Below are 72,089 nucleotides of genomic sequence, written 5' to 3' on the forward strand. Positions count from 1 at the left end.
AAATATACAGTTGGATTACTTGTTAGAAACAAAATTAAAACAAGTCAAAATTGAATGTGAAGAGATCAACGAATCGAAAAAATGTTCATTAAGAAGATAATCTATGGTAAGGTACAGTTAGAATACTTGCGTAAATCAAAATCAAAAGTAAAGAAACTATAACTATCTGATTTGAAGATAAGCAGCAGCAAGAATAAAATCAAGTCAAAAACAAAAGTGAAGAACAAAGAAATATGCAATTACAAGACATTTGAGGAGGTTCCTGCTTACGAAGAGAATCAATATATACAAGAGAGAGAGAAAGATAAGATTTATTTCAACAAAGAGGCTATCACAAGCCCAAAAGGGCCGACTTGGCACTTTATTTTCAGTACAAAAAAAAATGCTCTGTGTTATAAAATCATAAAATTGCAATCAATTGAAAAATTTAAACAATATAAACTCGTAAAATTCAAACAGGAAAACCAAATGTAGACGCAAGGTTAGCTAGCAAGAATTACAAAGTTTGCAAATACAAAATAAACACTAAACCTATAAGATAGAAGTGGATTAATAAGGCGGGTTATTGATTTAAAAGTTCAACTATGTGAGGGATGAGCGCTCTTCTGTTTCTTTCAGTGGAAACTCTTATTGGGGCAATAATGGAGAGTTATCTTGAAACAGAACATGGGGTGCGAGTCCAGGTGGGAGGTTAATATTTTTTGGGAAAAGTGAAGTAGTACGAGGGTTTTGAATGGCATTGCGAGCAATACGGAGAGAATTTTGTGCTCTCCTTTCCTTAAGGTGACTAGATCTGCTCTCCGAAGAAGGGAAATGTAAGGCACTTAACCCTCATTGAAGTTAAGTGCCTTACATACTAAGGCCACTTTTTTGAAATGCCTCTATTCTGTCCGACGATAAAGTGGGCATGCTAGGATGCAAAACAGGACAAGCGTATTCGAGGGTAGGACGTTCAAAAGAGAGAAAAATCTTCAAACAATGTCATATACGAAACATAAATTTATTATGGAGTTCCAGGAGAGAAAATGAAGTATTTGTACGTTTGAAAAAATCGTACTTAATCGTTTAAAAAGTAATTTTAAAGTATTTACAGACATTTCAGAGGGATTGAACAGGAGAACAAAGGGGGAATTCTTAAGAAAATAATTGTTATAACTGTTGACTTTAAAGTGTTTACTCTCATATCACTAGCAAGAGCTTCATCTGATATTGATTTCAAGATTTCCAATAGGTTACTTTTAAGATTGTTGAAACATTTTTCTAAGACAGTTAAATCGTCAACGAATTTTCATCTATCCAGGAAATCAAGACCAAAACTGGGGAACATCATCATAAATTGGGAGGGGATCAGAATATACATTCAAGTATTTGACAACTTGCGTTCTATTTGAAAGCAAGAACGAAATTATCGTTATTATTTAAAGATCAACTAGAAAGCCATTGGTTAGTTTTTTTTTACTAATGCTTTATGACTAATTAAATCAAAAGCTTTTTGTAAGTCAACTGCGATACCATTGAGTCAGGTTTTGGATTTTTTAAGTTTTTTACATATAGTGTCCAAGAGGTGAACCAGATAGTGTGTGGTAGAAGTAGAGCGCAAATTTCCAAATTGCCTTTGGTCAACATTTAGAATTATTTTTACTTTCAACCAATCAGCTAAAAAGCTTTCATAAAGCTTCGAACTAACCGCAGTGAGAGTAATGGGGCAGACACCCACAAAATTCACTTGATTTTAACTAGAAATGCCCCCAAAACTTCCGGGAGGTATTCAGATATCGGTTGGCCCTCGGTTAACCTAAAATCTCTTCACACAAGCAATGAAGACTTGATTTTTACTAGAAGTGCTCACAAAACTTCCGAGAGATTTTCAGCCCTTGGGTTGCCCTTGGCTAGCATGAAATACCTTCGCGCAAGTAATGAACGCACGGTCTTTGCTAGAAGTGCCCACTAAACTTCCGGGAGACATCGTTTTTTCCACTTAGATTGAATTATCCAGTATCTTGTTTGAATTAACCTTAAAAATTTTATCCCATTTTCCTTTTTTGATCAATTCCAATTATAAAGTTCAAATGAGACGAAACAGTGCTCTTTGATTTTAAAACAACATTTAGTTTTTAAGCATAATGGGCAATTTAAATTACTTTGAGGTGATGACCCACACAATAACCCTTGAAATATAGTTGCTAGACTTTTCAGCTATGATGAACAAAATGTCTGTCTTAAAATTTTGATCGGAAGTGTCTGGAAAATTATTAGCCATGTTGCCGTATATTCAATCACTTTTGACTCTTAAGAGGGCACTAGAACTTCTAATTTTCAATCAAATTAGCTCTTTTAAAATATCAATCATATTTTTAGCTATGACTGAGCATGGCTGATTATATCCTTGTATGCCCTATGTTGCTTATATGCCCTTTTGATACCTGGATACATGTTGTTAATGCAAAGATTAAATTCTTCGATAATTCTATTACCGAATAATTACCGGTAATTCTATTAAGATTAAATTCATTTCGTTGGTAATTCTAAATCTGTATTAAAGCTTCCTTCATGAGAGAGCATTTGCAATTTTGAATCTGCAATTTTGAAAGCCCTTTTCCACATATTGACATTAAAGGAATTCTTTTTCATCTCTTTTTTGAATTCACAACTCAAAAGTATATTGAGACGTGGTTTTGAATTTATAAAAATAAATCAGTAAATAGCGGTAGAATGAATCCATATCGGGAATTCGGAATTCTAAAATGCACTTTCATATTAACTGAAAAGTTATCAATTGGCCTTCTGATGGTATAATTGTCACTGAAACAAAAATTTAATTTCAACCCAAAACATAATCGTTAATTCCAAAGCATCAAACCCAAAGCAAAGTCAACTAGCAATCAGAAAAAGGATACACATATAAATTTAAGCATAAATAAATGCGTATTTATGTTAAATATTTGTATGCTAATAGAAGAAAATGGAAATACTATTAAAATGCCATAAATACTGTCCCACTTAATTAGTTCCAAGCATCATTTAGCTAAAAACAAAAATCACCCGATAAATCTCATATTGATAAATGTAAACACAAAACAATAATTTTCATATCTTCCTTCTTTGTTTCTTCTTACACAAGAAACATGAGGCCACTCTTCAACAGCAACACTTACGAACCCATAATCATGTAATTGCCAAAAAATAAAATAGTATTTTTGAAGACTAAGGTTTGCGAAGTTGTGTATCTCCAGTAGTATTTGTCGAACATTTTACAAGCTACCGCTCTGGAGCATATCAGGAATGGCTTCATGCTCACTATCTTCTATATCTATTTTTAAGATATCTACTGTCCTGTGAGTATGATTTTTTTCCTTGAGGAGTGATGAAAATCGTGCCATCTTCCAAACTTGTTTGTTCCTTCTTATAGTTCCATCTATGTTAGAAAGTCCTTAAAAAAGACATTTACTGATTCAATAAAATTTGTTAAATTTATGATATTTTGGACACTGATTAGTTCGGAAATTAAGAAATATCTTTGAGCTTTGGTTATTTAGAATGAAATATGCGTTTTCCTGTTTCATTGGTTTAATGTCAATTCAAAATTTTGTTTTAAAATTCAAAAGCTATTACTTGTTTTTCCTCTTTCATTGTGAAATCAAAGGATTTATAGTCCTCTACTGCTTAGGATATTGCACTGACTCAGATATAAGTATCGAGACTACGAAATTGAGCTTATGAAGGAGTAAATGCTTGTATTGGAACCACTAGTAATTGCCCTAGACATGCTTCAACCTGAAGAAAAATATTTCTTTGGTAGTAGTTACCCGACGATAAAAAGCCTTCAGAAAAAACTGATGAAGCTCAGAAAGTCTGTGAAGTAAACTGCTTCATTGGTTAGCGCACTACTATATATTGTTGAGCAGCGGTATAACTTTTTGGAGGCTCCGTCCAAAGCTGCAAATACTAAGTCCTCGCAAAATGCAGCACGCCCATCTTCAAGAACAAAATATTCCCCGTCAGCTGGAAAGAAGCAGCTGCAACAATGTTGGTTGATGAGGTTAAAAAATTAAAGCAAGTGATCCTGACGACAAGAAGTCCAGCCTCTTGTCAGGTGATGGTTTCTAAGAAATCTCAGAATATGAGACCGATTCATCACAGTCTAATTCTGCAGCTAAGAAAGTGAAGATAGAGGTTATGCAGATTCTAGGGGACAAACAGAGGGACCTTTGCGTTCTTAAGGATAACCCTCATGTGCGGCAAGTTTTTAGAGCTACAACTGTGCATTGCCATCTTAAGCTCCTGTTGAAAGAGTTTTTTTCAACTGGAGGATCCATTCTGTTTCCACGAAGGAATTTCCTAGGAGATCTCAGGTTTGAGTGATTAGCAGTCCTAAAAGTAAATTACCAATACCAGTATCTCCATCAGAAGACAAATCTTTAACCTTGAGCAGGGAGCTACACTTATTTCAATGATTTCTTTACAATGAAACAGGAATATCGACTGTTCATAAGTCAGGCACGGACATTGCTGAAAAGGGAGACATAGAAGTCGGAAAGGTAAGGTCTGGTGAAAAAGGGCAAAATATCACACTTTTTGTATATGATAGTGCAATTGATTATACAGTTGATTACACCTCTGATGATTATTTTCCAAGAAACATGTGTCCTGAGCTCCACAAGGGAACATTGGGTTCAGAATTGAAAAGGGCCTTTGGTTGATGACAACCAATCTATGCGTGATCTGGTGATCATCCAGCCACTCACTGTGTTTTCTGACTGAAGGACTACAAAATAGAGATCAGCAGCACCGGTATGGACCTTAATGGTCTAGTGGTGTTTGTCTTATTTTTTTTATCAATTAGTTCCTGGCTACTAACTTTAAGTAAGGGGTGACTTGGCTCAATACTTACAAAAACTCTGAAAACAGAGTTTTGATTAACATAGATGTAATTAAAGAATTCGTTCATTATGCTGATTCAAAAGATATAATATTCATTAAATTTAATGTTACTCAATTTATTCTCAGTTTAATTCTTCAAATTTTGAAAAAAGGGTGGAAAAATTCCTAAAAGTCAATGAATCTATAAGAAAAAAAAAAATCATACCTTCATATCTAGCATAATAGGTAACCCAACTTCCTTGTTAGTCAAGTAAAACTAACAAAGCCAATACCCTTTCTTTCAATTTTGAAAAATAAATTCACAGATATATTGGCCATCTGCTTGAGCTTGGTAATGAAAACGTTGTTCATCTTTTTACCGTTTCACCTCAAATGACTCAGAGGCTGCAGGCACTGCATTGCTCAGGAATTATTCTCGATTAAGGTGTAATACAATCGGAATCTGCGGCTTTTATGAGAAGAAACAAGTGCAAAGCCATAGCTATAGCCAGTGTTGTTGAAATCCTTAGCTAATCTTACTTCAAACGTTTACTGCAAAAATTATAATCAGTAGGTTTTGTTCCACTTGAATTCATCAATTCATCACATAAATTTTCCAAGAACTCGAATAACTAAGTTCAAACGTTTCCAATCGACCAAAGGCACTGCTATTGTCCCCATTCATCTCAGAAGCTAACTCTGCTTGATGTTCAAATGCACCAGGCACAAGCAACCCAGCCCTGAGAGACCTAATACCAGAACAGCTGCCTGTTAAATTAACTGGCTGTGCAAATGGCAGCTATTTAAGAATTATTTATATTTTCCACTGCCGATTCAAACTTTTCTGATGGAACCAGAAGCACCGCAATTGTCGTCTTTCATTTCAGAAGCTAACTCTGCTTTAAGTTCAGATGCACAAGGCGCAAGTGACCCGCTCCTAAGAGACCTGAGTCCAGATCAGCTGCCAGCTACATTAACTGGTTGTACTAAGGACAGCTATTCAGGAGTTACATCCCTGAATATTACATTCCTGAATATATATATAATCTTTTCCTATTGCCGAAAGGATCCCTCAGAAAATAGTCAAGATGAATTCTTAATAAAACCACAGCAGAAATTCTAACAGATCTGTCAAAATAAGAATTTATGGAGAGGATAAAAGAAAAAAAACTAAAAGAGTTAGAACTGATGAAAGTAAACAAGGTATTAGCAAAGTAATACAAATTTTCACAGAGGAAGCTGTTTTGTAATGGATTTTGAAAAAAACTCTGAAGATTGTGCAGTTGATTTTGATAGTTGCAGAGACAAGAGTCTGAATATTGACGATGTTGAGGCTGGAGCTGAACTATGGGCAGATATTAAATTTGGTGATTTCATTCCCACTGGAATCAATGAGAAAAGGAATGGAAAATATACTATGTTGCTTCAGAAATAGATATCTCACCTTGATGTCAAATTTTAAAAAAATTATGAATCTAACAAGTTTATATATATAGATAACAAATCTCTTGTTAGGAGACAATCTTTGAAAATGAAACTCATTGGTTAGTTTTTTTTTACTAGTACATTATGATTAATTAAATCAAAAGCTTTTTGTAAGTCAACTGCGATACCATTGAGTCTGGTTTAGGTTTTTTCAAGTTTGTTACAAATAGTGTCCAAAAGGTGAACCAGATAGTGTGTGGTAGAAGTATAGCGCGAATTTCTGAATTACCTTTGGTCAAAATTTGGAATTATTTTTACTTTCAACCAATCAGCTATAAAGCTTTCATACAGCTTGGAAAAATCCGCAATAAGAGTAATGGACCGGACATCCTCAAAATTCAATTGATTTTTACTAGAAGTGCCCCCAAGACTTCCCAGATAATTTTGTTTGCTGAGCTTCTTTTTTACGGGAGCAACAAAAACTAATTTCCAACAATCAGGGAACTTACCAGTAGAGGTAATTTTATGAAAAACTACGGACAAAAGTTCTGAAAAGATGTCAGCAAAGACTTTAATTAGTGTGATTGCGCGCAGGTGCTGCACTTTTTGAAGTGTTTAATTTTGTGAGGGTAAAATAAAAGGAAAATTTGGCGAGTATAGAACCTCATAAGCAGCATTAACAAAGAGGGTAGAAAAGCTTTGAGCTATGGAGGAAATAAATTTATTCAGATCATTGGCTGTAACAAGGGTCTCATCTTGTAAATGGAAATCTATATTATTAAGGGTTTTCTCACAATTTTTTTTATAAATTCGTATCATATTTTTGGCTTAGTAGAAATCAAACCCTTGACTCTACATTTGTAATATTCAGAAGCAGATTTAAGTTTTTAATATATATATTTTTGCCGTGAGTAGGCTTCAGATGTTTTACCATTCTGAAAAAGATTAATTTTAAGCCTAATTAGCCTTTTTAGCTGACTAGTAATGTAAGGTTTGTTATTAGAACAAGATTTTACTTTTTTATCAGGGAAGGATTCTAAATATTTGGTTTTAATCAGATTTTGGAAGTAAAGCAATTTAACAGTATTGTCATTTTCCCTTAAGAGCTGGCCAGTTTTCATTGGTAATCCAAGATCCAAACTCAAAAAAGGCCTTCATTGGAAATTGGACGATAAGAAAACTGGGTAACAGAAATGCAAAATTAACGCTGGAAAGAGGGTTCATTAATGAGATAAATTGGTAGATTCTTTCTAAATGGGGTAAAGGAACAGGTCAGCTGTAGAAAGTGTGCGTATTCGTGCAAATCAGATCCAGAGTAGTATTTCCTTTTGCAGTTGGTATTTTTACTATCTTTTTCAAATTCAGGAAACTACAAAAGGAATTTAAATTTAGGTCATTAGCATAATGTACTAGGAAAATACTGGTGTTTGGGAATTAGCAGAGGACATAGTCGGCACTACTATGCAGTTGCTGGAAGAACTGATGTCTTTGTACAGCGTTGTGATTTAGAGAATAATAAATACAGCAAAAAAAAATAAAATAAAAAGGGCAAACCAAAACTTTTGGTCTCAAACTTACCCAAAGGATTTCATTATAATATGAAAGGTTGGGAGTATGAATTCATATAGGGAAGAGATAGTTACCTACAAATAATAATAGACCGCCTCCCTTTATACCTAGGGTGAGGTAATGAGGACGAGCTTTTATGATTCGAAAATAGTTACTAACTTTTAAAAGGTCTGGGTTGTTTCACAACATTACATAACTTTTTTGCAATTGAGGAAGGGCCTATAATTCAGTCAATTTGTCTAGATTTAGGCTGTAAGCGTTAGTAACAAGGAACTTTGGAAAAGCGAAACGGTTACAAAAGCAAGTAGTTGTGTTTTTGATAATTATAAGGGACAGCCTTTTGTGTGTATATACAAGATTTAACGTTGTTTTTTTTTTTTTTCATTTCCAGATTTATACTTCTTCGCCCAAGTAACGACAGTGCATCAGCCAGGAAGAACTCTCCAATTCAAATTCTTTTAGCTTCATATTCCTTTTATATATTTTGTTTACACACTCTTCTTAAAGTAAAATTCCTTGTCTGGAGAGATCGTGAGTTTTAATAGCTCTTAGGAAACAGATAAACTGTTGCCTTAGTAGATAGGGAAGTGAACCTATAAACATAGCGACTACTGGTGGCATGCTGCCATATTCAAAGAACTAGTAGTCGCATACCCACCCCATAAGGGTGACCCCTTATAAAGTGGTTGTTAGCGGTATTCTTTTCTGCAGTATGGTGGCATTACAGCTGTTTTCCATAATTTTTTTTGTTTAATTTTTCCCCCAGCAAACTTATTTTCTTCGCCCGAGTCGGCTCGTTTTGTGCAGAGGAGAGTCCCATATTTCTATCTATAAGCTAACATTTTCTTGTCTATAGACTAACTTACTAGTTTCATCAGATACGATAAGTTTTTTTCTCATCAATTTATGAGTTTAGCCTTATCAAATTATCCATAGCTCATCATATTTCTTTTTTACATTATCTTTACTGTCTGTAACATCAATAGATTTTTATTGACTCATACTAAAATTAATACAGCATATCTGTCTCCTAATAAATTTTATTTCTTATTATAAAGATTTACAATGTCTACCGAAAATTCAAGTAAAAATAACCCTGCAAATATCCCAGATAATTCTCAAATAGCATATCAACAAGTCTCTTGTCAAATAACCCATCAGATGGTAGTTGACCCTTTTTTGCACATTCAAACCTAAGCAAAACCATCTTAAGCAAAAGCATGGATAAGACAACTTAAAAGCATGAAGGCTACTCTAAAATGGGACGATGAATATACTTCAGTCTTGATGTCAAACACCTGCAGAGGAATTTTCCAGCGATATGTAGACGAAATAATTAAGTCAGGAAATACTTTAACTCTCGAGGACCTATGCGAAAAACTGTTATGAAATATAGGCACTAGAAATACCCCTCGGCAATGTCTGCAGGCAATATTATAAATGAAGCAAAACCCAGGGAAATTGTCTTTCAATTCTATATGAGATTAAAAGTGGGAAACATAGATTATTGTAAGCCTTAGTAAACTCAATTGTTCTGCAAGCATTGGAGACGGAGCTGCAAATCGAGCACCAAGAAGTGGTTAGGTCAATACAAAACAATTAAGAAAATCTACACAAAGCATTTGAAATCGCCCAAACTATCGAATCAGTAAAATCTAGTCTTGGATCTAACAGCCAAATGGACCAATTTGAATATTTTACGGCAGGGGTCGCAGAAACAAATATTAGTAGAAACAGAACTCCCAACCGGCAAGCAGGAAGTGCTTCCCGTGATAATAAGTTTTCAAATCAATCCAATTCTTACCGGATGGGTCCACCTTTTTTCCTCCCAGGAAAGGAAAAAAATATCCCGGAGAATACCTTTTTTTAGTCTAGAAATTATCAAGGGCCACGGGGATCACTTTCACATGGTTCTGTGAGGTACTATGAAAGAAGTCTCAGAGATAGTTATAATTATTCTAGCCCTAGAGGTCATTTTGATCAAAGAGGTAGTTCTACTCCAAAATTTAGATGTCGATTTAATTCAGGGCTTAGTTATGAGGAAAATAAAATTTTGTTAGGAGTGATCCGAATAGGAATGGTAATTACCGCGGGGCTTTTAACTCATACCGAGGATGGCAGTTTTTTGGTGGTCGTTCCGATTCAGCTTTCTATTCCCTTTCGCAGGATAATTATGATGGTAGATTTGAAGGTAAGAGAGATTGGAATTCCAATAGATCTCAACAGCAGATTGGTGAGGTCGTGGACAGATGATGAGTCAAAATAGTTATCGTGAGATGTCTGCACCAGAGCGTAGGAGTGGTCTGTTCTCAGGAAAATCACCGGGAAGTTGGTTTCATTGCGGAAGAGTATGACGATCCGAGTCCACCTTTCAACAGTTTTGAAAATATAATCAATTACGATGAAGATCAATATTCCCCTTTAGATGGGTTTTTAAACTTTAACGCCAGGCTCCAGGACTAGCGGGGGATCTGGTATTTTCCCCTTCAATATGTTTGATGTTTGTTTTGTCAATTATATAGCTAGAGATCTAGAGCGAAAGCTCAAAAAATTCAGCTTTTCCGGTTTTACACAAATTTAAGGTCAATAACCTAGGCCTACTTTGTTTTGTTGACATGAGTTGTATTCGATTATTAATTGAGTATGATTTACTCTGAAAAATTCTTACAGCACATAATCTAATATTCACTGGTTGAAAAGTAGAATCCCTTTTTGGAGATTTTCTTGATGTCGCAGGAAAAACTGAAGTATTCATCATTTCTTTATAATATGAAAAGTTGGGAATATGAATTAATTTAGGGAAGAGATAGTTACCTACAAATAATAATAGCCTGCCTCCCCTTTTACCTAGGGTGAGGTCATGAGGACGACGTTTTATAAATTGAGAGTAGTTATTAACTGTTGAGAGGTCTGGGGTCTTTGCCTGGACCTCTGTTACAGCAATTACATCATTTTCTTGCAATTGAGGGAGGGCCTCTAATTTAGTTAATTTGCCTAGATTCAGGCTTTAAGCGTACGTAACCAGGAATGTGGGGAAAAGCAAAACGGTTACTAAAGCAAGTAGTTGTTTGTTTGCTAATTACAGGAGCCAAATGGTAGTCTAGGTATGGGGAAGGAGAGCAATCTTTTTTTTGACGGAGATATTTTTATCTTTGTTGGGAATCGCAGTGGAAGATGATCTGTAAAACGGATGATACCTGGTAATTGCCATGATAGGAATGGTTATTTAGGTCCGTCAAGATACTGCCGATATTTGGTATGTGACAAGCCTGTCACATACCAAATATCGGGGCCAGGCCTTTTTTTTAAGACTCGGATATCCAAATTAATGGTGAAAAAGCGACCTGAAAAAGGCCATAACACGTCATCAAGAGTAGGTGGCCATTAGAAAACAAGCCAGAATGAGAATAAATCTAAAAAACCTTTTCACATTTTTCTTGCTAGGGCCCGGTGGTGCTGCGGTAAAAAAAAATCTGAATCAGAAGGTGGTACAACCTATCCAGCCGCAAAAGACGTAGAAAGCAAGCCAACAGTAACCGAAACACTAAGTAACTGATTCACGAAGTTATAATTTTAAAACTGCGCTACTTGTATTTTAAGATCCATTTGCCCAAGCCGATAAAAAATAAAATACTATGATTCAACTTTCGACGGTTGGAGAGATAAATTATTTGAATAACAAGAAATTTGTTTTCCAACAACCCATACCATCAAATTTAAGAAGACGTAAACAAAAAGCTAACTCAAAGGGCTTAGAAATAATGTTTAAGGGGTTGCTTGTTGAAAATGAAACTAAAAAAATTATTCGAAAATGAACAAAATTGACAATCCCAACAAATAAAAAAAGGAACGGAACAAACGACAGTGAGAATCACACTGAATTACAAACAAAAATTTGAATAGCAATCTCTGGCTAGAAACTGGAAAAGATGTTTTTTGATATTCATCACGTCTTAAGAAGTTATATACGATGATGCATGAATCATAACAGCTAAAGCAAAAAAAGCATGCAAACAGATATATAAAGCTATTGTGAGAAGTCCCTTTCTCTTATTTATTTATTGCCATATAACATTAAGACAGGCTTAATTAAGACATCTTATTTATCTGCTCTCATTTACCAATTTTATTTTCTTCGAACTTTGACTGTCGACCGGTAACCTTTACCCCAACGGTTGAACTCAATTCTCTAAAATATCGCAAAACCAGATCGAAGAGGACTCCCATTAAAAGCGAATGTTAGGACAATACTCGGGAACTTCTGATTCACAATTTCTGACCGACGGATATAGATAACGTCCTTATCTCTAATATTATAATATTATCAAATTATTATAAAGAGAATTATCTAATTTCCTAATGGATCCCCAATTTTTCTTTGGATTAAAAAATTTCTTTTAGCACGAGGAACAGCCTTTCGTATGTATATACAAGATTTAACGTAAGTTTTTTTTCATTTCCAGATCTCCAGAAGTAAAACAGGACGTCAATCTAGCATAGTTCAGGAATAATCTTCGGTAAAGTCCAGTGGGTCCAAGAAAACTGCGAAATTTTTTGATGTTGCGAGGTGGCTTCAACTGTTCAAGTTCTCTGATTTTAGTGTCCTCTAGTTTCACTCCTTCAGGTGTGATGGCAAAACCCAATAAAGAAACTTTCATCGTGTAAAACTGACATTTTGGGCTTTTAATTCGTATGCTCCCTTCCGTTAATCTCTGAAATACCTTTTCCAGGTGAGTGAGATGCTCATCTTTGGATTAGCTGAAGATTATCACATCATCGATCTAAAAACGTACAAAAGATTGCATTCCCTTGAACAGAATAGTCATAAATTCCTGAAAAGTTTCTGGAGATGGAGACGCTCCTTGTGAAAGTTTCTGGAAGATAATTTGTTGATCTGTAACTGGGGAAGAGAAGCTGAAACATTTCTTGCTTTTCTCATGAATGTAGCAAGAGAAACGGAAGTACTCATCACTATACTAAGTTTTCACCCATTTTAATGGCTAGCACTTGTAATCTGTGGATTAACTTTTGACGTCATGTTAGGGTACGATTTTTTGCGTCATTATTTGCTATCTTGACTTGGCCACTCATACGATTCTTCTTAATGATCCTTCAATTTCTTTCCCATATGAAAAAGACTTTGCATTATTAAGTTCAGAAAATTTGGCACGTGGTTGTATTACGTAGGCTAAGAAGACATATATACTTCCTCGTTCTATGGTCCTTTTAGATTGTCGTGCTTGGTCAATGGGTGAAGAGCTTCCTACAGATGCAGCAGTGCTTTTCACTTCTGCAAAAGCGGAAACATCATTACATCCTTATGCTCTCGAGTACTCCGGGAATAGGTTGTTCATTCCGTATTTCAACAATATTGGCGACGTCAGAGGAAATTCTAGGAGAGTGGTTCTTTGTTAATTTCAGAAAATCGACAAAATTTGCCTTAGCCAAGCTTTTCCTCTGCAGGAATTTTAGAAGGAGGGGTATCCTATTCTGGCAGCTTTCGCAGCTTTGAAAACACATCGAAGATACAAGAACAAATTGGCAAGGTCAACTTAGACCATTTGGATCAGACACTGAAGAAAAAATACGGAGGCTATTGGAAATATATGGGAGAATGTTCTCGCAATCAACCTACGACGTTGGTCAAAAAACAATATGGAAGCAGAAATTGACATTATCCAAGACATACCAATACCCAAGATAAAGCAGTTCAACCTCTCATTGGTGCAGCAAAAGGCATTAGATTTCTATGTTCAGGCTCTGTATAGGAATTAGTGTCATATTGTCTTAAAATGGCTTTGTGACAGAAATGACAGAAACATAAAATGGCTTTAAATTAACGGGAAACTCAACCCAGTTGATGCATTAAGCCGACCACCAAACAATACGCTTCTTCAAGCTCGACATTTCTCACTCGAAGATGAAGAAGCAGAGTTTTTGGCAGTGCCAGTACAGACAGAATCAATGACATTGAATTCAAATTCGCCGAACGAAAGTTTGTACTTTTTAGGTTTGGAAGTCCAACAGATTAGGTTGTATAAGATTAACGACGTAGAAATTGCACCGATTATAAGCCTTATACTTCAGCACGGGACAAATGATTACACGAAATTTGGATTTCGTAGCTTAAATGGGGTTGCCTTGCAAAGACAGGAGAACCGGGATGCCGGGTTGAGATTTATCGAAGATAGAAATGGCAAAAATAGCCATATTACAGTTAGTCCACAATACCAAGACTCCTTAGGAGAGGCTGCTAGTCTCCAAGACCAGCTTGATTATATTGATACTTCGGAAAGAAATGAGAAATCGAATGATATGAAAGGAAATGGATGTATATTTATAAATCCACATATAAATCCATGAAAGCTTGAAAAGTTACTGGAAAAGTGGAATATTGTGCCTAGGCTGCAGAATAGGTTGACGGGCCAATCTTGTGAAAGATGATTACCATATTTAGAATGTTACGCATCAGCAAGCGCAGAAAAATTACCCCAAAAATGTACTCGAGGTACAAAAGAATGTCTCCGCTAAAATAAGCTTTAAAACATTGTGTTTGGACACTTTAAATCCTTTGCCTTTGTCTGGAGGCAACAAATGTGTCATTGGCTGCGTAGATGTCCATACTTCCTTAGTTGTCTTAGAACCTGCACCTGATGTTACTGCAGAAACTATTTGTAAATTTTACTACGTCGTGTTATTTCTCATTTTGGAATGTTTTGTTTTCTATTGACAGATTGTCAAGTGGCTTTGCGCTAAAGTCTTTTAAAACAACTCATGAGTTTTTTGAAGGTAAAGAAGCTCTTCACTAGTCTTCGGGCTACTTCCATGAGTGTAGCAGCAGAAAGAAAGGTCAAACTCTGCATACATCTAATTCATAAATATATTGATGTAACTTCAGGATCCTAGAATAAATTTATTTATCTATGCCAATTCATTTTAAACAGTTTGATCAATCATCCAAAGGGGTTTTTCCCTATACCTTAGCATTTGGTCATGAGCTTATTAGTCTTTTTGATATGCGTAGTGCTCACGACTACGACTCAATCTTTATCAATATGGTGAAAAATATGCAGTCCGACTTTTGAAGAAAATTTTCACCACCTATCATATTTCCACTGAGGTCTTCCGACAAGAGCGAGGAAGACAAGCAAAGTAGTTTAATAACTGACCCACCCGAGTTAAGTCAAATTCTGACCAACATTGTCCAATCCCTCCCAAATCCTTATGCGCTCGCCATTTCTTCCAACGAAAATTTTTTGGACCTGGTTAAAATTGTAAAATGTGAACTCATGTTAACTTCACAACAGTTAATATTTTTGTCATATTTACCATTGAATCGAATAGGCAGTGAATTTAATTTATATGAAACAATATCAGTGCCGTACAGAATAATTAACTCCCAACATTATATTAAAACTCAAACTTCTTTCGTCTTTTTTGCTGTAACAAACGATACTGGTTCATACTTGCTATTGAACAGTTAAGATTTAGAATTTAATTGTTTATCTTATAAATAGAAAACCATTTGTGATAGCCATATAGTTCTGAGAAAAGCTTGCTTTCCATCATGCTCATTTGCTACTTTTGCGGAAGATACAAATACAATTAACCAGTTATGCGAAAGGAAGGTAAGAAATTTCTCCTCTCTATTTGCGGCTGTTTTAGACCAATATAGGTGGCTGCAAAGACACCTATGTCTTTGCAAGCCCTAGGTCAGCACCAGTTACCGTGAATCTTGTCTGTCAGAAATAAATTTATTTTTAGTTAATCAAACTTATAAACATCGTTCAATCAACGTTAGTGAGGCCCAATTTTTTCCTATCACCAGCGAGTGTAAAATTAGTCATTTGTCTTTTATAATTAACGATTTTTATAGCCCTACCACTTCATTTCGTGCCGAATCTTTTTCGCCCGTATCAGAAGAAGAAAATCTTATTTCTATTAGATTAAGTTACGTCAAAGTTTACCATTAAAGAACTGAATTAGTAATTGCAAGAAATATTAATATCGAAAACTGTTAGAATTCATAAGACCATTTAACTTCCGCTCGAACTCTTCTTGACGGACGAACCAGCCAGTACTCATCTTCCGTCATTATCACCAACTTTTATACGCTTAATTATATTAGCAATTGCAGTTATTTTGTGTATTTACATGCCTGTGCATGACAAACAAACAACTTAATATATGCTCATATACATTGTTTATGCCCATCCCAATTCTGAGGGAAGATATTCCCTCAGAAGAGGCAACCTTGTGAAAAGGTTATCTTGTGACTAAATGTTCAAAAAGTTTGATTGAACCTAAAGAAAAATTTGAATTTTTAGCTGGGAGCCTACTATAAATATATAAAGATTAAACAAGATTTAAGGGAGGAATTTGGAAAAGAGAAAACAATTACTTCGGTAATATCCCCCCCCCCCCCCACATTCATTACTTGCTTAAGCTATTAATATCCCACAAGGGTTATTTAAATTCTTCAAAGTCAAGTGATTGACAGTTAAAGCTTAGTCTTCTAAGCTTAAGCTATTAATATCCCACAAGGTTTATTTAAATTCTTCAAAGTCGAGTGATTGACAGTAAAGGGTTATTCAACAACCTTAATGCAAGAACGGACGTGCTGCCATTACCCAGCAAACAAAAATGTACTCCTCAGCAAAGCAGTCGATACATTATAAATGCTATTGAATCCTATAGTTTGACACAATCTACAGCTTCCCATAAGACCCTTTTCTGTCTGATCAGACAAGTCGAGCATATATGACACAACAAAGGGGTCAATACTCTGACAAACACTGCGGAAGTATAAATATATCACAATCAGGAATTTCCATAACTAGACTAAAAGAGGTATATTCGTAGAATATTTTTTTTTTACCGAAGTATTTCAAACTCTTAACAAAAGTTTATATCAGTAAAGCTTTTTGGGGTGCTGCACCAGGGAAAGATTTATTTAAAATTTGGCTTCGAATAACCACTATCGTTAAAAAAATTTGTATAGTGCACCGTTTTTAAAAAGAGAAATAAGAAGAACACTTGAAAAAAGAATAAAAACAGGAAAAACATAGAACACTTGGAGAAAAAAACAAGACTGGAAAAAAAATGATAACTCCAGGGATCAGAGTAAAAAAAAAGAAGACAAAAAAGAATAAACAGATTTTTATCATTTAATTCAATTATTTCTTGATATTGCTTGTGAGAGGTTTCGTTTTGTAAAAGATTAAGTTCTGTCAAAGTTTCAGTGGTGTTCAATTTATGTATTTTTGTAGTGTTATGTCAAGACTAATACTTGACAAGAACCAATGTTATTCGTAGCTTTGCCTTAGTGATGACACAGAGGTATCATGCCATAATCATATATTAAAGGATGTGTAATGAGTTTTTGTTCGACACAAGTTTAAATTCTAAAGTTGACATAATTTAACCCAGAAATCAAAGTGACTAACTTACAGAACAAAGAATATTAAGGGAAGAAATGGATAAACGTGATGACATCTTAAATCACCTCACTAATACATCTTGCCTCTCTTACAATTATTCCAAAACTATATTGAATTACTTCGGACAAAATGCAAATAATAAAAAAAAGTAATTCTTTTTTTGTCCTGTTTTTATCCTTTTCTGCCTTTTTTCATGAAATTTTTCATTTAATGAAGCCTGATGGGTTAGGGTGCTATAGATAATTTTTTTTTCAGACACTCCGATCTTTAGTTTAAGTGTTTAATGTTCAATGTTTTAAACCCTCTATCCTTCAGATTCTTCTCATATAGATGATACTTAGATGACACAAGCTACACCCGAACAGGGTTCAAAAACACAAAGCCGGCTTGCTAGTGTAGCACCAAGTCGTGCTTTTTCGAAGCTTGGGAGTATTTGAGAAGTCCCTTTCTTTTATTTTTTTTATTGCCTTATCACTTTACGACAGGCTGATGTCCTTATATCTTTATTTACCCATCTTATCTGCTCTCATTTACCAATTTTATTTTCTTCGACTGTCGACCGGTAACCTATACCCCAACGGTCAAACTCGAATCTCTAATTTATCGTAAAACTGGATCGAAGAGGACTCCCCTTAAAAGCGAATGTTAGAACAATATTTGGGGAGTTTTGATTCCCAATTTCTGGACGACAGATAGAGATAACAAACCTGCTACTCTGATTTGGCTTATTTACTTTCCTATTGGATCACCATTCCTTCTTTGGATACTAACATTTCCATTAACACGAGGGACAGCCTGTTGTGTGTATCTACAAGATTTAACGTAAGTTTATTTCATTTCCAGATTTATACTTGTTCGCCCAAGAAACAACATTGCATCAGCCAGGAAGAACTTCCTAGTTCAACTTCTTTTCACTTCATATTTCTCTTACCTGTTGTGTTTACACACTCTTCTTAAAGTAAAATTCCTTGTGTGGAGAAATTCTGAGTTTTAATAGGCTTTAGGAAACAGGGAGACTGTTGCCATAAGAGATGGAGAAGTGAACCTATACGCAAAGCGGCTACTGCTGGCACGCTACCATATTCAAAGAACTAGTAATAGCTTAACCACCCTATAAGGGTAGCCCTTTATACTATGATGAATGAAGATAAGCAACATAATCTATAGTTAGAGGATAAATGACAGTGATGATTACATGGATATGTAAATGAAATATTGGTTTAGAATAGAAGTGACAGTGAAAATCACAAAATATCCCAGTAGAGCGAAAATTATATTAAATCTATGAATCTTTAATCGATTAAGACAAAGAATAAATTGAATTCCCCCCTAAATTTTTTAATTCAGTTGAAATATCTGATTTGACACCTCATGACCTGAAACTTAGGAATAACACAATGATTAAGCCGAATTTGTTTCGAGCCTTAGTTTTGGAACAAAATTCATTTGAATGACATCATATTTTAGAGCTTTGAGAAGAAAAAAAAACAGATTCTATAAAACAGATGATTCAAATCCTTTCTTTAAGTGTGTAAGCTATTTAGATCGTTGTTGTGGCCAGAAGTGTTAATTTGCCAGTTTTAAGAAGAAAAAAACTATGTAACCGATTTTGTGGCCATGTCTCGAAATGGCTGCACGATAGGCTTGTATACATTGAGTCTCATTGTCACTTATCTTGTAATCGTAGACAATACGAGCATCTTCATGATGATATGGCAGCACCCTTGATTCGATACAGCCAATCTGCAAAAACACAAATTCTTCCTTAAACTTGTGACCTTTTCCGACTGTTTTATCACCAAGAAGTATCAGTATGCCAGTTAAGAAAAAAAAATATGCAGCCCATTTCAAAGCCGGGTCCCTGATCTTCGCATGTAGTAGAATTGTATATATTGATTATCGTTGTAAGTAGCAACCTTCAAGTTAGTTAGCCTCATTTGCTACTCTTTCCAAGGGAAAATGGAGGAATCCCCAGGGAACAAACAGAATGTTGAACTGTCTTGTCTTCTAACAGCACAATTTTTTGTTTTTCCGTTTTTGACGCGTTATGCTTATAATTATTACTAGTACTTATCTTTTAACCGTATATATTTATTTATTTTTTTCATGCGGCATACCTTCTAGCCACATATCTGTTTGTTTCTCGCCTTTCGTTTTTGAGTAAAATTAATTCTTGCAGTTGCTTATCTTCGAGTCGTATGTTTCTTCGTTCTTTATTTTTGTTTTTGACTCGTTGTAATTGAAGCTGACGGAAGTATGCTGATTGTATATACTTGTTCTTAATTTTTGTTTATCATTACTGTATCATTAGACTTTTTTTAACCCCTTTCCTTAGCTGCTAGGGTTGGTTTTGTCACATATAATGGTTTAGGTTGTTCAATTTGTTTCTTGGCATATAAAACTACTTAAAACGCCTTTTGTAAATATACTACTAACTTCTACTACTACTACTGTTATTGTTACTATTACTGCTGCTACTGCTCCCACTCTACTACTTATACAACTACTTTTACTACTACTACTACTATTACTGTTATTACTATTACTACTACTATTAATAGTACTATTACTAGTACTCTTGCCACTGATTCTACTACTGCTACCACTACCACCATTTCTACTACTAATAGTGCTAGAGGGAATAAAGATTAAAATTTAGCAGAATGCTGAGGTAATTTCGAACTAAATAAAAAACACTATATGCATGCAGGCTGTCAAAGGGTTTATAAGTAAATATAAGAAAGGGTTAAAAATTTTGTGTTTAAACTCCTAGGAAATGTTGCACGGGATATTTGACTAACAAAAAGGGAATTTATTTAATACAACCACTACTGATACCTCTGATAGAGCTACTACCATCGCTGCGACTACTACTGAAGCTACAACTAGCACTATTGATAATAATAATAATGTCACTACTTCAACTATGGCTAAGCTTATATCATATATGAATAAGCTTATAGCACTTATTAATGTTGATTTTCAATTGTAAGTGAAAAAAAAACACTTCTTAAGCAGGTTGCCGAAAGAGAGTATCAGCAATTATTTAGATAAAGCTTCTTATGAATGTTGATTTTCACTTGTAAGTAAATAAAAAAACACTATTCTCAAGCAGGTTGCCGAAAGTGAGTATCAGCAATTATTTAGATAAAGCTTCGACCATTAGGTTGAAAATTTCCGAATGTATTAAGTGGTATTTTGAACTAACCAAAAGACACAACACACATAATACCGTTATTACTACCGCTTCTATTTGAAATGGTTGTAAGATCACTTAGACTAAAGATATTTGGGTGGAACTTTCAAGAAATTTGGACGGAATGTTGGACTAAAAACATAACACAAAGTGAAAACTACTGTTAATATCACTAGCGCTACTGGTATTACTACCAATATAAGGGTGAATTTCTTATGAATTTTAAGGAATGTCAAACAGAATCACAACAACTGCTGATATTATTACAACTATTGCTGCTTCTACTACTACTACTGCAGTACTTTTATGGTTATTAAGGTGAAAAATTTAATAAATATCGAGGGACATGTTTAACTAAATCAAAATATTCTTATATTCTTGCTGGTCTTTGAATAGGTGTACCCGTAATATCTCAAATATAGCTCAAAGTATTAAGCATAAGCTTTTCGACGCATTATGAGAGTTCATGAAATAATGAAAAAAAAACTTTTCATACTGCTACTATTACTAAGGCTACTACTCAGACCTTTACTTCTAGCGGAGGTATAACAACTGCTACTACAGGCAGCAGTTACACCTGCATAGGATAATTGTCGAAGGTGAAATAGTCATATATATTTAGGGTGATGTAACCCCCTGACTAAGGCCCGATCGGAACTATCGGGTCGATAAAAGGGTCAAGATCATTATCTGATATGGAAAAAATAATACGGTTTACGACATATATATATATATATAAATATATATATATATATATATATATATATATATATATATATATATATATATATATATATATATATATATATATATATATATATATATATATATATATATAGACATATAGATAAATATATATAGACATATATATATATATATATATATATATATATATATATATATATATATATATATATATGTGTGTGTATATATATATATATATATATATATATATATATATATATATATATATATATATATATGTGTGTGTGTGTATATATATATATATATATATATATATGTATATATATATGTATATATATATATATATATATATATATATATATATATATATATATATATATATATATATATATGTATATATATATATATATATATATATATATATATATATATATATATATATATATATATATATATATATATATATATATATATATATATATATATATATATATATATATATATATATATATATATATATATACTAGCTGACTCCTGCCACGTGTTGCACTGGAGGGATGTGTTCTGACACGTGGAGTGTCAGTTAGTCCCCTCCCCCTAACAACCCCCTCGCTCATAAACAAAAACGCTCTGTCTTCCTTGAGAATTTCAAAAGCTCAAGTCAATAATATCTCAGGAAGTTTCTAAGGAAGAATAATACAGTTTAAATTTTTGGACACTTTGAAATTGATGTACAACTAACCAAAAAGTGCAGGTAACTATTACTAGTAATGTAACTACTGCTGTTAATACTATTACTAAAACTACTACAACAAATGTAATCATCACTGTAACTACTTTCGACTACTCCTACGTAAAACTGTGATTGACCACTTTTGGATTTAACCAAGAATAATTTTGAACGTCAAATATTACAACTCTTAATTCTTGTGACTACAAAAAATTACCCTGTGACTACTTACAACTTAGACTTTGTGTACTTTTGACTGTTACTGCTTACGATTGCGACTACTTAAAACTATGGCTACTTGTGACTTCGACTGTGACTGCAGCTACGTGCGACTTAGACTAAACGTGAGTCCGACTGCACTTACCTGTGACTTAAAAATCAACTAGTTTTTCCGTTAGTGAGCCTAGTTTCTTTTACTATTGTAACTAATAGCTTTTACTAGCTTTGACTGAAGCAACTAGTAACTACAATCATTTCCCAATATGACTTTAATTGTTCAAGATTATGACTCTGACTACTTTGAAGTCCGAAAAATATGACTACAACTATTTTTGACTTTAACTACTTTTGTCTTTCAATTTTCAAGACCTGAATAATTGTTTTTCTTCTTTGAAAATTTTGCACAGTAAACACTACCTACTCCAACTACTAATGCCAACGAATCTTACTACTTGTAACTGCAAGTGCAAAAAATTAGCTTTTGACTGCTGAAGGCTGTGAGTACTTGCAACTCTGACTACTACTATTGCTGCGATTCCAACTCTGACTACGACTGCTACTGCTATAACTACTGATACTTTTACTATTACAACTTCTGATACTTCAATTAAAAAAAATGAACTAATATCAAAACATTTAGTCGTATTTACTCCGTAAGAATGACATCAAAATTTTACATCTTTATAGCAAGACTAGATATTAAGTTAAAACAAGAAAAAAATAAGAGTAAAAGAAAGAACCACGCCAAATAAATATTACAAGGAAATAGTATAATTTATTTCAAGTGATATTTTATGTCAATTCCATAAATAAAAAAATAGATTAACGGAAAAACATCAGCAAATAGATGACAGTGTAAGATGAAGAGAGCTATCGGATGGTATTGATAATCCATAAAGAAATAGAAAAGTAAATTGGAGATTTCTTTGAAGCCGTGGCTGAACACTTTGGAGCAGATAACTTTCGAAAGAAAACTCCCTATCGATAAAGGGAACTTACTTGATGACGATGACCCAAAAAATTACCACTGGAAAACTTCTGGTAACATACAATTTAAACCTGTAAAGGCTTGGCGAAAATTATTTTTGGCTATAATGGTATCAACTTTATCAAGACCTGTATCAGCATAAAGATCTGTAGAAGGTTATAGTCGAGGGAGGACAATAACATCTTTTAATGCTCTGTACTGGGCTCTCTGAAGAGAGTGAAGAGAGTTTTCTCTGAAGAGAAAGAGTGTAGATTTGTGAGTATTTCCCTAAACAGAGCAGCAATAAGAAAGGTAAGGACACACAAAATAAAGATTAAGCAAAATATCAGTTTATAAAATTGAATTGGCATGGTTTAGTATTAAAGTGTTTCTAAAAAAGACTGGATGTGTGTGTGTGCTATATGGGTCTTAAATTTCAAAAGAGAATCAATGAACACTCGAAAGAATTTAACTGTTGTAAGCCAGGGGATTTCATCCTCACCCTAAAACAAACGGATCATACCATTGAGCTCCGACATACTACATGGCATTTTAAACTTCTTAACTGCACTTTTTTTATTGTTAAGCACCATCGCGTTAAGCAAGCACCATTTTTTAACATTAAAGAGAAGATTCTGAAATTTCTGGACTGCCAAAGTAAAATAGGAGTCTACAATGAAAAAGTTACCGTCTTAAGGGAATAATACAGGGTGAAAGTTAAATAGGAGTCTACAATGAAAAAGTTACCGTCTTAAGGGAATAATACAGGGTGAATAAAAGAATTAAGACCATCCACTAGATCATAAATATAAACAAGAAATAAAAGGGGACCTAACAACGAGCCTTGGGGAAATCCCTTTAAAACTGGTAAAGGTGGTCGATATAATGATTGTATTTCTTATTTTATCTTGTTTTTGGTAATGTTCTATGGGAAAAAACATACACTTTAACTTAATCATCGTTTTCAGTAAGAGGCATTTAATGATTTAGTACTTAGGAACCAACCGGGGTGGCACTCTTACTCTAGCATGGTGTAATTTCAATTTATTTAAGTTTAGCTTGAATATATCAGGTAACTATTGCAGAATTTAATACATATTAATATAATAATTTCAACTTAATATTCAGATTCATACTGGATGATTGAAAACTGTCACCCCTCCCCTCTGACTTCTTTATCAGCAGTTTTAGTTCTCATTATTATGAAATCTTTAAAGAGAATGTTGTACTCACCTGTATCATTAAAAAATATTCTAAAAGAGTGGTAATGAGGCGGTAAGCCTATTGAAGGGTCAAAAGAATAAACTTCACATCCGAATTCTTCCGCTGTTTCGTCAAACGACCAATCTTGGTGGATGCCAAATGAGTACACTAGACAATCCTTTTTTAATGGTGCAATACCTTTCTCCATGCAGACCAAATAATTTCCACTTAAGGCTGCCACTTTTCTGGTAACTGTCTGTTCTTGAAAATCGAACATATAAACTGCGCCTCCCCAAACTTCTTGAAATGGACATAGCTCTATAATTAAATGTTGTCTGTAAGTAAAGTTTCTAGTAGACCAGCTTAGAAAGTATTCGAAATAAAAGTATTGAAATATATAAAGTAGACTCTGGACATACTGAGTGTTAGAAGCTGCCGGGCAGAACTTATGCTTACTCCTTCCCAACTGCTGGGTGTACTGAAAAAACACACTATGGTTACAAATTAAATTGAAAATTTTTGACTGTGTTCAAAATATATGATTAGAGGCTAAAAGGACCAATGACCTCTTGTACCAACTTTCTACCAACAAGGTGGGCAAAGTAACAAAAATGATGATACTTTAGTAGTTTTTTGTACCAAGGCTAACCAGGGATGTGGCAAATCATACCAATACAGATTAACAGGTAAAAATATTTAATATTTGTCATATAAATACGTTAGAAAACTCATCACAAATCTACAGAAAACAATGTTATTATTCTATACTAGTCAGAGGAATTTCCCTAACTTCAGAATTCCAGAAAAATCTGGTTCCACATTAGTATTACTCTGTTGAGTTTTTTCAACCAAAATATGCTTCGAAAATTTTGTCCTCAAATATGCCGATTTGTTAAATTCTCTTGGAGATTCAAATGGTTTTTTTCTAAAGTTACCAAACATTGGGTAAAAAAAGAACCCTTTAGCTGCTTGGCTTTACACATTTATGTCCTTCTTTCTTCAAGTGGTTACGCGTCATTCTTCAAGCTAACTAAGTTACACCCGCACTCATGCCTTCAGATATATACTTTTTGTCATTCTTCAAAAACCTATTCTAACAACTTTAGTAACCAGGCTTATGTCACCTTCTCGTGTCAAACTTTAATCTCTTGTCATGGTATGTATTCTCTCGTTGACAAATTCCAATATCATTGTCATATTTGAATCTATGCTTGATCCTTAGTTACAAATTTCGATCCAGTCGTATCCATTTATATTTTATGTGGTTAAATAAAAAAAAAGTTTCCTGTTTGATCCAAAACCAAACTTCGATTTTATGTCTGTGTGATAGAAAGGACTTTGAAAGACTTTTGTACTATCAAAACCAGGTTTAACTGCCAATTTTTAAAGATGCCTGCAGTTTACATCAGGCATGTAGGAAATAGGAATGAAAGACAGGAAGAGACTAGTCATATTTGGGCAAACAAATTTGGCTGAAATGACACAAGAAAACTACTGGCCTTCTCACCTACTATGAAATACTATTAATATAAATTATACTATGAAAATACTCAGATGAGTGCTATGCTTAACTTTACACAAAATTTTCGGATTCACTTGAAGAGTGCACTGTGAATTGAAGAGTCACAGTTACAAAAGCAAATAGACAGGGACCCAGGCAGAGATATGATATTTTTACTAGGAGATTTTAACGCCCAGGCTGGTATAAATACGGATAGATGGTATCCTAGTCTAGATATATTTGGTGTAGAAAAAGAAAACAGTAATGGCTACAGACATTTACAATTTTGTAGGTATAACAGTCTAGTTATAACCAATACGGAGTTTGGTCATGAAATGGCCTATAAGTTAACATGGTATTCATGTGATGGTAAGACAGCAAACCTTATTGATAATGGCTTAGTAAACCGAAGGCTCGCAGGAACAATACAAGATGCTAAGATATATAGGATTGCTCTTATTGATGTTACTAGTAAAGATCACCATATTGTAGTGACAAGGGTTAATATAAAGCTGAAATTTTGGAAGGGCAACTTCTTCCCGGGAAGTTATGAGGCTGGTAGACTCCAGGATGAGAATTTGAGAGAAACTTTCCAGGAACAGTTGAATACTAAACTTGAGAGTTAAAATTGTACAGTGTGGAAGATGGTTTGGAATAATTTTAGAAAAACAAGTTTTGAAACTGCCGATGGTGTCATACGGAAGAAAGTTAGGAAAGTTATCAGGAATATTTGTGAAAAAAACTTTCTGTTTAATTTAGAGGAGAAGGGGATTGTACAATATTATCTGAAAGATATATCATATGAAAACAGAAGAAATGTAAAGAAAGTCTAGAAATTATTAAAATATAAAATAAGGAAATGTGAAGTAGAGGCAATGGATAAAATTGCTGAGGATCTAAAAGATGCAGCTAGACGGCATAATAATAAAAGATTTTACTGGCATATTAATAAATTGAGAGGGAATAGTCAATCTGGACATGTCCAAGTTGAAGATAGGAACAGGGTTCCCAATTAGTGATAAGGAAAGAATTAAATAGAGACGAGTAAAACATTTTGAGAATATGCTAAGCCAAGATAGACTTGCAGCACAATATATAGAAGAAAATGAAATAGTTTTGATACCTTGGATGTGAAGGAAGATTTGTTTTGTAAGGAGAAGTTGAATACAGTAATAAAAGAATGAAAATAAGAATAAGGCCTTAGCAAAGGTTCTATCCTATTATTGTATACTAGACAAATACTTAAAAGTGATTACTGCTATGTACGAGAATCACATGGCTGCATTTAAGGTAGGAAATAAGGTTGGCAGCTAGTTTGCTGAGGATTTATGCATCCTAGATGAAAGTGTGAGCAAAATTATTGAGGTTTTAGAGGTTTTACGTATTCAAGGTGCAAGAATAAGTTTAAAAATCAACGTTAAGACGACTAAGTCTAGGAATAATTGAAGATTAAAAGGTGAAGTTGGGTAACAAAGACATTTATCAGGTAGGCAACTTAACTTACCTTGTCAGCATTATTAGTAAAGACAGTGGAAACAGTGACGACGTTAAAAGAAGAATAGCCAATGCTGAGTGTGTTTTTTCAAAGCTAAAAAAAGCTTGGGAGAATAGGAAGATAAATTTGCAGACCAAGATTAAAATAATAGAATTTAACGCGGCAATAGAGGTCAAATATGGCCCTGAAGCATGGTGCACCAATAAGAGAATTCAGATTTGCTGCATGATTTTCAAAGATGATGCCTAGGGAGAGTTTGGGGTACCCAGCTGACTGACCATGTTTCAAACAGTAGACTCTACGAAAAACATGGTTAAACCCCCCTTTCTGGGGCTATAATGAAAGAAAGGTTGTGTTGGCTATGGCATGTAGTGCGGAAGAATGATCAAAGATTGATAAAAGGAAAAGAGTATCCCAACCGTTTAGGGCTAAAGGGAAAGCAGGTCATCCTCGTCTGAGATAAGCGAACATCATATATAGGTTTAAAGGAAACAAATGCGTCCTTGGAGGGTCTAAAAAGGGAGGCTTTGAATAGATTTGGATGAAGGAAAAGTTTGGGTAGCTTTGTTGGCTTCAGGCAGATTGGTGCTGCGGTGTATTGTTACTAGTAGCAGTAGTACGTAAAGAGTGTGGAAGAAATATCTTGAGTGCAATGGACAGGTAGAGAGTATATTAAAACGCTGAATTCCTTATTAATATAAGATTGTACAAAAGTTGCCGGATCACTTCCAAAAACAGTGCCTGGATCCATGAAGCAAGTAAGTTATTTTGGGTAATGAATAAATTATTGTTATTATTTCAACCAAGTCAAAAAAGCTTCAACCAAGACAGGTTAGAAAGATTGGTTTGTGGTTTTTAGTACGTTTCAAGGAATATACCATTTAAGATTCCTCAAAATTCATAGCTCTGTGTTTTGCAAACATCTGGAATGTAACTTCCAATTGGAAAATCTTATTTGACACTTACCATAAATGCCTGCTTCTCCTTTTCTTGAAATTAATCTAAGACGAGAAATTTCATTTGTTGCATCCGCTTTGCCTAATGTACTACCACCAATTTAGGTAATTCTAATGACCAGACTGCCTTTCCATGACGATAAAAAAAGTTCAAATAGGGATAAAATTATTTTAATAGACAGTGATAAATTTCACAAGAAATACTAAAAATTTCTGTCACATATGCAGTGACCGCCATCAGTGTTAAAAATAAACTAAAACAATTAAAACCAAAAATTTATATATAAAATACAATATCAACAAGTTTAATATTCTTGTTGTTTCCTAAGCAAAACGGAAGTCTCTTTGACCTTCCTTGATATGGGTCGTTAGCATGAACTGAACTAAGACTTCGTTATAGGTAAATCGCATTGGTTAAATTGAACTTTGCTCTGTCTGTCTTTAATCAACTATCGTATATATAGTTGAAACCAAATTCACTCGTTACTCTACTTAAAGCCATATTCTTGAATGATATGTTCTTAATTTAAATAACTTCGGGAAAAATTTGCTTTAAGCCCTGGTCCATCGAAATTAATCAAACAAAATAAAATGGCCTGGAAAATAAAGTATGTTCCAAAACGGCTATAGCAAAATCTTCAGGTTTAAAAGTTTGCTTTAAGCCAATGTAATTCAGTCTTGATGGTATAATAATCTTATTTCCAAATTCTGGTTAAATCCCAAATCCATAAGCTGAACCTATCATTATGACCAAATGTGTCAAGTACAAGGTCGACGACATGTAATTTGAGCAAGTGGTTACTGTCAATCTGTAAATCACTTTTGTCTACCCAATTTTCTTACATAAAGAATTCTTCGAATTTGATTATAAAAATTAAAATTAAGAGGAAATTTCTTCCAGTTCTTGCTTTCAAGCTTCGAAATTGCATTAATTTATACGAATATAGATGTAGAAGCAGCGGAAACTCTTCTAAAAAGAAAGGTACTAGGAAGTTAGGACTTATTCCTATTATAAATTAGAGGTAAAATTGATTTGGAAGTCTCTCTAATTATGTATTTAGTAAGTTTTTGCAATAATTTCTCTTTCTTTTTCACTTCATAAGGGAAATTGTCGAATAAGTAAATAGTTTACTTATGGGGGCCCTTTCAAAACCATTATTAGCTAGAATTCTTATGTAAAATACTGAAAGAATTTTATTAGATTCATATTTTAAAAACATAATTTCTGTGGCCGGTAGTTGGATGACAAAGTTTCAGTGCGGAATTAGGGGAGGAGAAATTAGAAGGATATTTAGAACAACTTAATTACTTGGGGGGTGATTTTAAGTTTACTGTTAAATTAAAAGAGGATGGAAAACTTTCTTATCTTCTTTTAAAACATGAATATGGTCTGGATTCTAAAATTTACAGAAAATTGACTAATAAAAATAGATTTTTGTCATTGAAGCTCTGGTAAGGCTTACCAAGAAAAACTTGATTTGATCATTTCTTTAACTTACTGGTTCCCTTAGTATTTACTCTCTGAAAATCTTTTGAGGTTGAGTTGTCTTTTGTAAGAAAAATATTAATAAGTAACATGTATCCAAAGTAGATAATTAAGCCGACTTTTTACTAAAGAAGAAAAATACTGCTAGAGATGTTTAAGAAGAACTCATAAGAAGGATGTTTATGTTTTGTACCATGTGTACCTGGTCTTTGGAAAAAATACAAGAGAATTTTATAGACCAAGAGCTTAAAGGTAACTTTAGAAACTAGTAATATTTCGGTTAGTTTTCTAAATTCGAGGAAGGATCGAACTTCATTTGAATAGCAAAGTGGGACTCAATTTAATTGGCTTTCAGGGAAAATTTTAAACCTGAAGTTTTCACTGAAGCCCTTACGGAACATAACTTCTATTTGGAGGACCATTTTTTTCGGTTCGAAATTGTCTCTTTGATTTTTAGGGGGTGCATTTTTAAGCCAAATTGTCACAAAACTATTGAAATTAAGAAAATTTTATAAGATTTAAGAATTAAGAAAGAAATATGGACTTCCAATGGACACCCTTTTTCACTGATACAGGCAGATACGTTCACGGAAGGCCTTGAAGAAAGGGCTATTTTGCAAAGTCTTATAAAACTTAATTTTGGGTCCGTTTTAAGGAAGATATTTGTTCAAAAATGAAATTAACTCAGGAATGAGAGGTATTTAAACGTCTTCCCTTCTTGGATATTCTGGTGCAACGAAATGATACATATTTCGAGTTTGGTGTCTAAAGAAACCCTAGATACAGTAACAGTTACTTAAATTATTCCTATAAACTCTCTACTGTGGTTATAAGAGGAGGGGTCACTTCTCTAGCTAATAGAACATTACAAGCATGTTAACCAGGTTTCCTATATCCGGAGCTCAACCATTTTAGGAGTGTTTTCTTTTGGAAGGGCTATTCAGTTAGTTTAATAAATTCTGTAAATGAAAAACGTACTAAAAAGTTATCAGAGAGTGACCGAGAAAACACAAATCGAAGTGAGAAATACGTTTATCCTCAGTTCTTTGACGTAAAAGAGGTTTCAGAACACCTTTCCAAGAATCTAAGGAAAAAAGATATTTACTTTATTATAGACCCAGTAAAACTATCAGTTCTCAAATGTATCAAGGTAAAGACCCTATCCCGAAGGATGAAAACTCCTTTGTCTACATATTTCCATGCTCATGTGGTATTTGGCGCATCGGAAGATATGACACATGGTTCAAGGATAGATTTACTCAGCAATATACTTAAATCAATAGCCCCCTTAAGTAGTAGAAAAACCGGAAGATTTTGTTTCTGCCCTTGTAGGCCACATCTTTGATCACCCAAAACATACTATTTTATTTTATTAACCTAGCTTAATTCTGCATGACACAGGTATTTTTGACGACTACAGAGAAGCTTTTGTAATTTTTAAATACCAACATTTAGGTCTAGCTTTGAAAAGATAGATTTAAGAATAAATGTGCTATATTTCATTTTTCTCAAAAGAGAAGCCGATACTTTAAAAGTCACTGAAATAAACCTTGAACCACCCTCACATCCATTTAATCAAACACGTCATTAATACCAAAGGTCTCAAAGGGTGTCTGCAAGGAATGAAATGATTAAAAGAGAAAGCAGATGACATAGTTCCCTGACTTGCTTAATAGCTAGTTTTTTTGTTTTGAGAGAATTTTTTTCTTTTATTTCTTAGTTATTCGCTAGTATCCATCGATGGTTCTAATTTTTTGGATTTTGTGCAAATGGCGGGTATTGACAAATAACTAGCTTTGTGGTTTTTAAGTATGTGGTTTTAATCCTCAAAGTTTTTGGCTTGTATTGAAATTTAATTATCTTTTAAATTTTTGATTTTTTCTTTGGGTTTTCATTTTTTTGCATTATCTTTCCATGTTTCTTTTTTTGTTTTTTCTTAGGTATTTTCCATGTATATATTATTTTTTTCGCGCTGAAGAAGAGAGCCAGTTGTTCTCTCAAAATATTCGCTTTGTGTATATTTTCAGCATTTTCGTTTGGCCTTAAAAGCCCCATTTTCGATATTTTTCTTAGTTTATATTTTAGCAGGCCAATGTTGTCTAAGAAATTCTTTTCATTTTGCGTATGGGGAATATACTACCAATGTGGTAACGAACTCTAGTAAGGAGCGACCCGGCTCAATTGTAAACAAAACTCTACAAAATGGTTTTGATGCTAAAATATACATCAAAAGAAACGGATTTTCATGCTGATTTTAAATATTTAAGTTTCATCAAATTTAATCTTTGTCATCAAAAGTTAAGAGCATGAGAAAATTTGCCTTATTTTGGAAAATAGGGGGAAACAACCTCTAAAAGTCATAAGATCTTAACGAAAATCATACCATCACATTCGGCGTATCAGAAAACCCTATAGCAAAAATTTCAAGCTCCTATCTACAAAAATGTGGAATTTCGTATTTTTTGCCAGAAGACAAATTACGGGTGCTTGTTTATTTGTTTGATTTTTTGTTTTTTTTTTTTTTCCTAGGGGTCATCGTATCGACCAAGTGGTCCTAGAATATCGCAAGATGGCTCATTCTAACGGAAATGAAAATTTCTAGTGCCCTTTTTAAGTGACCAAAAAAATTGGAGGGCACCTAGGCCTCCTAACACGCTCATTTTTTCTCCAAAGTCAACGGATCAAAATTTTGAGATAGCCATTTTATCCGCATAGTCAAAAACCACAATAACTATGTCTTTGGGAATGACTTACTCCCCTACAGTCCCTAGGGATGGGGCTGCAAGTTACAAACTTCGACCAGTGTTTACATATAATAATGGTTATTGGGAAGTGTACAGACCTTTTCAAAGGGGTGTTTTTGGTTTTGGGGGTAGGGTTGTGGGTTTGAGGGCTATGTGGGAGTGTATTTTCTTGAAAAATATGTCATGGGGGAACAGAAATTCAATGAAAAGGGCGCAGGATTTTCTAAAATTACTATAAAAAACAATGAAAAAATAAACATGAAAATGTTTTTTCAATTGAAAGTAAGGAGTAGCATTGAAACTTAAAACGAACAGAGATTATTACGCATATGAGGGGTTCTAAAAATACTTTAGCATAAAGAGTGAGGTATTTAGGAGTAGGTACATACCTCACTCTTTATACAATAGTGTTTTTAGTAATTTCAACTATTTATTCTACGGCCTTTCTGATTCAGGGGTCATTCTTAAGGAGTTGGGACAAAACTTACGATTTAGTGTAAAGAGCAAGGTATTAAAGAGGGTACAAACCCCCTCATATACATAATAAAAATTTAAGAATATAAAAGTTTGTTACGTAAGTTAATTCTTAAGTTACGTATACTTTTTACTAATAAAAACATTCGTTAAAAATTAAAATTTATGGTTGCCTTTTTATGTAACCGAAAAATTGCAGGGCAACTATGCCTCTTTCCCCACCCTTTATCTCTAAAAATCACCTGATCAAAACTAAGAGAAAGCCATTTAGCCAAAAAAGGAATTAATATGTAAATTTAATTTTAATAATTGATGTGTGGAGAACCAAAATCAAACATGCATTAATTCAAAAACGTTCAGAAATTACATAAAAAAACTAGTTTTTTTAACTGAAAGTAAGGAGCGACATTAAAACTTAAAACGAACAGAAATTACTCTGTATATGAAATTGGGTTGTCCCCTCCGCAATCCCTCACTCTTTACGCTAAAGTTTGTCTCTTTGCCACAATTCTGTTTTTTTTAAAAAATAAAAGCTTTAGCGTAAAGAGCGAGGGATTGCGGAGGGGACAACCCAATTTCATATACGGCGTAATTTCTGTTCGTTTTAAGTTGTAATGTCGCTCCTTACTTTCAGTTAAAAAACTAGTTTTTTTTTATGTAATAAGTGTAAGAAACCGTATTTCACCCAAGTAAATTTGACCTTTACTTCTTTTAAACATCCATAACAAATGATAATTTACAAGCCATAGGTTTTGGTATTTTAAATTATATTATTACTGTTTGCAAATTAATTGCTACCGGTTAAATCAAGATCTTTTCAGGCTATAGCAAGAAATTTAGACCATGCTGATCCATTCCTATGCTGATTTTATCTAATTAATGTTATTGCTAAAAAAAAATTCAGCATGATGTTAGCATAGCTAGACAAAGATTTTCTGAGAAAATCCCTTGTTTAAAATTGACAAAATCCACTAAAAATTCTTGTTTTTGTCTCAAAAGTATCTCCTGGTCCTACTGTGATAAATCTCAGCTTCAAACCCCTTACAACAGAGCAAAATCAGGTTCTGGCGAAAGGACTGAAATTTTCAATAGACCCATCAAAAACAAAAGTATCACGAACAAAGATGGGTTTTTTCATGACTATCATGTGGTAGTTGGAGAGATTGCTGAGCTCAGAAAACATTTTTTTTTAATCTTGTTGGGTTAGCTTTCTGCTCACAATCCAAAAAAAAATTAACAGTTAATACTGTACTTAAAGATCATTCTAGGACTATTAGTAAGTCAAATAAAGGCAATGCCATTTTGAATTGGATTGAGATGATTACGACAAAAAAGTAGGGAAAAATTTTAAATGATTTTAACACATATGAACAATTAGCTACCGATTCATTAGCTACCAATTGAGTAAGTTTCGATTAAACCAAGTACAAGAATTGGCAGCTTTGATAAGGATTCAATGTACACAAATTGTTATCCCAAAAAGACAGAACTAATTTTTAGAGCATAGATTCAGTTCTAACCAATCTATATCAGAGAAATCTACACTTCAAATCAGACACTTCTTTGATTTATAGCCCTTTGCAAAAGAACTGCTTTTATTTCCATTATGGAGGTACTCCAATAGACCGAAATATGGGCTTCCAATGGGCATCCTCATTCACAAATAGAGGCTGATCTGTTCATGGGGTTACCTTGAAGAGAGGGCTATATTGCAAAGTCTTTGTAAAACTTAGTTTTGGGTTCCTTTTAAGGATGTTATTTTTTATTCTGTGATACAACTAGACGGCGTTGCCGTGCCGATAAGGGAAGGTCAGTAATGGTGGGGGTAAAAAATAAAAGCAGCGGCACGTCGCTGGTGCGATCAATGTTGACTGCGAATATTTTTTGTTTTGATCAGTCTTTCTCAAATCCAAGATTTGATTTACATCAGATTTGGCCCATTCACGAATTAAAAACTTTGCGAGTTGCTGGCTGGACGGCAGTGAGGTAAGAAATCTCTAGAGTTTTACCTTCGATTGCTTAACTCCTTGGATCCAAAAATGAAATTAACAATTAGGTAACGATAGAGTAAGATTCGATTAAACCAAATGCAAATTGGCAGCTTTGGTGCAGATTCAATTTGTACAAATTATGATCCCCAAAAGACCAAACAAATTTTATGAGCATAAGCTCACTTCTAACTGATCTACATCAAAAACATCTACACTTTCAAATCATACACTTCTTTCGCTTATAGCCCATTGCAATGGAAATTTTTTATTTCCATTATGGAGCTATTCCTATAGAGAGAAATAGAAACTTACAATGGGTACCCCATTTCACTAATAGAGGCTGATCGGTTCATGGAAGACCTTGAAGAAAGGACTATATTGTAAAGTCTTTGTAAAACTTTATTTTTGGTTCGTTTTAAGGATAATATTTTTTAGTCTGTTATGCAACTAGACCCTGTCGCCGTGCCAATACGGGAACATCAGCAGCGGCAGGGATGAAAAAAAGCCGCAGCGGCGTGCCGTTGGCTGGATAAATGTTGACTGTAAACATTTTGTTTTGATTAGTCTTTCTCGATTCCAAGCTTTGATTTACATCAGATTTAGCCAATTCATGAGTTGGAAACTTCGTCAGTCGCTAGCTGGATTGTAGCATAATAAATATCTCTAGGTGTCTTCCTTCACCTGCTTAACTCCTTTGATCCAAAAATAAAATAAACTCGAGAATTAGAAGTAGATAGGCGTCTTCCCTCTTTAGATATTCTGGTGTACCGAAGCGATTCGTATTTCGAGTCTGGAGTCTAAAGAAAACCTAGAAACAGTGACAGTTACTTAAATTATAATAACTGTCGATAACCGAAAATTCCTCTAATAATTCTACTGTGTTTAAAAGAGGAGGAGTTACTACTCTAGCTGATAGAGCATTGCAGGCTTGTGACCAAGTTTCCTAAGTTAAGAGCTTGACCAACTTAGGGATTTTTTATTTTGGAATAGTTATCCAATTAGTTTAATAAATTCTTTAATTGGAAAATGTTTTAAAAAGTTAACAGATACTGACAGAGTAAACACATATCAATGGGAGAAATACGTTTATCCAGGTCTCTTGGATGTACAAGGGGTTTCAAAACATCTGTACAATGATCTAAGGAAAAAAACATTTACACTTATTATGGACCTATTAAAACTATCAGTTCCCAAATTTATCAAGGTAAAGATCCTATCCCGAAGGATGAAAACTCCTGTGTCTACAGAATTCTATGCCCATATGGTCTTTGGTATATCAGAAGATCTGACCAATGGCTCAAGAAACAAAAACTCTGCACTCTTCCTAAAATGATAACCCCATTAAACAGTAGAAACACTTGAAGATTTTCCTTGCAAACCACATTTATTGTATTTTATTGAACTATGCTAGCTTATTTGCATATGACAAAGGTATTTTTGAGTACTACCGAGAAGTTCTTGGAATTTTTAAATACCAATGTTTAGGTCTAGCTTTCAACAGATATTCGCTTGATTTAATAGTAACTTAATCATGTTTAATTTTTACCAAAAGAGAATCCGATAATTTAGTAATCTCTGAAATGAACTTTGAACAATCCTCGCATAAATATAATCAAAGACATCATAAATCCCTTAGGTTTCAAAAAGTGTCTGCAAGGAATACAAAAAAAGAAAGCAGGTGATATAGTTCTCCGACTTGTTTAATACCTCGTTTGTTTTGTTTTAAGCGAATGAATTTTATCTTTTATTTCTCAGTTGTTCTCTAGTATCCGTCGATGGTGGTTCTAGTTTTTTAGATTTTGTGCAAATTAAGGGAATTGACAAATGAATCGCTTTGCAGTTTTTAGGTTTGTGGTTTTGTAAATCTAGCTACCGATAGAGCAAGTTTTGATTGAACCAAATAAAAGAACTAATATATACAAAATATACAAATACAAGTATATTAATATATACAAATCGTCATCCCCAAAAGACCGAACTAAATTTGGAGCATAAACTCCGTTTTAACCAATCTATATCAGAAAAAACTAATTTTCAAATCAGACACTTCTTTCACTTATAGCCATTTGCAACACAACTTCTTTTATTTCCATTATGGAGGTATTCTCTTAGGTATAAATATGGGCTTACAATGGGCACCCCCTTTCACAAATAGAAGCTGAGATTTTCAGGGAGGATCTTGAAAAAAGGGATATTTTGGCAGGCCAGTTTGGTTTCAGAAATTACTTACTGAATATTAAGGATTACCCAAGTTAATGAAAGCTCTTGGTGCCGCACAAACACAATTGGGGTAATAAGATTGGCAAAATCAAGGCAATTTAGAGTACACCTAGTGTCTCCTAAAACTAGGGCAAGAATTATGCAGTGATTTTAGTGGAAGGGATTGAACAAATATATATAACTTCTGTAGAAAGTGCAGCAATTGAAAACTAGTCGCTTACAGGAAACCAAATGAAAAATAGTCAATGAAAAAGACACCTTTTTCGGCTAACCTTTTGAAAGAAATTTAATGAACAAAGTAGTTCCACTCTCAAAATCTAGTTCAGGAAAAAGAAATGATTGTGGTTATTATGGATCTGGCTATAATATAGCTATATATTTAGTATTAAATTGTTCCTGGGAGGTTTCCCTAAAATTCATTTCCTGTAGCCTGCCAATATTATAATTTCCCGGGAGATGGTTAACCTTCAAAAATTTAAGCTTTAAATTCACCGTAGACACTACTAGATTTCGTTCTTTATTTTAACATCATTAACAACACTCCTATCAACCCTACTATCTTGTATCGATCCTATTAGTCTTTGATTTAACGTAACATAATCAATAAGATTCGCTGTTTTACCATTACGTGATTACCAAAGTAACTCATTGGTAATCTTATGACCGAAGACTTTATTTCTTATAACTATATTGGTATATTCTCAAATTTGCAGAAGACTATATCCATTACGTATTTTGTTTCCTACACCAAATTTGCCTCGGCTAGGATACCATCAACAAAAATATGATTTGAAAATATTGAATATTACCATAATTTTCTATTACGGAGTTTTGATATTTTTTTAAAATTACGATTGAATAAGGAACGTATAATTTTAGTGGTTATAACTGATAGGCAAGAAATAGGAATATAATTCACGGCAGAATTTCTGAATTCAGCCTGGAAATGCTTATTTTCTACTTTAATAGATGAAAATATATAACAAATGAAGATAATCCGAATGAGTGTTTTATATATTTAAGACAAAACAAAAATTGGAACATTTGATTTTGAATTAATTCGAAGAGGCACGTAAAGTAAAAGGCACGGAATAAAGTCGAAGGAAATTTTTACACAAGCATGAAAGGCAAGAGATTTTGGTGGCTGAAAGATATTTGACAACCATCACCAAAACGATTAAATAAAATCGTAACTAAAATATGTGGTTAGAAGAAAAGCAGCACCAAGAATCACAACTAGTTTCAGTAGAACACTAATTCTATAGAACGGAGGATTCTTTCATACATTAATAGGATTGAGGAACTGAATTTACGCCAGATTTTCAAAAACGTCCAAATCCTCAAAATGAACTAAATTCACATTGAAAAAAAATGAACAACTTAGACAATCCAAGGTGACGAGGCCAATCAAAGTACCTAAAACACAAATTGATAGAAAATCTGAAGCAATGATAAGCAAACAGAAGAAAAAACAAAGGCGCGGTTAGAAAACTTGTGAAGACGACAATGAAAACGAGTCAAAAACGAAAGTTAAGAATAGAGAAGAATGGGGGTAGAAGATAAACAGCAACGAATATAACAGCGAATCAAAAACGAAAGTGAAGAATAATGAAACTTACGGTTAATAGACATACGACAGTGAAAATAATTGGAAAATGAAATTGAATAATTGAGAAGCTGTTAATGCAATTATGAAATAACTATTGCACCAGAAAAAGGGAAAAGATCAAAAGGAAGACCTAAGGAGCGTAATATCACAGGTTAAAATGAATAACCTAGATCATCAAATTTGGCAAGGCCAATCAAAACAGCTAAGGTAAAATGCATTACAAAATTGCCTGACGTACTGATAAAACAAATGAAGAACAAAGGAGTCCACGGTTAGCACACTTAAGAAGGCAACAATTACAACTGATCATAACTAAAAGTGAAGAACAGGGAAATCATTGGATATAAGACGTGGATTCTCTTTTGGAAAATCTTAGGGAGCATTTAACGTCCTAAAAAAGTCAAACCGATTCATTTGGTGTTTGTGATGGTAGGAATTTAATTTGGCAATTTAAGCAACAATCTCTAAATGAATTACCATTGTTTACTACTCTCTCCTCGGGAAAGGGGAGGGCTCCATATGGGATTTATGCATTGATGATCCCTCTCAATGACTTTTAATTTAAATATACGTAGTATATGGAATCTTTGTAGGTTTGTAATGGGTTTTGTGCACACATTTTGCTGGTATCAAAAACTGCGATTAAATTGTTCTTCTAAAATCATTTTTTTCTTCATGTTAATTTTGAACATGATTATCATTTTACTCTGTTCTTTCTACTTTACTTTCAGGTTTTGAATAGTATCAACACTCACTCTTGCATGCCTTCTAACTACAAGTTTCTTTTGCTTCACGTCTATTTTTAACACGTTCTGATTCTTGCCGTTGCTTGTCTTCTAACCGTGGTTTTCTTTGTTCTTTATTTATGCTTTTAATTAATTTATTAATTAATTTTATTAATTCAATTATTGATTTAATTAATTTTATTCCTCGTTGTTGCAAGTTCTTCTTTCTTCTTCAATTTTGATTTTCTTCATATACATCATATAGACAATTTTTCAATACCCTTTGCATTAGCCAGCCGTAATAGTCTAGTCTCATTTGGAAGTCAAGGATGTTTATTTCATTCATTGTGAATTTAGATCGTTCGGGTTGTTCTCTTAGACTTATTACAATTGACAGTTTGTGTGGATTAATAAAAGTTTCTGTTTTACCGAATCCTCAATAATAATAATTATGTTTTCGGACCGTCCTCTTGTCATTGTATGTTATAGATATAAACTGTTTACACAGCTTTTCATAATAAAATGACACTGTTTTGGAGATAAAGTTAGTTATATGTAACGAACAACGTCATTGCAATTAGATGTTATGATGTAAGTGATAAGTAGTAGAACGGTATTTCTTACTGTAACAGGCATTAAACCATTCATATTCGGAAATGGTGTCATCAAAAAAATTATTTATGTAAATAAGACAATACCCATCTGAATTTATTTCTACATTTAATGTCTTAGCGAATTTTGTTAAGTTTGTGACCCCTCTAGATTGCCTTTCATACATAAACATCCCAGAATGCATATTTTCCAGAAAAATATAGGGCCGTTTTTTAGACAAAATTTATTCACACATAAAAAAAATATACAATTATTCTCATTTAAATAAATAGTATATATTTTTAAACGAGTGATGGTGTAAGTAAGAATGTTTTTATATATTTAAAAAAAATATTTTTAAAACGGCTGCACCCATGTTTTTGGGAAATTTTATTATAGCCTGATTTTTTCAACTAAATTTATTGTGAGTGGTGTCATATTTATATAAATTTCAAGAGAAGAAAGAATTTCATTTTTACCTCCAGTATTGGTCGCGTCGTTTTTCACTCTATGACGCTGGCAAAATATTAGAAGGTGAAAAATACGTGGAACAGCTAAAAAAAGGCATGGAAGAAGAAACAGCGAAATCACATCCAACTGCAAACAAAATGTTGCAAAACTAAATTTGCGTGGAAAACAAAGTAAGCTAATACTGGGTTAGAGAAAATTTTATTTTAGAGGGCTTGAGCAGTTAAAATAAAAATTGTAATGGAATGAAGGAACATGTTTGTTTTATGTTTTTGAGTCTGTGAACAGGAAGGAGCAATTGATTTTTAGTATTCATGGCATGTACAAAAGTATACAAGACAACAAATGGCATTCAAGAGCTAATAAAAAAAGGTATGGGACAGGGATAAGCAATAAATAACATTGAATTGCATACGGAAATGCGATTTAAAACTAAAGACCACAATGACAATTATATTATTATAGACTTTAGATATTGTAAAAAATAATAGTTGAATAGGAAATGTGTTATTTTGGCATATGTAAAGAATAATAGGGAAAAACGATTTGAATAAAAAATAAATTATATTTTGAGAGAGAAATAAATTTTTCAACCAAATAACACTTATATTATCTTTCAACAAAAAACTTAAATCATTAGAATTTTCCAAGCAGGTAACGTTTAAACCCACTCTAGAACTTGATAACATTATTTACAATCTTTATACCCTTCAGGAATGAATTCCATAGATATTGTCTTGCAAAACACAGAAGTTAATATCCTCGTTGAGTACCCTGAGCCTCAGACACTATCCGTGAAGATTACCTAGTTTCATAACAATGGTAAAAAAATACATACAATAAAATTTTACAAAAGTACGCTTGAGAAGAACGATTCAAACACTGATAAACAAAAATAGCTAGTTGACAATCTCTTAAATTATGCAAATTTCAATTTGGTGAAGCAACTCAAAGTACTTTTTTAAGTTCTCATACAATATCCTAAGACTAGAACAAATTTATTTTGTAAATTTAAAACTAATTTAAAACCTAACACAAACGAACTAGTCCACAGCAAACAACTATAAGAAAGATGCGGATTGATAAGAGAATGATAAAGGACCATTAGAATTCGTAGTGGAAACTTATTCTCTAGTCTTCTTATTAAGACCCAAACCTCTTACCACTTTTACCGCTACTGCATTAGAGTGTAGTTTGCAAACTGAATTGCAATCAAAATAAAAACATAAACATTTAACACTTGAAGGATGATCTTAAAATATACCATTGAAACTATTTTTTTTTAATATTGTGTCAGTTCAGATTATCAGTATCAGTTCAGAGTATCAGATTCAGAGTATCAGTTCTAATGAAAATCATAAAATTCCTCCTAGAAATATTAATCGATAGACAGCTAGATCTCGCAAAATTGCCAATTCCTTTAGGGCCTTATGAGCTTTAGCAATCAGAATATTTTCCCAAAATGATGTTACTGTCAAATAGTGTCATCAGCAAGTGACGTTATTAATTACCTTATAATTAAAAATCCCATTGTATATACATAAATTCGTTATATTAGGGGGCCAAACACTGAGCCGTGTGGAGCCCTACGACGGATTCAGTAACTGTTTGATTTACAGCAATCAATATTCACTCTAAATATTCTCTTTTCAACAGAAGACCCGAACAAATTCAAAGGTACAGCATGAACACCTTAAGAGTGTAGCCTAATCAATAAAATTGTAATAACAAAAGTATCAAAAGGTTTGCAAATATATATGAAAAGTGACAGCATTAACTCACCACGTTAAAATGTAGAGTTAAAAAAATCTATGATATGGCTGACTGAATGTATGTTAGAACTGCCTTTCCTAGATATAGCTTTGAAAACAAAGACAACACCAATTTCGGTGTCCAGATAGAAGGTTCTGCCGTGAAACGATCTTTATGCAAAGGGATAACTGTGGCATCTTTTAATAGTGAAGAAAACTCACCATTTTTCTCTTATAAGCTAATCACTGGCAGCGCAATAGCACTTCCTAAGCAAAGAACGATGTTGGCACGAAATATTATTTATTTATTTAATTTTTGTGTAGTTTTTTTACCCGGACACTTCGCATCGAACGAGTTCTCGCTTGGCACAGAAACATCAAACATGATTCATTCGATTGAAAATTGAAAGGGCTAGTGCCTTTTTTAATAGTTGAAAGTGATTGGAGGGCAACTAACCCCCCTCCAACGCCCACCATTTCTCCAAAGACATTCAAATCAAAACTTGGAGTTAACCATTTCCTAAACTTAGTTGAAAGGTCTGAAAATTACGTCTTTGAGGACAAAAGCCCCCCAAAGCACTCAGAGCAAGGGTATTAAGCTCTGCCCCGGGGGAATTAAAGGTTATTATAGAAAGCGTTTTCGTAAAAACTTAAATACGTGCTCATTTGATTGGAAATCGAGAGGGCTAGTGCCTTTATTCCTAGTAGAAGGAGATCAGAGGACCATTCCTCCCCCCTCTCATTGTCATCATTTCCCCAGACACTTCTGATAAAAATTTGTATATAGCTATTTTGTTCAACGTAGTTGAAAGGTCCAAAATTTATGTCTTTGAGAAAGGCAATCCTGTCCCCTCAGCCCTCATCCACTGTCCATTGATTTTGAATTAAAATGGAATAGTTGTGGGAAAAATCAAGTAAAGGCTAATTGTAGAAAAAGCCAAAACAGATAGTCGAATGGAGTGAGAACAAAAAACCTGTTTACTTATGCTTCACCCTCTCATGTTGATGTCCGTACTTTAAGCTGTGGGCATAAGCTAGATCAGTGGATGACTTTGTCGATGATGTGGATGGTTGTTAGTTATGCCCTTTGGGCGTATAAGGTTTTTAGAGAAAGTGTTGTCGTAGAAACTTCAAAAACTGCTCATTTGATTGAAAATGCACAGGACTAGTGCCATTTTTATGAAGCAGAAATGATCAGTTGGCAAATACTCCCCCCCCCCCCCTTCACCCATCATTTCCTTTACACTTCCAATCAAAGCATTGAGATATCCATTTGGTTCAACGTAGTTTAAAGGTCTAGAAATTATGTCTTTGAGGATAATAACCATCACTCCAGCTCTCAGTGCAAGGGTTGTAAGTTATGCCTTGGGGGCATATAAGGTTTTTATACAAAGCCTGGTCCTATAAACTTTGAAGGGGGTTCATGAGATTGGTAGTCAGAAGCTCTAGTGGCCTTTATAAGAGTCAAACGGATCAGAGGAAAGCTACCCCCCTAAGACCCACACACGTCATATTGCCCGAGATGCATCTAATAGGAATTTGATGGTAGCCATTTTATTCAAAATAGTTCAAATGGAGCTCATTTGATTTGAAATCGTAAGTTATATTGTCCTTTTGAATAGTCAGTGTAATTTAAGAGCAACCAGCTCCCCTCCCTTCTACGCTTATCATTTCCCTTAACTCATCCCATAAAAATTTGGAGATAGTAATTTTGTTCATCATAGTTGAAAGGCACAAATAATATGTCTGTGACGAATACAAACCCCCTAGAGCTTTCAGGACAAGGGTTTTAAATTATGTCCTGTGGTCATTTAAGGTTCTTCTAGAAGGGGTGGTCGTATATACTTTTGAGGGACTCATCGGACTGGTAATCAAAAATTCTAGTGTAGTTTTAAAATTCAAAGTGATCAGAACACAGCTCCTCCCCCACCAACACATAAACATTTCTTGTTTTCCTGATATGCTTGCAATTGAAATTCTGAAACATTTTTTTTTATGCAAAATAGTCAAATGATAATATAACAGCCTCTGGGGTTGATACAAGCCACCAGAGCCTGAGGGCGAAGGTTGTAAGTTGTGCCCCTGGGGAATTTAAATTTCTTGCAGAAAAGATTGTTCTATAAACGTTAAAGCAAGCTGCCTCATTTTGTTGAAATTGAAAGTTCTATCGCCATTTTAAGAGTCAATAGTGATTTAGGTCAACTAGCCCTTCTCCAACTACCCCATTTTTCACCTAACTTATGTGATTGATATTTTGCGATGCCAATTTTGTATGAAATAATCCAAAAACATATAACAATGTCTTCGGGGTTGGCACAACTCTCAAGGTGCCTGTTGCAAGATTTTTAAGTTATGTCCTGGAGGCTTATTTGTTTCTAATGGAGTGTATGTTAAGGTATGCACGTTTGACTTCTACTTTCCAAAAATACGAAGGGTATTAAAATGAGTCTTTCAGGCAATGTTTTGGTGAGTGTTGAATTAAATCATAACCTATTATTTACATATGGGTTGTCAAAAAGGTGAAACTCAAGAATGACTGAGTATATTATATTGAGTTTTCAGGAAATGATAAGAGATATGATCAATTAACCAAAATGGCAATATTTGCAGGCTACTACTACCAAAACTACTGCTGCTTCTACTGCTACTACAAGTTTTATTACTTCTACCAGAGCAAATTGACATTATCATAACAATGGCTTAATTGTATTAAGTCTAGTAATTATACAACTACTGTGACTACTATTACAATCATACCTAAGGCTATAAAGGTGAAATTTTTAGAAAATATTTCTTAAAATTTCTATTGTACGGATCACAACCTGCCATAAATATGCAGGTTGTCACAATGGCATATCAGCAACATCTGAGCAACAGTTTCGTCTTCGAAATTAAAACTTGCAAGGTTTGTTCTGGGGGATGTTGGACTGACGAAAAACAATATTTGCATCATAATGCTACTGATTTTACTTCTACAGCTGCCACTGCTGCTATTGTTAATATTACTTCTACTACTGCTTCTACTACTAAATCTAAGACTACTATTATTAAGTCTACTCCTACTGCTGCTACTATTACTGCTGGTACTATTACCACTACTACTATTATATCTAAGGGTATTATATTGAAAATTTTAAGCAATATTGTAACTGTATTGAAAAAAATCGAAACACAATATGTCCACATAGGTTGTCAAGAGGATGTATTAACACTTTTTAAGGACTGGTTGATTGTATTAAGTTAAAAATTTCATCCTGTATTGAAGGGAATGTTGAAAAAAGGTATTTTGTGCCTACTGCCACTAAAGCCACTACTGCTACTACAAATATTACTATTTCACAAGCTAAGGGTATTAAGGTGAAGGAATATTTAAGGAATATTTAGGCTGATCATGAACTACATCAAAACGAACTATGATCATGGAGATTGTCAATAGGGTGACAAAATTATATCCCAATGACGGCTTAGATTATTAAATTAGATTTTTCAGGGTAAGCTCTGACAGATTTTGAGCTAGCCAGAAGACAATATGCGTATACTTTTCATGCTATTTCTACTGTTGCTGCAACTGATGACACTAAGGGCATTAAGTTGAATTTTTCAGGGAAGTTTCAATTATAGGAAAATACTATAAGCATACATGTCTTAAAAAGACATTTAAGCAATACAGTAGGCAGTGCTGCTCTATCATGGCTATTAAAATCATTGATATTTTAAAGGAGCTAATTCTAACGGAAATTCCAATTGCTAATACAATTTTCAAGAGTCAAAAGCTATGGGAGGGCAATCAGCTCTCCTCTTTTGTTCGTAATTTTCCCAATAATTCCAATAAAAATTTAAGATGGCCATTTTGTTCAGCATAGCTGAAGTGTTATGCAACTGTAACTCCAGGGATATTGCGTTGGTCAGCCCCCTACAATTATGCAATTTGCCCATTATGTTTACAAACTGATAATTGCCTTAGGACTAAATAAAAAATCATTGTGTCTATGCTGATTGTCTGGCTGAGACTGAAAACCCCTATTACTTCCCAAGACCAAATTATGTGGAAATTATGTTCTGTCCTTGGGAAGGCCCAGGAGTTTTGTTACTCATGTTAATATCTGCTCGTTTTGAGATTCACTCAGTTATTTATTATAATTTTTGTTCGTTTTCGGTTTAATTTAATTATCGATGCTGATTTGTGGTAGTTTTACGCTCGGTAGATTATCTGATTTTACTTTTGCTCATTTTTGGTGTAATAGAGTTCTTTACTTTTCTTTGAAAAACTTATTTTGTGGGAAAAGTGTTTTTTAATTAATCAAATATATAAGGCAGGGCAAAAAATATATTATAATTAAATTAAATGTTTGGATATTAAGACCATCACTCTCAGACAAATCGGAACACATGAATGGAAATCATCAAGATTTGCTAAATCTCTTCCAGATTAGTTTCAGCAATGTTATTGTTAACCCTCGAACCTGTAACATCTTCAAAAGGCTTTCCAATGTTACTGCTATCTCTTACTAAGTCACCTATTTTTGAAAAATACTGACGCAATGAACTTTCCTTCCCTTTAATAGCTATTCTATTGTCAACGTTTAGGCTAGCTGGATTTGTATTCTTCTTTCTACCATTTAATAATTTATTTATCATTTTCCACGCACCTTTCTTTTTCCCTTTTTTATTTCCAAATTCTGTCAAAAAATAAATTGAACCCAAGATCTTTGAAGCTGATTAATTTCGTTAGGAATTTTCTTAAATTGATTTTACATCTCTTGTGATTCTGACTTTAAGCAAGGAGAGTACAAATCATTTATTTCTGAATTAGTCGGCAAAACTCTCAGGCTACCCATGGTTTTCTGGATGTCAATTTCATAATTTTACAATCCTTATTGGACATGTTGAATCAAAAGTCGGTAGAGCTAAGCCTATAAATTTATCAAATGCAGTGGATTAACCTTCATATTCATTAGAAGCCTCATGTCACGAAGGAACATTCAGTTCCTGTCTCATTTTATCAATATTTGTTTTAGTCGCCTTTTCTCTTTCCGTTTTATTTTTAGCTTTTGTTTATGTTGAAAAGAATTCACTGCCACCAGAGGAAAATGATCAGAATAATCATTAAGGATTACATCAGCATAAGAAGTAGTAAGTAGATGAGATCGAAAAAATATGTTGTCAATTAATAATACTTAATGTTGAATTACGCGAGGTAGAATTCCTATTAGAAAATACAGATCATGACTGGGTTAAAAGGGTTAAAAACTCCGAATTATGATTATTCAAATATAAAAGATCAATATCATTACAACCCATGCCAACAAACTCGGAAGCTCTCAACTAGATCTCATCCAAAACTCAAACAAAATGAACTACAAATTGCTCCCATTGAGTATTTGGTTGCTTATATATCTAAGTTACATAAATGAGTATTTACCTACCATTGAGTATTCGGTTGCTTATATGTCTAAGTTACATAATCCTATTCCCTTCATTTTACCAATCAAGGGGTTGATTGGTTAACTTCCATATGAATTAAATATTCTTCCCTTAGATTGGCCAAAAGACAATCCTTAACTAAAAATTCTTAACCTTCACATAACTTTGTCCTTCTATTTTTTAAAATAAGTTTGTATCCTGGAAAATTTTTAAGTGACAAAGATGGTTCGGATGTTAAAAAATTCTAACATATGCCTAAAAGAGCAATTTTGCAATCCGTAATATAAATCATCGGTATAATCTCAAATTATGATGGCGTAACATAAATACTCCAGTTACTAAGAAATAACGATTTTTCATCAGCATTGAATGCCACAAAAAGTTTATTCACGAAAAGGCTAACTCAGGCTTGCCGAAACGTGGTAAAAGAACTTTATGTACAATATAACCATCGAGAATATCTTCAGCTCGGAACGGATTCTTTTCAAAGGTCCTTAGCCTCTCACCACAACTTTAACATAACTTAGTGCAATACATCTTCTAAAACAGAAGAAATAGGTAATGAAAAAATAATAATTTTTAACTATTGGCATACACTATTAAGCATTATCTTCGATAGATTAGAAACGATGGGAAAACAAATCAATTCCGTGACGTACATTGATCTGATTTTTATAGAACCGCACTTGCTTGCTCTCATATTTATCCTTTTCTAAGTTCAGAGCATTACGTGTTAATTTCGTCAGATTTTCAACACAAAAATATCGGTGCCAGCTATTTTGACCCTCCTGTGAAAACTTTAGAAGCAAGGTCTTCAGACTTAAATGTTACAACAACAGGAACAATTACTTCGGGTTACTATTACAATTACTATTGCGTTTGTTTAGCTGATTTACTAACATATGACTTGAAACTAAGGAATAAAACGATGAGAATGCCATAGAATATTTTAGATTTTTCATAAGACACAAGCATTGGAATATTTCCGGTTGCTGCTAAATTATATAATAACACAATTATAGAAAATATGGCAACAGGGAAAAAGCTGGAAGAAGAATTTTTTGGCATGTACTACATCATGCAAACTTACACATGGTTTTGAATGAATCCAAACAGCGAAATTAGAAGGGATGTAAACATTTGGAGGTAACGATGCATAAAATATTAAAATATTATACCTAATTGAAAAGCTTCTTAGTGCTTGCCCATTCAATTGAAATGATTTTCATTTGATATATGCAACAATTTTCTTATAAGTTGTTCTTAATTCAAAAGATATGAATGTAAAACGAGAACACACATAAAAACCGTATGATGGAATTATATACATTAGAATAGACATATCACTGAGTGCCTCAGAAAATACCTTCATTAGGAATTATTTTCCAAAATATGTCTGGGGGAAAACCTAGGTTAATAGTTTACTAGAAGTTTATAAGGTTTTAAACTTCTAGCTACTTGACAACATGAATTTCGCCCTAAAGAAAAGGTATGAACAATAAACTGTGACAATTAAACGATTTGGAATCGTCTCCCCCAGAGATGTCCTGGGATAAAACTTCTATGAATGTTGTCATTAAGAAAAGATATAAACAAAAATCTTAAACTTTTCTGGAAGTGTAAATAATAGCAGAAAAATTACATTAATACCTCTGTTTGGATTTAAAAAGATGCTCCGGATTTGATCATAGGATGATCAAACAGTTCGTGGTAACGAACTGTAGTAAGGAGCGATCCGGCTAAATAGTACCCAAAACTCTAAAAAATTGAATTTTAATATCAATAGCTACATCAAAAGAATCGCATTTTAATGCTGATTTTAAATATATAAGTTTCATCAAGTTTAGTCTTAGCCATCAAAAGTTACGAGCCTGAGAAAATTTGCCTTATTTAGGAAAATAGGGGGAAACACCCCCCAAAAGTCGTAGGATCTTAACGAAAATGACACCATCAGATTCAGTGTATCAGAGAACCCTACTGTAGAAGTTTCGAGGTCCTATCTAAGAAAATGTGGAATTTTGCATTTTTTGCCAGAAGACAAATCACGGGTGCGAGTTTATTTGTTTGTTTTTTGTTTTTTTTTTCCCCAGGGGTCATCGTATCGACCAAGTGGTCCTAGAATGTCGCAAGAGGGCTCATTCTAACGGAAATGAAAAGTTCTAGTGCCCTTTTTAAGTGACCAAAAAAATTGGAGGGCATATAGGCCCCCTCCCACGCTCATTTTTTTCCCAAAGTCAACGGATCAAAATTTCGAGATAGCCATTTTGTTTAGCATAGTCAAAAATCATAATAACTATGTTTTTGGGGATGACTTACTCTCCCACAGTCCCTGGGGGAGGGGTGCAAGTTACAAACTTCAACCAGTGTTTACATATAATAATGGTTATTGGGAAATGTACAGACGTTTTCAGGAGGATATTTTTGGTTTTGGGGGTAGGGTTGAGGGAGGGGGCTGTGTGGGAGGATCTTTCCTTGGAGAAATATGCCATGGGGGAAAAAAATTCAATGAAAAGGGCGCAGGACGAATCTGGTCACGTTAGAAAAAAACGTCAAAATAAGAGCTTAATATACAATGCTGGGTGTTCGGAGCCTCTCTATTATGGAGTATAATTTGAAAATAGCACAACTATACGAGCGATAAAACATATATACCACAACCATAACTCAACTAACGAAAGAACTACTAAGAGATAACACAACTATAAAGCGAAAACAGGTGAAAACTAACGGGAAAATAAACGAACTAAGAGGTGGAAGGGGCCCAGAGAAAAAATATAATCCTTTTTCAATTTTGAGCCTAGCTTCCACAAAGGAGTAATAATGTCAGAAGCCCCGAAATACCGAATTATTTTCTTTTCAAACAGTTCGTGGTAAGGAACTGTAGTAAGGGGCGACCCGGCTCAATAGTAAACGAAACTCTAAAAAAAACGGAATTTTGATGCTAAAAGATACAGCAAAAGAATCGAATTTTTACGCTGATTCTAAATATATAAGTTTCAATTAATTTAGTCTTTGTCATCAAAAGTTGGGAGCCTGAGAAAATTTGCCCTATTTTGGAAAAAAGGGGGAAACATCCCCTAAAAGTCATAGAATCTTAACGAAAATCACACTATCGCATTCGGTATATCAGAGAACTCTATAACAAAAATTTCAAGCTCCTATCTAAAAAATGTGGAATTTTGTATTTTTTTTGCCAGAAGACAAATCACGGGTGCGTGTTTATTTGTTTGTTTGTTTTTTGTTTTTTTTTTGTTTTTTTTCCCAGGGGTCATCTTATCGACCAAGTGGTCCTAGAATGTTGCGAGAGGACTCATTCTAACGGAAATGAAAAGTTCTAGTTCCCTTTTTAAGTGACCAAAAAAATTGGAGGGCAAATAGGCCCCCTCCCATGCTCATTTTTTTCCAAATGTCAACAGATTAAAATTTTAAGATAGCCATTTTGTTCAGCATAGTCGAAAACCATAATAACTATGTCTTTGGGAATGACTTACTGCCCCACAATCCCTGAGGGAGGGGCTGCAAGTTACAAACTTTGACCAGTGTTTACATATAGTATTGGTTATTGGGAAGTGTACAGACGTTTTCATGGGGATTTTTTGGTTTGGGGGTGGGGTTGATGGGAGAGGGCTTTGTGGGAGGATCTTTCCTTTGAGGAATATGTCATGGGGGAAGAAAAATTCAATGAAAAGGGTGCAGGATTTTCTAGCATTGCTATAAAAAAAAACAATGAAAAAATAAACATGAAAAAGTTTTTTCAAATGAAAGTAAGGAATAGCATTGAAATTTAAAACGAACAGAGATTAATACGCATATGAGGGGTTCTAAAAATACTTTAGCATAAAGAGCGAGGTATTTAGGAGGAGATAAAAACCTCGCTCTTTATGCTAAAATATTTTTAGTGATTTCAACTATTTATTCTACGGCCTTTTTGATTCAGGGGTCATTCTTAAAGAATTGGGACAAAACTTACGATTTAGTGTAAAGAGCGAGGTATTAACGAGGGTACAAACCCCTTCGTACACGTAATAAAAATATAAGAATATAAAAGTTTGTTACGTAAGTTAATTCTTAAGTTACGTATATTTTTTACTAATAAAAACGTTCGTTGAATATTAAAAGTTCTAGTAGCCTTTTTATGTAACCGAAAAATTGGAGGGCAGCTAGGCCTCCTTCCCCACCCCTTATTTCTCAAAATCGTCTGATCAAAACTAAGAGAAAGCCATTTAGCCAAAAAAAAATTGATATACTAATTTCATTTCAATAATTTATGTGCAGAGAGCCAAAATCAAACATGCATTATTTCAAAAACGTTCAGAAATTAAATAAAAAAAACTAGTTTTTTTAACTAAAAGTAAGGAGCGACATTAAAACTTAAAACGAACAGAAATTACTCCGTATATGAAATGGGTTGTCCCCTCCGCAGTCCCACGCTCTTTACGCTAAAGTTTTTAATTTTTTTTTTAAAGTAGAATTGTGGCAAAAGAGTCAAACTTTAGCGTAAAGAGTGTGGGACTGTGGAGGAGACAACCCATTTCATATACAGAGTAATTTCTGTTCGTTTTAAGTTTTAATGTCACTCCTTACTTTTAGTTAAAAAAACTAGTTTTTTTTATTTAATATTTTGTAAGGTTCAACAATGCTCGCATTAGCCTTATGTACTGAAAATTTCTTCCTAAAATCAATTTGTCGTGTGCTCATCAGAGTTCTCAAGAAAAAAAGGCTAGCACATATGATGGCTGAAGAAATCAGCTTCTGCTTGTGCCTTACATATATCTAATAAAAAATAAAATCTTGTGATAAATACCTACGAGTATACTTATTTAAGTATCTCTCAAAGAAAATTCAAAAAATACGATTAAATCTTTGTAAAGCCAATCTTAATGAAACACAATCTAAGTACACTTAAATGTCAAAGTAACCTGATAAACGATGTTTTGCCAGGTTATTAAAATTGCTTACAGACCGAGTTCCAGTTACACCTTAAGGTTGAAACTTTTTACATTGTCTTGGAGGGGTAGGATCAAGAGTTGGCTGAACTAGGAATTGAAGGAAAGTGCCAAACCAAATCAAAACACATCCAAAAAGTTATCAAATTGCAAAACACATAGAAACTTTGAAATAGCTGTGGGGATAGAGTCTAAATTTTCAGATAGCATAGAAGAAGAACTTATTATCGACAGGGGTTTTTAAACTTTGTGTTGTTAGGCTAAAATATGATTTCTCTGATAAATTTTATTCAAGGTAAAGTTACAAAGTCAACCTGGATGTAAAGTGTCAGGCTCACCTTTCTACCTTCAAATCAAAGATAATCATTAATAGAGACACTAATTAGGACAGCATCAGTAAAATATTTTTGGATAAGGGTATTGTGCTGGAGGAGGCAGGTGAAAGTGACACTCCAATATCAAATGGGTTTTAGAGGTTACTGAGAAAAGCTGTAAGGTTTCCATCTTCTATTTATTTAGAGTTTTACCATTAGCCCTTGTTGGACTAGAATCATTAAACTGAACATTAGAGGTGTTTGCCATAAGAAATGAGCTTTATGTAGGCTATAAATGAAATATACCTATATTATCTTAGAAGCAGCTTTGGGGAACAAATATAAATTTCAAGGATTTTTTTTAGCCTTGTAGACCCTAAAATTCCTTTTCAGGGAGAATAAAAAGTAAACTAGGATAAACAGGAAATGTAACAAGAAATATGCTTGTTTAACAACAGAAAGGAAACAAAAGTGTCTTGTCCTTCCTTCTGTCATTTTAAAACAACATTTAGAGTCTTCGTATAGAGCCATTATGAGGGCTACCAACTTCTCGTGGATCCCATTTAAGCTTAATAGTTTCCACAAAGTTTCGCGATGCAATGATTCAAAGCCCTTTTTAAAGTCTATTACATAAAAAAACTAGTTTTTTTAACTGAAAGTAAGGAGCGACATTACAACTTAAAAACGAACAAAAAGTACTCCGTATATGAAATGGGTTGTCCCCTCTGCAATCCCTTTCTCTTTACGCTAAAGTTTTTAATTGTTTTAAAAATCAGAATTGCGGCAGAGTCAAACTTTAGCGTAAAGAGCAAGGGATTGCGGAGGGGACAACCCATTTCTTATACGGAGTAATTTTTGTTCGTTTTAAGTTTTAATGTCGCTCCTTACTTTCAGTTAAGAAAACTAGTTTTTTTGTGTAATTCCTGAACGTTTTTGAATTAATGGATGTTTGATTTTGGCTCTCCACACATAAATTATTAAAATGAAATTTGCATATTAATTCCTTTTTTGGCTAAATGGCTGTCTCTTAGTTTTGATCAGACGATTTTCAGAAATAAGGAGTGTGGAAAGCCTAGTTGCCCTGCAATTTTTTGGTTATATAAAAAGGCAACTATAAATTTTAATTTTTAACGAATGTTTTTATTAGTAAAAAATATACATAACTTAACAATTAGCTTGCATAACAAAATTTTATATTCTGAAATTTTTATCATGTATATGAGGGAGTTTGTGCCCTCGTTAATACCTCGTTCTTTGCACTAAATCGTAAGTTTTGTCCACATTTTTTAAGAATGACCCCTGAATCCGAAAGGCCGTATAAATAGTTGAAATTACTAAAAATACTATGGCATAAAGAGCAAGGTAATTATATCCTCCTGATTACCTCGCTCTTTATACTAAAGTATTTTTAGAACCCCTCATATGCGTAATAATCTCTGTTCGTTTTAAGTTACAATGCTACTCCTTACTTTCAATTGAAAAAACGTTTCCGTGTTTATTTTTTCATTGTTTTTTATAGTATCTTAGAAAATCCTGCATCCTTTTCATGGAATTTCTGTTCCCCCATGACATAATCCTCCAAGGAAAGATGCTCCCACATAGCTCCCTCCCCTCAACCCACCCCAAAAACAAAAAAAAAATCCCCTGAAAAAGCTGTGCTCTTCCCAGTAAACATTGTAATATGTAAACACTGGCCGAAGTTTGTAACTTGCAGCCCCTCCCCCAGGGACTGCTGGGGAGTAAGTCATCCCCAAAGACATAGTTATTGGAGAAATGAGCGTGGGAGGGGGCCTAGGTGTCCTCCAGTTTTTTGGTCACTTAAAAAGGGCACTAGAACTTTTCATTTCCGGTAGAATGAGCCATATTGCGACATTCTAGGACCACTTGGTCGATACAATGACCCCTGGGAAAAAAAAACAAATAAACACGCACCCGTGATTTGTCTTCTGGCAAAAAAATACGAATTTCCACATTTTTGTAGATACGAGCTTAGAACTTCTAAAATAGGGTTTTCTGATATGCTGAATCTGATGGTGTGATTTTCGTTAAGATTATATGACTTTTAGGGGTTGTTTCCCCCTATTTTTTTTAAATAAGGCGAATTTTCTCAGGCTCTTAACTTTTGATGGGTAAGCCTAAATTTGATGAACCTTATATATTAAAAATCAGCATTAAATTGCAATTCTTTTGATGTAGCTATTGATATCAAAACCCCGTTTTTTAGAGTTTTGGTTGCTATTGAGCGGGGTACCCCCTTACTACAGTTTGTTACTACGAACTATTTGATAAATGCCATGGACAATTTGATTTACTACTCTCGGCCATCATATATTAATACCCATAGGATGAAGATCAAATCGGTACTTGAGTGTCCTGGGCGACAATCATGCTGCTCTTCTCTCAAGTGATTCTTGAGTGGACTATTTATTCTGTGGAGGATTATTAGTGCAAGAGGTTTACCAGATATGAATGAGAAACTAATGCCTCTCAAATTCTCATGTAATGTCTTATCGTTTTTTGAAAAGTCTTCTAAGTATACTACGTTTCCAATCTGTTGGTACTTTTTTTTTCTCAAAATTCTTCTAAACAAGGACGGTCATGTAGATACGAATGAACTGATGGATATCTGTATCAACTTCGCTGTAATACGGTCTTCTCCTGGCCCCTTGCCGTTATTAATTTCTTTGCGGCTATTAGTAATTCGTCAAGAGTCGGCGGTTCTGTATTAAAGTCAAGCTTGAGCAAAGCTATAGAGGAAACGTCTAAAAGCTCATCAGGATTTCGTCTATTCAAAATCTTTTCAAAATGGCTGGGCCATGTTTCATCAATAGCCGATCACTCGGTGATGAGGAAGCCATCAGAATTTCTTACAGGTCCATCTTGAATCATTTTCTTGCTTATTATTTTATTCGTTAGTTTATAAAGGGGTCCTATAGTCTCCTCTTCTCGCTGCATCTTCAGCTTGCATTACTTTTTGTTCAATGAAGTTTCTCTTATGTGTCCGTGCACTTTTCTTGATTTCTTTTTCAATCCTCCTGTAATAACTTTGCTTGTGTATTTGTAAACTTGGTACATGGGAATTCAGGAGTTTGCTTTTTTTTCTTTTTTTTCACGGCGATCGGGTCTCACGTCTTTTGAGAGCACCATTCATCATTTACTTTTGGACGGCCACATCTTGATAGTATAATATCATATTTTCCAAAATTATCTCACAGTCTGCATTTTTGGGAAAATTATGGGTTTCAAATTTATTGGATAATTTTATACTGAACAACGTATGAATTTCTTTGTCTTTTAGCTTTGCTGATGCTAAAAGTTTGTCTGCAGTTAGTGGGCATCCTTCTGTATGCTTTTTAATTTCCAGAGAATAGTGACTTTTATTAAACTTTTATCAGATTCTATATCTGCCTCCTTATAAGCTCTTAAATCCTGCAGACTTGAGCGCCATTTCAAATAAATGAGACATTGATCAATTTTTTTTCTTATTCGACCATCAGGTGAAGTTCAGGAGCATTTATGTTTGTCTGTATGAGGAAAAAGACTTTCTACTATCCCCAGATAATGTAAAATGGTAAAAACCATCAGCAATTTCTCTTTCTCATTTCGTTTTTCAATACCATGTTCTCCAAAAACCTACGGACAGAAAGGGTAGTCATTTCCAATTTGGGCGTTAAGATCTTAAAAACCCATACTACATCATATCCTGGTAAGTCCTTAAAAAAACCTTGTAGTTCATTGTAGAAGCTCTCCTTATATTCCGAGGATGCTTTATTCGTGGGAGTATACCATGTAACTAGGGACGATTTTTCGTGGGAACAGAAGAAAGTGGCCTGAGGAATGAGAAAGAAATGATGATCCTTATCCCATTCGGTTAGAAACTCTATAGTAAAACAATGATTAAATCTTTCGCACAAACCTACTTTTAAGGGGAAATTTTAAATGGGTACACAACTATTTAACGACCAGTATACTCTTATTTGTATCTATTGTAATTGATTATTAATTTAACTTTCCCTAACCGTTGTTGTTCATTTTTTGACATTAAAATCATACTTTTCAAAATACATGTGGGTTTCAATGACACTCAAGTGACTCCTAGCCGTTCAAGAAACTTTAGGGAGGAATGGATTACGCAAAATTTATTTCATTATTTGTAAGGCTTGACACAATTTTAATTTTGTACATTGTTGTAAAATTTTAATTTTGTGTTGTAGTGGATGTTACTTAAAAACACAATTAAACTACACAAAACACATTTCATTTTCCATGTAACGAAAATAACGATCTGACCTTTAAAACGTTTTGGATTTAGCTTTCCAACTCCTTCTGGTAGGAATTTTAAAAACGCATTTTGTGGCTTCAGTTTGTTTGAATGATTATATCGCTTTATTTCTACCTTTTTTGTGTTTTAGTATGTTTACTGCACAGGAATACTATTTACCATTAAATAATTGCATATAAGGGAGAATTTTTACTCGTGCGCTTTTATTTAAAGATTTTTAAGTATTTAAACTAAGTTCATTTTCAATTACTCCATTAGTTGCATATTAATCCCTGTGTTCATAAGAATTCCTATTTACCTCCTAATATTTTGTCCCTTCGTCACTATTTACCCACCACTGCATATTTTTTTCCAGTAATCACGGAAGTCTAGCCTTATATATTACCCCAAAAATATATTTTTCTGCAATAAAAGGACAGGTATCACTCCGTGCTAATAATATTACAGACCTAGTCCAAAAGATTCTTGAGAGTGAAAGCGTTTTCGATAAAAATTCTTGGATAGTTATCTGTATTAGCTTTTTCTTATGAAGTAAAAAAATGTAAATGTTGAAGTTTTTTACAGTTTGGGAAGTCAAGATGGTTTCATCCAGTAAAAGAAAAAAATTAGAATAATTCGAGTTCATATTAATCAGGATCCTTCTTCAGATTAATTAGAAACTCTAAAATATAACACGTGTTAAATCATTGGCATGAAGCTACCTTTGATGGGAACTTTTGACTGAATATTAATTTTTTTTGTAAGGTTCCAGGAATTCTCCTGGAAACACCACTATTTAAAAATCGGGGGGTTACAGGTGTACCAGAGATACAGATATAGAAAGTAACTTAAGACCAACAGAAATTGCATAAATGATACAGCCGAACATAATTCAAACAGAAATTACATAAAACCGGAGTAGGGTGTCTTTCATAATTCCAATAAAGGCGTTTAAATACTTTTTAGAGTTAGGATAGAAGCACAACTGTTATTTTGAAAATTTTTGAAGCCCTGTGGTAAAAAATTTCTTGTGTTGTTGTTAATGTTATAAAAAGACACAATCTGAAACACAATTATCTTGAGTAAAACTCAAATGATGATATGGCCCTTAAAAGGCTCAAAAGCAGTATCCTATTCCTGTTTATATTGATTTATAGTCGTTTTCAGTTCAGCTAAACTCCTTATTTTAATTTGTTCAATTTAGGATTAATTAATACATCTATGGAAACATCTTTTATGTTTATGTTGGACCTTGTTATTTTTTTTTTTTTTTGCTCTGCGTAATTTCTGTTTGCTTTAATATTGAAACATTATAGCAATTTCTTCTAACAAGATTAGGTTTTGGTATGATTGTTTTTAAGGCTTCATAGGCATTTTTTTATTCAGATTTCCTATGGGAAAATATACTATTTGATTAATTCTTTTTATTTTTGAAGTATGAACCATTAGTATAAGCTAACACAATGATTTACTATTAAGACACTTGAAAAGGGAGGGGTGTGCATAAAATAACAAAATTACAAAAAATATTATTTTCCCACCCAGATTACTTTAACAAAGAAAGAATATTTGGTCGTTACTTTTTATCCTAGTAATCATTTAAAATACAAGAAATATTTTAAATTCTGATTATATTTTTTCTTCCGCTTTTTAGAACAGCGGCTTAAAAATTAAATATAAAAACCTAGCCAAATTCTAGAGGACAATTCTTTTGTCATTGAAAATTTGTCTCTCAAATGATGCAGTAATCTTTTGCCAATGCTACTCTTTCTACTGTTTGAAAGTAACCAAAATAAAAATAACAGCAAGAGTCTAATAGTTTTATTATAAGAAAGCCATAACTTTGGTTAATATATTCAGTTTGAGTTGATTTGCAATCTATAAGACATCTTCTTCCCTGAGGGGCTATTAAACGTGCTTAAAAACATCAATGGTAACCAGCTTCACAGAGTCGGCAAAGTCCCTTTTCTCTTGCGATCAGGAGCTTCTCTCTTCATTCTTTGAAGAGAGAAAGAGAAAAGAAGTACAATACCCAGGGCTCAGGTTTTGTTTCGCAGTTAAAAAAAAGTTTGGATGAATAGGAAGATAAGTCTGCAAACCAAGATTGGAATATTTTAAGGTAAAGTGATGGCAGTGATCAAATATGGCTATGAAGCATGGGCTCTCCAAAACTGGGTGAAGATCGACTAGATATTTTTCAGAGAAATTGCCTACGGATTGTTCTGGGTGCCCGGCTGACTGACCATATTTCAAACAGTAGGCTATACGAAAAATCTGCTTCAATCCCACTTTCTAGGGCTACAATGAAAGAAAGGTTGAGATGGCTTGGGGTTGTTCTGTGGATGAAGGATGACAGATTGCCAAAGCTTGTCCTTTTCTGCCGGCAGTCTAGGGCGAACCTGAAAGCAGATTGTCCTTGTCCAATGCTGGAGGATTTCACAAAGAAAAATTTTAAGGAGATGGGAACTTCCTGGTAGGGTGTAAGGAAGGAGGCCTTGAGAAGATTGGGATGCAAGAGGAGCTTGCGTAGCCATGTTAGCAACATGCGGCTTGGTGCTGTGGTGATTTATTATTATTAGTTGTGGTAATAGTAGTGACATTGTTTTTCTACCTGGGACCTTGTGTATTTGCTTTCATAAATGAGCAAAAATAAAGTCAAATAAACGTCCAAGCTTAAAACTACCAAAAATCATCTTCAATAAATAAATGAAACGTAAAACAAATGGAAAATAACAACAATTAACCGAGGAAAAAGATATATATGGCTGCTCAAGGCCATCTCAAGACCAGGTTATGATTTGCACTTAACTGGAAAAAAATAACAAATGACCTAGGATTGTCTGTTTATTATACATGTACGGATATTTATTCTATAAAAATTTTTACAAGTTCCATTTATTGAAGTTATAAAAGTGGAAACATTTACAATGTATTTTGTTTTAATAAAAGTACAAATGGTGATTTTTGGTAGTTATACGAAAGGAAGATTATTTTAGTTTATTTCTGATCATTTTTTTTAATGGAGCTATTTGTTATTATTTGAATAACTTGTTGTGTAGAAAAAAGTTTTTTAAATTAATCATTAGTAATAAGGGATGTTCCACAATTGAAAAAATTTGTAAATATGATGTGAAGATGTCATTTGGAAAATAGCAATGGGTATAGGCGTTGTTTAATAGTTGAAAAAATTCTGAAAAAAATAAGAAGATGTTTTTCCATACTCGGATCAGAATATTTTAGTATATTTCAGGTACTGTCAGATGATTTGCTAGATATGTCAAAATAAATTACCTGAGGATGGTTTTATGTATGCGACTAAATGACCTTATATCGTATATAAGAAATTTGTTCCTTATTATTAGACCTTATTATTATTTTTATTCTTTGCCCACACTTAATTATTAAAAGTAATTTCTGTTTGCTTTAAGATTGAAACATAATAATAATATCTTCTAACAAGATTAGGTTTTGATAGAGTTGTTTTTAAGACTTCATAGGGACGTTTTTAAATAATTTTTTTATGGGAAAATATACTATTTGATTAATAATTTTCATTTTTGAAGTATGAAGCATTAGTATAAGCTAATATAATGATTTCTATTAAGACACTTGAACAGGGAGGGATGTGCATAAAATAACAAAATTAAACAAAATATTATTTTCCCACCCAGATTACGTTAACAATTAAAGAATATTTGGACGTTACTTTTTCTCCTAGTAATAATTGAAAATAAAAGAACTATTTTACATTCTAATTGTATTTTTCTTCCTCATTTTTGAACAGAAGCTTAAAAATTAAATATAGTACCATAACCAAAGTCTAGGGGACAATTCCTTTGTCATTGAAAAATTTTCACTCAAATGATCTAGCAATCTTTTGCCAATGCTGCTCTTTCTACTGATTGAAAGTAACCAAAATTAAAATAACAGCAAGAGTCTAACAACTTTATTATAAGAAAGCTATAAATTTGGTTATTATATTCAGTTTCAGTTGATTTGCAATCCATTCTTCTTTCGTCTGGAAGATGCTCTAGCCTTAATTGTAACTTTAAGCAAGTTAGTAGGGTAGTTAAAATATATAAATAACAATGTGAGTAGAAGATTGAACCAGAACTTTGTATCAACCGTATTCTTGAGAAAAAAAATAATTCCTACAATGATTTTAAAGGGATGACCAATCAATCAAAATTAAATATAAGATAAAACTAGACAAATTGACTTATGGTTTCAAGTATCACGGCAAGTATTCTAATATTTATGTTATTCTGATAAATGGAAACATTCAAAATTGAAGGGAAATCTTTATTGCATATTAGGCTCTCTATTTTATTATTAAATGCATTTTTTTGGACTAATCTATAATCCCAGGCCAAGTAGTTTTTCTTTTTGCCAAAAATCTGATGTGTAAACATATATCTAGGCTATTATAACCAATTCATAGTCAAAATTTCTTTTCATAATTAAAAGTAACTAGAGAAATTCTCAACCAACATGTTTCAGCTTTATTTTCTTAGCCGTTCACGATAGCGGATGCTCTCTATACGAATAATATGCAAAAATTGGTATTTTTATAGGTTTTGACACCCATTCACATTCACTAAGATTTTCAACTTTACAACCTTAGCTTTTCCTGCAATATTACACAAACATTCTCTTTGCGTTTTAACTTATTGTTTGTTTGATAATTTTACGTATCCTGGGGCTAGTGGTCGTCCCCTTCGTGTGGTGTTTCTTAATGTAAAAGGTTCTAAAGGGCTACCGGTCTGTTGGTGTCTTGGTCTGTGGACGCAAGTGTTTTGGGACCCTGGGACATTTCGATGTGGTATTTTAAACCTGTAGGCAATGACGTTAGAAGCTAACGGAGATGATCATAATCCTAAAATTGAAAGTATTTTAGTGTAACAGAGAGGACCCTTAATTTTGAGCTGGAAATATTGGAGGGTGACAGAAGAATATAATAGAGACTTAGGGTGACATTATCAGTAAAACAATGGTTTATATTTGTTTTTGATGAAAGTTGGACGCTCCCTTCTCTGCTCCTTACAATATGCTTCTCTGGGCTAGTTCTGATATTTGAGATCAGCTCCAGCCTTGAGACCTTTCACGGGGGTGTTAAAGAGCTAAGATAAGCCAAACCCCAAAATTTGGTATTTTCTACGTTTTATTTGCCCATGAAGTCTTGAATGAGGAACCCTGCTAAGGCAGAACATCCAAGGTGGAAGCTAGCTCTGGAGGGACCTAAGTATCTATGAAACCACGGGCAAAAAGTAGTGAAATGGTATAGGGAACAAAATTCATTTTTCTATGTCTGAGAGTGGTACATAGAGAAGGAGTTGGATCCTAGGGCCATACCTTGAGCTTGCCCCTCAGGTGGCTGCCCTGTCTGAAGTGAAAATTCTTGTTCTTACCAAAGAAGCACTAGGCCATGAAAAACTTCTATTGATGAGATTGAATTTTTTTAAAATACGGATTGAATCTGGGATTACGAGTCTTTATCTGTCAAATCTCAGAGTTGAGAGGGGTATTAAATTATGTCAGGTGACAATGAATAATAGAGCAAAGATATTCTAGCCCAGATTCAGAAATGACGCTGATATTCTGAAGCCCTGAAGAAGAGGAAGCATGGTGAACAGGTTTGCTCTCTATCTCTCACAGAGAAGAAAAATAATCTGGAGTCCAGGTAAAATTCCACAAGACCCTATTTGGCAAAGGAGCACTATGAGAAGGTCCAGCTCAAATATAAACAGGGGGGGGGGCAGAGGAGAGAAGTCAGAAGATTGGAGGCAACTGACTCAAATCAGAGTTTTTCTCAAAACAGGTTGCAAGAGGAAAATGAAATTCGAACAGATCACAGGTGGAGATCTTCAATTGGTGACCAAGAAATTCATAGGGGAGGAAAAGCGTCAGAGCTAATCCTCTGTAAAAAAAAAACAACAGCCCCAGAGGAAATCCCGGTAAGATGACATTTCAAAGTAGAAAGAAGGAAAAGAGAAGCGTCTGATCGCAAGAGAAAAGGGACTATGCCAACACTGTGAAGCTGATTACCATTGGTGTTTGCAAGCACGTTTAATAGCACCTCGAGGAAGAAAGTGTCCTCGTCTAGAAAGCAGCTCTTTAGGGTATAATTTGAAAGGCAATGTAGAATTTAATTTTGATGTCTCTATAACAGAATTGGAGGAATGTACAGTAAAGGTTAAATGACAAGATGAAGAAGGGGAATTATGGGTCAAGGAAATAGAAAATATTTCATGATAGAGGCTTATAAACACTCCTTTGAGATAGATACACATACACCCTTCTAATGTTTTGGATGACATCCCTATGAAAACAAACTTTTCCAATGAGAATCCAAAGTTTGGGTTACTGTAGAAGCTGCTGGGGCGTCGTGAGCTGTAGGTGTCGTGACATTTCTTCGACTCTAAGGACAAATATGATTTAACCATTATGCCCGTGGAGCCTGGCCGTAGGGTTAAAAGGGAAACACAAATCTCCATGAATGGCAGGGACTTATTAGATAAAATTGGAAATTATGTCTCCCAATGGGGATGGGGAGATATACGTTTCTCAAATATCTTTTTAAAAGGTTTTTGGAGCTCACATCAGAAAAAACAAAGTAGGACCCTCCAAAAGCCGAAGTTAAATTATAACAGCATATGAGTCGTGGAGGCTAGCATTCTGGCAGATCAACATGCAACACTGATAGACCTCTTTATGGCTTCGGGGGTTACTGCCTAAAGCACTGTAATCCATAAAGATGATGGAATAACCATGTAACATTGCTGGAAAACTAATTAAGAGTGTCAAAAGTGCAAAACTTCATGTCTATAATGCGGCAAGTGCTACCACAAGAGCCTGCATTTTGTATTATAGCAACGAAAAGGTGGAAACTGTTAAAGACTCAATCAAGATATGTGGTAATTGTAATGGCCATAAATCTTATTGGTCTTTAATTTGTTGTTTTGGGGGCAGAATATATACAAAATTATGAAAAAAAGCAAAATTAGGGAATGTAATAGAACACGTAGAATTTTGTAAAAATAAAGAGCTTAATGCACGCCATGCAGGGATGCAGTAATAAGAAATTTGAGAAAAATTTGGCTCTTCTTGGGATTTTGCAGTTCAGTATGGTTTTAGGCTGGGTGAGTCTTACTTTCTGCCAACTAGGCTGTAAATATATTCTCTTAGTAACAAGAAAAAATGAATTGTGGCATCCCATCACAATTTTACAACAAGGTACAGAATGGTTCTTGAGCAATATTTTGTCATTCTCAGATTATAACCCGTTTAGATTTAAAGTTGAGATTTCTCAACGGCAAAAAAGGGATATGAGGGATATAAGAAACACATATTTGCTGACTTATAATCAAGTATTTACAAACTCGAAATTTGCCATCAAATTATGAAAAGACTAAGAAAAATCTGGATAGGGTGAGAAAAAGACTTATAGAACAAATGTGTAAAGCTTTCAAACAAGAATCCCCCTAGAACCCATGGGAGATAGCGATCAGTTAAATAAGTGGTTCACTTTACTAAGTAAAAACCGAATTTAGTACAAAGATCACTAAAAATAACAACCAGAACAAACATTCCCAAAGATTAGGATGTATACTCGGAATAACTAAAAAAATATATATATAAAGACAAAACAAATAACATTAGAAAACTTCTATTAGAGTATCTGAGACATGAAACTTGTACTAAGTTACTAAAGGCTATAAAAAAGATCACTGGACACACTTCCGAGTATGAAGAGTTCCCAGCTGTTGTGCTACTCAAATTGACGTTGCTGTACCTCCCTACTCCCAAGACCCTTTTCTACTGTTACCTGAAATACTACTACTGTTACTACCAGTTCAACGTACCACCCAGCAGCAAGGGGCAAGCAAAGCTATTAGGGCTCCTCCTTCATCCTAAATTTTTTGAAGCCTCGCAGTTATAAGTTTTACTCATTTCCGTTAAAAATTTCCTTGTGACGTCTTTCCCTCCCATTCGGGGAAAACTTTTTTTTATGAGTGGTCCGCTGGTTGAAAAGAAAATTCCATAGGAATATGCCATCCTTCATCAAGGTAACGTGACCTAGACATTTAAGCGTCTCACTTACTGAAAAAAATAAGTGTTCTTCTGTTGATTATAAGGAGCAACAGTAAAGCTTTAAACGAAAAGAAATTAATAGATATTTGATCGGGTCTGCCCCCTTCTCAACATAAAGGTATTTCTTCTAAAGTTTGACTCTTTTTTCCAATTGATTTAGAATAACTCACGAAACACAAAGACCGTTTAATTAAAACAAGTAAATATGTTTAAAAACTCTAAAAAAGATTGGCGATGCTCTTCTAGCGAGAAGAATCAAAATCTTGGACAGAAAATATCAATGTTCTTCCCTCAGACTTATAATGTTCATGCTTGCGAATATTATAATACTATTGGGAGGCAATTCATAGTAGATAACCTTGCTAGGAATAAATTTTTATCTCCAAAAAAGTTCACCAAAAAAACATAATCAAGAGAAATGATCTAATCATGAGAATTCAATTGAGATTCTATATCGTTTATAAGACAATCATTTCTTAGAAGAGTGTCAATCTTTAGGTTCAGGCTTTTTAGATGCTGTAGAGATACTGTCAAGAGTTTAACATAGAGTATATAAAGATTTAAGCAGAAGAAACTTGTAGATTTAAAAGGGGAAAGAATGCATTGACCAAAACATATCTCTCAGATTTATATTTAAGAAAAAGTCTGGTTTATCAAACCCCTTAAGTCCACAGTGTTATAGGTTTTCAGAAAGGGTTTATTTCAGCCAATAAAAGATCTATAATGAAAGTCCTATCCTTTATGGTTAACGAGATAAAAGCATTGGACTGGCTAGTATTGTATATGAACACAATATTTTTGTCATTAAGGTACGGAATGAGGTTTGTATCTGGTATTGTATTGAATCAAGAGATAAGTAGGGCCACATCCTAACCCAATGTATATAAATAATTTTGGTGAACTTTGTCCTTAGGAGTACAGCAAAGTTAATGGGAGGAAACGGAATCAATTGGAAAGTAAAATTCATTTGACTTGGACAATGCTGATGATCTTTGTATTCTAGATGAAAAGTAAAGCAAAATAAATTTGCAGATTTTACCCGTTCAGGATGCAAGAGTAGGTTTGAATATTAATGTTATGGAGACAGTTGGGAAACTTATGCCCTTTTATCAGAGAAATGCTCTATTTGTAAATTTAACTTCTTTTATCTTTAATTGTAGTGTTTAATCCCATGAGCTAACTATTACTTCGATACATCTAAAGAAAATCCATTAATTATTTAAGTCTGGAAATACAGAAAAGCAATGACTCATACAGGCTAAATATAGAGTCCTAATCTCACAAAAGATACTGGGTATCTTCAATATGGTTCGTATATTTCCATTCATAGCCAGAGGGTCAGAGCGGCGCACTTAATTTTGTGTGAAAATTCACTCGCGAGAAAAGAAAGTTTTTTTAACTTGAATTTTGACTTTCTTTTGCCTAGGCTTAACCTACTGAGAGGATGACATAAAACTGGGTCGTTATAGGACGAGAATTACGTGCTAAGCAAGATGTCTCTTCGTGAGGGAAAAAACACAGTATTGTTGGAGCTTAATGCTTGCTGCTGGCTTGGCGCCTAGGGCCAATCAGGATGAAACTTTTGTAAAACAAGAGGAGTAGACTTGTCAGAACCCTGATTGTTGTTGGATATCAAAAAAGCTGGGACACGTAGAAATCCGTGATGTGTTAGTATTACGCCTGACCCTTGAGGTACCAAAACATGGTATTAAATATCTCAATTGTGGTGGAAATGGAGTAAAGACTCTAAGGGACCTCCCCCCTTGCTTAGAGAGACTAAGTTGAGATGACTAAGGAGTAAGTGAAGATTTAGAGACTAGGTTGGGTTACGAGAATACAAAATGAAGTATCCCTTACATAGTTAGTATCATAGGCTGTCCAATAGCGCTGCCTAAGTAAATATTGATGTTGGCACAATGCATTATTTATTTATATTTTTAGACTAGGGCCCATTGTATTGAAGGAGTTGTCGTAAAAACTTCAGAAAACGATCATTTAATTGAAAATTGTAATGTCTAGTCCCCTTTTTAATAGTAAAAAGTGATTGGAGGTTAACCCACCCCATCTCACCCATCATTTCCCCAAATACATCCGATAAAATTTTGATCTTTTTAGAACTATTGATCTTTCAGTGACAGAACTTCGTTCTGTCACTTTTTTTAACAAGGGAACAAGTTTATTCTGAAAAAAATTGTTTGCAAAAAAAGTTTGAATTGTTTGCAATACTTCATCAGAGATTTGCGCTAATAAAGTAGAACTGGTGTGAAATTGGGATATCTTATTAGTGAATTGAATGAATGGAGTAAAGCTGAACTTAACTTGAACCAACTATTTAGCTGTATTCGGCTATTCTTGGCATGCGGTTCCCAAAGCAGAAGTTTGCGTGAATAGAGCGGTGGAGCTTTTCAGACCGTGAACTTATTATTGAAGCAAAGAAATAGCCTGTATTACTTCTTTAAGAGACTTGGATATAATGATAGAATGAGAACAGCTAACAATGATTCTGAAAATATACCAGATCTAGCAGAAGCTATGTAAGAAATATTCGCAAAAAATTGTCATCTATTAGCCAGAGAAAGAACCCCAGTGTGTTGATGGAGCTGTCACATGAATAAGAATTAAAGTAAACCGGATATCAAGAACGTTCGATAATTTCACCGAAAATATTTAACAGGTTCCTATATTTTACCAGCTAATGTTAATTTTAGGTAGACAACAACTCCCTTGCCCTATTCGGTTGGTTGTGAAATATACTCCCAAGTCCCTTGAATGGCCCATTGTCCGTATGTACTTCATCTGGCCAACAAGTGGAGATCTAAGCAATGAAACTTTTGAGCCGAAAAAAAATCAAGACGAGCGTAAGGTAATGTTCAAGTCAAGGACTCGTTCACTAGACACTTGCATAAAATCAAAGACGCTTCCTGAAATTGTGCGTTCTATTCCAGAATTGTCAGTCCTAAGTCCCGGTTATTAAGACTCTACTTTCCGTCAAAATAAGCTTTGCGAACAAATAGGAAAGATCCTCGAGAGATTGGTATTGAAAGTTTGTGCAAGGTGAACTCCATTTCTTACCATACTGTTGCTTCGAATCATATCTTGTAGTCTACATACCCACCGACCGCCCTAATGTCAGTATTTGTACTCAGTGTGCAAGTAATAACCATTAAAGTACTAAGTAGAAGCCGTGCTTGAAGAAAAACAAATTATTGTGTTTCAAGTTTCAGGTCAATCATACTATTCAGCCTCTTACCCGGAACATCACAAATCAACTTCAGGTCCCATAGAATGCAGTGAGAGCTGACAGAATTATCTCTCTTATGTAGTTGTATTTTTAATGGTGGTGATTTTAAAAATTACTAGCCTTTGATAATTTAAGTAAATCATACTGAGTAATTTGTCTAAACTAGCACTTCTTGACAGGTTTAAGCTTTCAGCATTTGCACCCTTTTGTAGGGTAACAGCACATCTATCCTAGGGTAGAAATAATAAGATTGCCAAGAAACTAGGGAAAGATTTTTTGTTTAACTCAAGACAGACAAAAGCTTGATTATTTCACCAACAGTTAATAATTCGGCAACGTTGTGAGGTCATTACCATCTCTCTTCCTTTTGCATTTGCAAAGGCTTATTAACATTATAAAGGCTCATCGATTATTACAAAGTTATTTTATCATTGCTTTGTCATGAATATAATTAATTCAATATAAGTACCCGCTAGTTTTCTAACATGTGTGTGTAACAGAAAATAATTTTTGTGATATTTCCGAAAATTACCATGAAACCAGTCTGTCCCAAATGCCAAAAAATTTTTTTTTTATTTTCAACGAGTTAGGGGCAGCTAGAAGGGATAATGTATTTATAATTTGAAATAGTACTGAAGTTCAGCCTTCTGATTTGCTTACATATCTTGGTCTACTAAGTGGTAAGAATCTTCAGAAAATTATACTACTATTGTTGGATAATATGGAGAGCAAAATCCGTCGTTCTTATCTTCTAATAAAAAGTTCCTAATTCCATTTGAAAAAAAGCCCTTTCTTACAAAGTCTTAGGATGGTGTAGCCCTACCTAATACATTTTATCCAATGCCGCGTTAACAAATATTTAAAGAACCTTATAATCAAGCAGTTCGTTGTAACGAACTGTAGTAAGGAGTGACCTGGCTCAATAGTAACCGAAGAATTGTATTTTAATGCTGATTTAAAATATATAAGTTTCATCAAGTTTAGTCTTACCCATCAAATTTGCCTCATTTTAAAAAATATGGGGAAATACCCCCTAAAAGTAATACAATCTTAACAATTGTGAAGAAAGAAAGGAAAACAGATTAAAATATTTTTTGAGTTTATTTGTTTTTTTGTTTTTTTTTCCCAGGGGTTATCGTATCACCTCAATGGTCCTAGAGTGTCGCGAGAAGGCTCATTCTAACAGAAATTAAAAGTTCTTGTGTCCTTCTTATATGACCAAAAAATTGGAGGGCATCTAGGCCCCCTCCAACGCTCAATTTTTCTTTAAAGTCAAAGGATCAAAATTCCGAGATAGCCATTTTATTCACCATAGTAAAAAACCTAACCACAATGTCGTTGCGGACGACTTACTCTCTTACAGTCCCCGTGGAAGGGTCTGCAAGTTACAAGCTTTGACCTCTGTTTACATATACAAATGGCTATTGGGAAGTGCAAAGACGTTTTTAGGGGGATTTTTTGGTTCAGGTGGAAGAGAAGTTGAAGCGTGGTTACGTAAAAGGATCTTTCCATGGAGGAATTTGTCATGGGGGAAGAAAATTTCAATGAAGGAGGCGCAGGACCTTCTAGCACAATTTAAAAAAAATTGAAAAAATAAATATGAAAAGTCTTTTCAACTGAAAGTAAGGAGCAGCATTAAAACTTAAAACGAACAGAAATTATTAAGCATATGAGGGGTTCATCTCCTTCTAAATATCTCGCTCTTTACGCTAAAGCGTTTTTAGTAGTTTTAACTATTTATTCTACAGCCTTTGTGATTCAGGGGACAATCTTAAAGAATTGGGACAAAATTTAACCTTTAGTGTAAAGAGCGAGGTATTAACGAGGGGGCAGACCCCCTCATGTACGTAATAAAAATAAACAAATATATAAGTTCGTTACGTAAGTTAATTTTTAAGTTACGTATATTTTCTACTTATAAAAACGTTTGAAAAAGATTAAAAGTTCTAGTTGCCTTTTTAAGTAGCAAAAAGATTGGAGGGCAACTAGGCCTCCTCCTCCACCCCTTTTTATTTCAAAATGAACCGATCAAAACTAAGAGAAAGCCATTTAGCAAAAAAAAAAAAATTAATATGCAGATTTCGTTTTAATTATTCATGTGCGGAGAGCCAAAATCAAAACATACGGTAATTCAAAAACCTTCAGAAAATAAATTTAAAAAAAACAATTTTTTTTATAACTGAAAGTAAGGAGCGACATTAAAACTTAAAACGAACAGAAATTACTCCGTATATGAAAATGGCTTTTCCCTCCTCAACGCCCCGTTCTTTACGCTGAAGTTTTTTTACTGTTTTAAAAGGTAATGTTGAGAGAAAGAGTCAAACTTTAGCTTAAAGAGTGTAAAGAGCGGGGTGTTGAAGAGGGAATAGCCCCTTTATATACGGAGTATTCTCTGTTCGTTTTAAGTTTTAATGTCGCTCCTTACTTTCAGTTACAAGAAAACTTATTTTTTTTTTATTTAATCTTAAAATTAAGCGTGTATTTTCATGATATGCTAAGTTTCTGCTGCTAGTTATCAAACGGTTCGTGGTAACGAACTCTAGTAAGGAGCGACCCGGCTCAATAGTAACCAAAACTCTAAAAAATTGAATTTTGATATCAATAGCTACATCAAAAGAATCGCATTTTAATGCTGAGTTTAAATATATAAGTTTCATCAAGTTAGCCTGAGAAAATTTGCCTTATTTAGGAAAATAGGGGGAAACACCCCCTAAAAGTCGTAGGATCTTAACGAAAATGAAACCATCAGATTCAGCGTATCAGAGAACCATACTGTAGAAGTTTCAAGCTCCTATCTAAAAAAAATGTGGAATTTTGTATTTTTGGCCAGAAGACAAATCCCGGGTGCGTGTTTATTTGTTGTTGTTTTTTTCCAGGGGTCATCGTATCGACCAAGTGGTCCTAGAATGATGCAAGAGGGCTCATTCTAACGGAAATGAAAAGTTCTTGTGCTCTTTTTAAGTGACCAAAAAAAATGGAGGGCATCTAGGCCCCCTCCCACGCTCATATTTCCCAAAAGTCAACGGATCAAAATTTCGAGATAGCCATTTTGTCTAGCATAGTCGAAAACCATAATAACTATGTCTTTGGGGTTGATTTACTCTCCCACAATCCCTGGGGGAGGGGCTGCAAGTTCCAAACTTTGACCAGTTTTTACATATAGTAATGGTTATTATGAAGTGTACAGACGTTTTCAGGGGGATTTTATTGTGTTTGGGGGTGGGGCTGAGGAGAGGGGGCTATGTTAGAGGATCTTGCCTTGGAGAAATCTGTCATGGGGGAAGAAAAATTCAATGACAAGGGAGCAGGATTCTCTTGCATTACTATAATAAGCATTGAAAAATAAACATGAAAACGTTTTTTTCAAATGAAAGGAAGAAGTAGCATTGAACCTTAAAACGAACAGAGATTATTACGCATATGAGGGATTCTAAAAACACTTTAGCATAAAGAGCGAGGTATTTAGGAGGAGATAAATACCTTTCTC

The 72,089-nt window shown here is 33.9% G+C and overlaps 1 long non-coding RNA gene across 1 annotated transcript; it reads right to left on the reverse strand.

Moving 5' to 3' along the window:
• Nucleotides 1–296: 296 nt before the first annotated feature.
• On the reverse strand, nt 297–40,812 carry LOC136038567 (uncharacterized). Its single transcript, XR_010620249.1, has 3 exons — nt 40,586–40,812; nt 24,345–24,632; nt 297–3,430 (listed from the first exon to the last, which is right to left on the reverse strand). It is a non-coding gene; the product is annotated as an uncharacterized LOC136038567 (long non-coding RNA).
• Nucleotides 40,813–72,089: the final 31,277 nt, after the last annotated feature.

Source organism: Artemia franciscana, chromosome 18 (genome assembly GCF_032884065.1).
Source record: "Artemia franciscana chromosome 18, ASM3288406v1, whole genome shotgun sequence".
Classification (NCBI taxonomy): Eukaryota; Metazoa; Arthropoda; class Branchiopoda; order Anostraca; family Artemiidae; genus Artemia; species Artemia franciscana.